At 39.5% G+C, this 60,000-nt stretch overlaps 2 protein-coding genes and 1 long non-coding RNA gene across 5 annotated transcripts in view; 1 reads left to right on the forward strand and 2 right to left on the reverse strand.

Annotated features, from left to right (window-relative positions):
- LOC119890673 (ZP domain-containing protein-like) overlaps positions 1 to 8,873 on the reverse strand; it is a 27,561-nt gene extending 18,688 nt beyond the window's left edge. The window contains exons 1-10 of one of the 2 annotated variants that reach the window (XM_038702035.1): positions 8,567 to 8,873; positions 7,416 to 7,621; positions 6,369 to 6,506; positions 3,921 to 4,059; positions 2,743 to 3,832; positions 1,972 to 2,113; positions 1,714 to 1,857; positions 1,317 to 1,375; positions 595 to 785; positions 76 to 480 (exon numbers count right to left, since the gene is read on the reverse strand). In XM_038702035.1, coding sequence (XP_038557963.1) covers positions 76 to 480; positions 595 to 785; positions 1,317 to 1,375; positions 1,714 to 1,857; positions 1,972 to 2,113; positions 2,743 to 3,832; positions 3,921 to 4,059; positions 6,369 to 6,506; positions 7,416 to 7,621; positions 8,567 to 8,689 — 2,637 coding nt within the window. In that variant the 5' untranslated portion in view covers positions 8,690 to 8,873. Of the gene's footprint in view, positions 1 to 75; positions 481 to 594; positions 786 to 1,316; positions 1,376 to 1,713; positions 1,858 to 1,971; positions 2,114 to 2,742; positions 3,833 to 3,920; positions 4,060 to 6,368; positions 6,507 to 7,415; positions 7,622 to 8,566 lie in introns of those variants that run through there. The other variant, XM_038702036.1, reaches the window with a different exon arrangement.
- Positions 8,874 to 31,165: 22,292 nt separating this feature from the next.
- LOC119890779 lies at positions 31,166 to 32,221 on the forward strand. The gene is made up of 2 exons (XR_005442299.1): positions 31,166 to 31,292; positions 31,434 to 32,221. It is a non-coding gene; the product is annotated as an uncharacterized LOC119890779 (long non-coding RNA).
- A 1,252-nt stretch (positions 32,222 to 33,473) lies between these two features.
- LOC119890777 (CUB and zona pellucida-like domain-containing protein 1) lies at positions 33,474 to 45,807 on the reverse strand. Of its 2 annotated transcripts, XM_038702179.1 has the most exons (14): positions 45,580 to 45,804; positions 43,825 to 44,030; positions 41,531 to 41,668; positions 39,084 to 39,222; positions 38,555 to 38,995; positions 38,045 to 38,473; positions 37,350 to 37,491; positions 37,091 to 37,234; positions 36,800 to 36,858; positions 36,098 to 36,288; positions 35,583 to 35,983; positions 35,080 to 35,179; positions 34,175 to 34,376; positions 33,474 to 34,072 (listed from the first exon to the last, which is right to left on the reverse strand). In XM_038702179.1, exons 5-14 carry the CDS (start codon positions 38,604 to 38,606, stop codon positions 33,936 to 33,938), a joined length of 1,857 nt encoding a protein of 618 aa, XP_038558107.1. In that variant the 5' UTR covers positions 38,607 to 38,995; positions 39,084 to 39,222; positions 41,531 to 41,668; positions 43,825 to 44,030; positions 45,580 to 45,804; the 3' UTR covers positions 33,474 to 33,935. The 2 variants fall into 2 exon arrangements, with proteins under 2 accessions (XP_038558107.1, XP_038558106.1); XM_038702178.1 differs by having other exon boundaries at positions 38,045 to 38,995; positions 45,580 to 45,807.
- Positions 45,808 to 60,000: the final 14,193 nt, after the last annotated feature.

Below are 60,000 nucleotides of genomic sequence, written 5' to 3' on the forward strand. Positions count from 1 at the left end.
TACTACCTCCAATACACAAGCAAAAAGCAAATCTTTACAAATACTTTGTAAAGTATTGTCCTCTGTTGGCTGAACTCACCCATTTTCAATGATGGAGTAGGTTGGCCGGTAGTTTGGGTTGTCATATGGTGCAGCGCTGCAGGACTCCACAAACAGCTCGGTGTTGTTGGCTGAAGACGTGGCATCTATCTGCATGTAGATCCTGCTCCCTACGTCGTACTCCAGAGGGTATGAATTTGGATCAATCATGGTTTGGAATTGGTTATCAGGAAAGAACTCAAACTGGTAAGTGAAAGTACCAAAGCCTTTCTCCCACACTGTGATACTTTTCCTGTGTGCTGTGTAGCCAAGTGTCACGTTCCCCCGTTTGGGGTACTGGCAGTAGAACTGAACTTCCAGCAGGTGTTTCCTGGTGATCAGGTCTTCTGTGTTGTCGACCGCGGTGATTTCATTCTTAAAAATGAGGTTGTCATCATCTTCCTGTGGAGGAAAAGGTTATGGATTCAGTCCTCACACTGCTAATGAAAAGGAAAATCTACACCAGTAACTGAGAGAAGAGCACAGTGGGCAATAAAACTAATCACCCTGCCTCACCTCGATCTGAGTGCCGCAAGCATTGAGGGGGATGACAGCGATGATGTGAGTGCTGTTGGAGTGTGTGCGGAGGCTGCAGACGGTGTTGGTGGGGTCACTGAGCCGCAAATGATCCTCATTGAGTCCAGAGAATGAAGATTTCTCAACCTCTACTGTCATTGTGGACTGACTGCAGATCACATTGGCTACAACTAGAGCAAAACATATATATTTAAATGATTTACTAAATACTTTGATCAAAACTGTGTATTTCTTATAAAAACCTTTGTGATAAAACCTGCATTAATATCAGCATTGTGTTTTTAAGTATTTCTGCCCTCTACTGGTCAAAAATTGCTAAATGCAGCTTTAAAGGTTCCCTGTAAAACCTCTAGTAGCGCTATAGAGTTCTTTCTGGGACGAGATGACTTGCACCTATACACGCGCATTCACACGGGTGTGGTGATACTTGGTCATAATGCTGTTACACTATTGCACTGATCTACAAGCGGCAGTAATGGACCAAACATGCAGCAATGCGCCGACAAAGACAGAAAAAAGATTGCTAGCTAGTAAATATGGATGTAAAAAAATTAAAAGATTTTAAATACTTTAAAAATGGGCTTTGCAAATGTTTTATGAGGAATGAAATGCACTAGCTTACATTATATTTGGTGAAAAAACACACCATCACATTCTGCGCTACAAAAAGTTTCCCCATGTATCATCAGCTTCAGACTCACCTTGCGTCGCCACAATGTCCACCAGAACACACCTCATCTCAGACTGATAGATGTCAGCCCTGAAAGGCATCAGTGAACACGGACTTAACACTTTTAACTCATTCATTTAAGCTGATATGTCATTGTGAAAATCAAAATTGTTTTGAATCCAAATTACAGTCAAACTGACAAAAGTGTATATTTAAGTAACATAACCATGTTTTCTTGATGGGGGGTCTGATATATTTGTATATGGTTTGATTTGTTAACGTCCTTGACCTTGTATTCATAAACGAAGTCTATTTTCCTAACCCTCCCAGCAGTCTCGAAAAAGACTGAAAAGTGTGTAGAAAGATAAATTAAGGTATCCACACACACATACTAATTCTGTCATAAAGGAAATGAACCCAAGGCTCACCCTGTCACTGACTCAACAGCAAAGCAGATGGGGTAATGAGCTCCCAGGTCATCTGGAGTAGGCGTCCACCTAATGACAAACTCATCATGTGTGGTCCTGTGCTTTTGGATATTCAGTGGCCCACTGATGATGATATCACGTATTCTGTATGAAAACAAAACAGAAACCAGAGATTTCCTCGTTACTGCTGGGTTTATCTACCTTGTTGAATTATGAGAATGTTATCCTGCCACACTGATCACGCTGGTTCTCACTTACGTTGCATATGCAGCTTGTGCTTTGACTCTGATCTCCACCTCTTTGTTGACCTCTGCTTGGATGTGTGCTCCATTTTCAGGTGTTGGGTTCACAAACTTTGGCAAGAAGAGTCCCTCCTGACATGAAGGAGCAGGTGGGTCCACTGGAGTATAAAAAAGATAAATAAACTATCAATACCTGCCACTGGATCAGAACTTTTAACCTTTTGCACTCTGGCCACACCTATGCATCCAGCGATGTCACACCAAGTGTTGACTAAACTATGTCAAGTATGTTCATTCCTAACCTCAGTTTTATTTGTGGCAGTGTGTGGTGAAAACAAAGGAAAACCACATGTAATGATCAAAACATTGTCAGAAGTTGATGAATTGTTTACAGGCTAAATAAAGCTTTTGAAACCCCATTGGATCATATGTGGAAAAAACAGGATAGTTTTTATTCACTCATGAAGAGCTGATTTTTTGGAAAAACTTGATTTTCACAGGACAGAGATCTTCATGGTGGGAAACAAAAATTGACTGACAATAGTTAACTGATAAATGCTAAAATCGAATAATTTTAGTAAAATTTTAATAAAATCTGGTTTCTGGTTTCTGGCTTTTTTGGGGGACTTGGATACCTATTTTTCAATCCGGCCATGTATAATGTCACAAATTAAGGTGTTTCTAGAGGTCCAGCATGTAAGCTTCAACCAAGTGAGAGCTGTGCAGCAGCACGTTTTTGCTCAATGTGATTGAGGCTCACTAAAATTTGTAGAAAAACCCAACTTACCAAGTACAGAGAATTGCAATGGTAGTTTACTGAGAGGAGGAGTGGTGGCGTGCAGGTGTGTCCTGCTGCTAGTGTATGGCGTGGCGGTTGTAGTAGTTGCTTCAGTGGTTGTAGGTGATGTAGGTGTTGTTGTGGTTGTCCACCACCCCCATGGGGTTGTGGTTGGTGCTGGGGTTGTAGTTGGTGTATTATGCCACCACCACCACCATGGGGTTGTGGTTGGTACTGGGGTTGTTGTTGAACCATACCACCACCATGGGTATGCTTCAGTGGTTGTAGTTGGTGCTGGTGTTGTAGTTGGTGTATTATGCCACCACCACCACCATGGGGTTGTGGTTGGTACTGGGGTTGTTGTTGAATCATACCACCACCGTGGGTATGCTTCCGTGGTTGTAGTTGGTGCTGTGGTTGTGGTTGTTGCTGCAGTTGTTGTTGAAAAATACCACCACCGTGGGTATGCTTCCGTGGTTGTAGTTGGTGCTGTGGTTGTTGCTGCGGTTGTGGTTGAAAAATACCACCACCATGGGTATGCTTCCGTGGTCGTAGTTGGTGCTGTAGTTGTAGTTGGTGTATTATGCCCCCACCACCACCATGGGTATGCTTCCGTGGTTGTAGTTGGTGCTGTGGTTGTTGCTGCGGTTGTGGTTGAAAAATACCACCACCATGGGTATGCTTCCGTGGTCGTAGTTGGTGCTGTAGTTGTAGTTGGTGTATTATGCCCCCACCACCACCATGGGTATGCTTCCGTGGTTGTAGTTGGTGCTGTGGTTGTTGCTGCGGTTGTGGTTGAAAAATACCACCACCATGGGTATGCTTCCGTGGTTGTAGTTGGTGCTGTGGTTGTAGTTGGTGTATTATGCCCCCCCCACCACCATGGGTATGAGGTTTCTCTCCTTCTCCTTGGGGATCTGGCTTGTCTCTTTCTCAGTGGGGATCTGGCTTGTCTCTTTCTCAGTGGATCCCTGGAGGATCTGGATCCATCAGTGTAGGCCAGAGAGATGCGCCCTTGTGGGAAGTCCTCCACCACCAACTCAAATCCATACACTCCGGTGTTGACATAAGAGTCTCGGTAGTGTAATGTGCAAGAACCCTGACAATGTGAACATTTAGTAGTTAAGGGAGGCAAAGCATCAATCCAGTGTTGTACAAGGTATTGGGAAATTGATTTTTCAACTAACCTGATCCAAGTCAAAGCCTGAAGGTTGGTTGCACGAGCTGCACTCAGTACCTATGATATTTCCATATCTGCATCGAACTTTGTCACCATCAGGATCAAAGGACATCAGCTTGTATGTCCGTGGGCAGTTCTGAGGAACTCTTGAACAGACACATTAACACAAGTTAGTAAGAGTCTACAGCAGTCCTGAGTGCTGTTGTGAAACAATCACACATATGAACCAGCCTCGGTTCTTCCCTTCCACAGTTTTAAAAATCCAGTGTAACCAACCTGCAAATGTGAAAACTGTTTAAATAATTGTGTACAGAATATACCTGTTACTTTTAATCCAAATTTCAGATATGTGACATAACTATTTATTGAAATGTGTAAAAACACAGTGCCCTATTCATGACAAAAAAGTGTGACCTCTACAGCATTAACTGATAGAAAAGTAGTTAGTTACATCTTTAAACTATTTGCTTAACTTGTTCAGTTAATCCTTTGAAGTAGTTGTTCCCTCTTTGAGTTTTAAAATAAGTACAAGTTATTTGTAATTGCAATTGTAAGTAGTCAAAACATTCTAGTTAAGTTAATTTGTGATTGTCCTGTTTTCTGTTAGCCTTCATATTATCTGGTTTATCAGTAGAAAGTATGTTTGAGAACAACAATTTTTAATTGTTAAAGTTTCATTAGGAATTGTTCACCAACTTCTCATCTTGTGTCACGTTTTATCTCTTCTTTTTTTTTTTACTGCTGGCTGTTGATGACCTGATTTCTTTTTTCAAGGGTTTTGTTCTATGTCTCCTTTATTCAGCCTTGTTTATTTACATGATCAGCTTAATTCAGTTATTACTGGTTCATTCTTGTTTTCTTGTCTTAGCACAAATTTAATCCATGCAACACTCTCTTAGGACAGCTACGGTGGCTGACACAGCACAAAAGGTGTCTCTTCTGAAACAGCAGAGAGTGGCCAGTCAAGAAATGAGGTTTCTTTAGGTAGATGTGTTATTATATTAATAAAATAGGTGATTAGGTTATATATGATGAATTTGGGATTATGTACCCTCGCCAAAACTGCCCACCAGCAATAATATCTGGCTATCACGGCATGATAATAGGCTACAGTGTTAAACTCATGAGTATTTCCTCGCTGCTAAATCTGATTGTGAAGTCTAAAATAACTTGCATGCATAATACACGGCAGATGTGTGTGTGATGTTGCAGCCTTGCAAAGTGTAAAAAAACCCCCCATCATTTTCAATGTCAGAAAATATTCAAGTTTTTAACTTGTAGATTTGTGATTAGTTTCTTATGAATCTCCCACTTTAATCTTTAATCCCTCTCCCCTGGCTCCAATTCTTTTATTACAATGAGCATAATGTGCAGTTGTACGTTTACATCTTCATGATATTATGATATAGGTATAATGATATATAAAAGAAGAGTCCATAAAATACATGGGCCTATTAGAGAATTAGCCTACAATAAGAACACTGTGAAGATAATTACAAATTTACTCCATGTGATGCCAACAAGCCTTCTTGGCTTTGTCGGCCGCCACAATGTTAGATTTAGCCGTTAACGTGTCTTTAAACTCCTCAAATCCTGGCACAATCAACCTGCATTCTTCAGGGGAAATACGGAGCATGCACCGTGGCGAAAAAACTCTGTCTGCTTAAAAAATAAACTATCTGATTATTATATTTTTGCCTAATTACAATTTATTACAACAAGGATCTACAACCTGCGTCCATTCGTTCCCTTATCATTTGAGAACCAAATTCTTTTCACAATATCGAAACGTGATTTTTAATTGAACCCGTTTTAATCCTGTTCAAACGTCGGTTTGTTGCATTTTGTTGTAGCCATATAATCATTGTTCTTTTGTCTTATATATATCCTTATTTCTACCCAACAGAAAAATTGTGCAAATGAATTTACTTTTCGGCTTTTTTAGATTGTCATGTTTTCCCTCAAACTAGGCAGGTAGTCAAATAAAATAAATTTAACAGCCTTAATTTTCAATGAAAATAATGAGTTTAAATCCACTCATTTTTACATGATTATAGCATTTTCCAAATTATGGCTTGGTATGGATGACGGCATGTTTTTGTTTGTAAACATAGCGTGGAATACAATCCAAGTAAAAATGTGTATTTTCTTATTGTTAGGTGTTTTTTCTTTTTCTATTTTCTTCTACATATCCATTTATTCCTTTTATGTGAGTTATTTCTTAAAATGAAAATAGAGCACTGTCTTATTTATTGTAAAATATTGCTGATTTATTCTGTTGATAAAAAATGTTGCTTTCAGCCTAATTCCAGTATTTCTGGACAGGCACAGCTATCTGGCTGCCACTGTGGAGGTATTTCTCTACTGCTGATGGGCAAAGTAGGACATTTCCCACAGGTTCTTTAACAAAGTCATTAGAAGTTATCTTGTTTAATGATAACAGCAGGGGACTCACCGTAGCAAAGGTAGAATGGCAACTTCTGGTGATTGGTTTGGTTTTCCAGTGTCAGATCTTGTTCCCAAATCCACATAAGTCATAAGTCTCAAATTATGAACCCAGTTTCGCGTTGGGATCCAACAACAGCTTGCAGCGCTGGTGTGATGGAAACAACACTCTTGAAATACAATATCTAATAAGCAGAACCACAGCAAATACAACTGAAGTTTTAGCAGGTTAAATATTATATAAATATTACAGCAATATAGCAAAAATATTCACATCAGGTGAGACATCACAGTCAAGCCCCCCCCCCCCCCCCCCTCCCCTACACAAAATTTTGTTATATCACAATAATATTTTACAAGGTGACAGGAAACATAAATTGAAGATTTTTTAAATTACAATTATTTATGAATTCAATTTTTGTATATGCAAATTAAATATTTATATATGCAAATGTAAATACTTCAAATGAGGTACTCATTAAATATCCCCTGATTTACAAATCGCACAATTCCATATTCCGGCACATTGTAAATACTCAAATTAAATTTTCTGGTTTTATTGTGATAATATACCGAAAGGCCAGACATTTACAGAACAGTTTATCAAAATATTGTGTTTTCATGGATTTATTGAAAAGATGTCACTCATGTTGGACCCTTTTTTCCCACAATTTTACAGATAAAATGCCTCATAAAATGAGAACGATCAAAGATATTTTATTTATAAAAAACCTCCGTGCGATAAGGCCTAAGAAACGGTGTGTAAACGTATGATGCTCCAACTGCTTTGAAGGGCAAGGAATATATATAGGAAACATGTCATTTTCAGAAATAGAAACATACTTAGCATAAAAATTTCTCTTTGTCATAGGAACACATCTCTTACAGATATAAACACTAGCTAACATTGTGCTCTAGAAAACAAGCTTTCAAATGATATATGATTCAACATGGAGAGTTTTAAAAAGGCCGGTCAAAATTATGAAAATTGACAGATTAAAGCAAAATCATCGTTTTAGACTGTTGTGTCTCGCCTTAAGTAAAGCAAAAATCTTACTTCATTTGAAAAGGGTTGTCACTTGGGATACTTCTTGTACTGACTGTTTCAGTTTCACACCATTGGTTGTTATATTGTGGTGCATTGTTGCTCCAGTCAACTACGCCTCTCTCACTTGTGGTATTATAGCCACAGTTGCCGGTGTAACAAAACCAGTCGAGAGAGTTCTGACAGTCATCAAAGGTTGCCCTGTTGCGAAGGTCAACCTGTGGAAAAAGATCAGATTAAGTAACTGTACAGCTAGAGATGGTTCTTCTGAAGCTATAGGACATTTTTGTTAGTATATTTTGTAATCACACAAGTTGATATCGATCTATAATTCTTTCTATAATGTTATAATATATCAATGAAGTCACTCATTGGATCTTGAGATGACTAAGAAAAGAACAATAGAATAAAATCCATAGTAATATTATGCAGGGGGGGCTGTCTAAAATACAGTCAAAAGATCATCCAATTTCATAAAGCATTAGCAAGATGTCATCCAGTTCCTTCTACAATGTAAAAGGTAAATTTCTTTTTTCTGTGACCAGACTATATGTTGTCTTGCAACCATGTACTGATCAAAGAAAGTTACAAGTTTTTACAATCTAATATCATTTAGGGTGTCCTCAAGTTTACTTAATGTAACTATTGAGTCTTGATTCTGAGAAACTATTAAGCTTTCTGGAGTTAAAATGCAAAATTGAGAATAATTTAAACTTTTAGTGAACACCCCGGATGCTGCTGAGAGAATCAGGAGCACCCGTGAAAGCAATCCATATAATTTTACATCCATCCCAAAATCACTTCTTACTCTCAGAAGTAAAGAAATTTGGATGAACAGTTTCTGTACAAAAAACCCCCAAGCAAAATAAAAAATAAAATAACATGATGTATTTTTAGGTTCCTAAGCAGCACGCCAGCATCATCAGTATCAGAGGAAGTTTTACTAGTTCAGAAAGAGAGATAATTATCAATAAAACTATGACAAATTAAAAATAACAATTTTACATTTTCAAATCAATCAAATGAATATAATCAAATCAATTTAAATTAACACACAATATTAATGATAACTTGATAAGTTATCATTAATATGACACCATGAAAATATATTCACACATTTTCTGTAATGCATGTTGCAAATCATTTAAAGTTGTATCTCTCACTCTAAATGTTCCATCGGGGTTTCTTCCTTTGTAGGTGTAGGTCACGGTTCCCCCAAAGTAAGATGATGCGGATGAGAGTGAGACCAGGAGCAGCTGAAGCAGAAGCACCAGTGTGGAAGCCATGATGCTCCAAACTCACCTGTTTCTCAAGGTTCTCTGCGACTCACATCCACCTGCAGCATCTTTATATACACTTGGAGGCTGACCCGACAAGCTGGTGACAGTCCTGGTGACTTTAATGGTATGCACACTTTGTTTCAGAACAATAGGCCAGCTGCAAAACTGGTTTCATTGAACAAATAGTAAGGAGTGAAAACATTTTGCATCGAGACATACTTTTGTATTGTATTTCGCTTTGCTTTGTCCACTGTTGTTTTGTATTTGAATCTGCAGTTAGCAGTTAAGCCTTTAAGGCCCTTCAAAGTGCAATGACACATTAGGCATTCCTTGCAGTGCAGAATAAATAGTTTAATTTAATTAAATGCAGAATGTAACTTTGATCAATGATGTTGCTTCATTTGCTCTGTTTTCATCCTTTTTTCATCTTTCTTTGCTTTTGCTGCACGGTGAAGCACCTAATTTCATTCCAGGGCTTCAATACAGTTTCATTTTAGACATGATACATCTACATAAGATTTCAGGTAATAAAAAAAGTTATATATCTTAAAATATCTTTTTCACCATAGATTTCTGTGCATTTCAGTTAACTTTCCATTGATACTTGAACTTCAGATTCAGTAGTAATCCTGCAAACTACCAACCAAAATGACAAATTTTAGCATTTTTCTGAATGCAATCCTTTACAACATGGCAGCGAAAGCCACCAAATGAAGGTCCAAGACAAAACAAACTGGGTCAAGTTAAAAATCCACCAACATCTTCATGAACTTTTGTAATGACATTGTGCTTGTAGAGTATAAAACACCTTCTTTGTTTGTCTTTTCAGTTGATTAATAAAAGGGGTGGGCAATCACGTGGTTAGTTAGTTTCAGGAACCACGCCTGTACTCAATAAGCTTCTAAATACAATGACGTAAAAGCATAAATACCACTGAGTCTAATAGTCTTAACAGTGATTGAGTGGCCCTTTGTATGCTTTGTATGTGCTAATATATGGGTATAAGAATGAGGCAAGGTAAGTCTCGATTTCACCTGGAAATCTAAAAAACGAAACTGAAAGAGTTCATTCACTTACAGCAACCCATATTTTCTTTTTTTATTTAAAAACAAGAGGACAGATAAAATGGAGAAGCAGGAAGATGGATTTGTGACTGAAAGATAAAGTGACTCTGAAAGAAAAATCTAACAGAGAAATGTTTAATTAATCTGTGATTTCTTTTGATGGGTAATTTCTACTGATGGTACTTTTGAATGAAATGAATAATGATAAAAAAAAAAAAAAAGTCTGATAAAAGCACTGTACACTACCTGCTCAGCACCAAAGAGCAACGGACAAAGTTAGAGACTCGCGGGTGACATAGTGGAGCATTTGGCAGCTAAAGAGCCAAGTATTTCTCAGGAAAATCAATCCATCCATCCATCATGCCAAATCAATGCAACGATTAGCCTGAACTTGGTTTCAGTGATTGTAGGAATCTTATTATGTCTTTCAGTAAATGTAAATGCTCCGTAGTTGTATAGCGCCTTTCTAGTCTTTTCGACCACTCAAAGAGCTTTTACACTACATCTGCATTCACCAGTCACACACACATTCATACAAAAATCGGGGTTCAGTATCTTGCCCAAGGACACTTCGACATGCAGCCTGGGATCGAACCGCCGACCTTTCGATTAACGGCCAACCCGCTCTATCTCCTGAGCCACAGCCAACCCGAATAATATATATAGTAGTATTTATAGAAATGGCCATGGTGCAATGCAACATGACACTGATGCAAATTACTCCTAATTTTCAATAATAATCTACAATAGACATTCCAGCATGCACAGTACTACTCTGATCTGAAGTTTAATACCTATTAATACCTGAAGAAGAACATGGTTGCTTTCCAGCTGTGTTACTTTGGCACAAATAGTCATAACTTCTAAATAGAAAAAACAGACTGTACTGGGGAAAGTGAAAAGCTGAGGGACAGTTTTGATAATTTAATCAACACGACTACATGATAATTGTGACTGTTAATAATTGCGGATCTGCTTTGGCACAATCCATTTACTAAACTTGCTACTTAATTCTACCTGCGCTAATAGCTGGAAGCCATAAGTGGCCATCGATGTGTGTAACTTTAAATGCTTTCCCCTGAATGAGAAGCGCAGGAATTTCCTCTGCCAAGGATTGATGGGTTAAAATGAAATGTCCATAGGTTGATGGATGTGGACCAATCGCCAGGATGCACACAGTTCATGCTTTATTGTGAGCAGGTGAAACAGTCTCTTCAAAAGAACTTCATGGAAGAAGATTATGAAAAAGAAAAACAGGTTGATCTTCCATCAAACCCTAAACTCCAAGTGTATGAGCCCTGCACTCTACCTGCTGAGCTAACCAGTGACACTGATGTTCATACTGAAATTACCAGTAAAGCACTGTCATTTCACAGGAAAACAAAAAAAATAAATGAATCCATGGCTGCTTAGGGCTTCTGTAGCAAAGTGTAAAAGGGACTTCAAATCAGGACCGCGCATAAAAACATCATCCAAGGTGTTCTATAGCACACACACACACAATTACTGTGTTTTATTTATTTATTTTATTTTAAGTTTTAATATATTTAAATTTTTCATTTTTTAATTACTTCTTTAATGAAATGTATGGGGTTGATTGTCTTATGTAGTTTGTTTGATGCTTTGGCAATATTGTTGTTACACATTCATGCCAATAAAGCAAATTATAATTGAAATTGCTGTGTAAAAAAAGTATTATTATCTGAAGAGGGAGAAAATATTCTCGGCATCACTGACTCATGCAGCTGAACGCAAGCAGGTTCCACTGGCCAAAAAACACAATGCGACCACACAATTTTTGCTACAGTAGTTACACAGCTTTGTTCGGTGGCATTACTCATGCTCAGCAAGATTGTGATTTATAAGGTATTTTTATGAGTGGGGAGTCTGTTTGTCTGAAATATTTGTAATGTATTTTAATGAGGATATAATCTAGCAATATTTTCAACATGGTTGAGTAAATGGAACAGTGGGAAGTTAAAAGAGAAATTTGGATTTGCAAAATGTTTTATGTAAATTTAGGTGATATTTTGCTCAAGATATCTTGAGCTACATGTGAACACTTTCATGCCACAAGCAGAAGGGTCGATTTACAGGAAGATAAATCTGAAAGTAGCCTACCACATCAGTTTCAGTTCACGTGAATGAGAAAACAAGACTGTCACAGTGCCTGGCCCTGGCTGTCAGGCTCAGTGATTCACTGGGTACGGCACTTGAAGAAATGCCAAAATTAACAAACTAGCACTGTCGTGAAGAACAATAGATCGAAGAGAACGTTTTGCAGACATCGCAACAAACCTGTCAGCTGAGGTAGTAAAGCTTTCCACTCCTGGAGACGATTTCATAAATAAGTTGTAGTTCAGTTGTACGTGACAAAGTGCTTGCACTTGATGTATCTACTGAAATAAATAAAATGTGATGCATGGCTTTAAAGTCAACTAAACCATCAAAAGTCAAGGCAAAATTAGCAGCACCAAATGCTAGTTGTGATTGCTAATGTTAATGTATCAGAAATCATAATACGATAAGATAATATATAATAATACAGGACTCACAAGTACTTTTACTTCTGAAAGTTGAGGTACATTTTGATTTTGGCAGTCTGTCAACAAATGTGAGATCATTGCTGTGCAAACTGAAAGTATGTGGCAGCGCAAGAATCTCAAATCACTGTTCACAAAGAAACGTTGTTCTGGCTCTTAAATAAAGAAAGGCTTGGCTTGTAAAATAAAATATACTATCAAATTACTTGTACTGCAGATGAAGTTTTGAAGTTTGTGAAGCTGCAGTGCAGGAACTTGTGTTCAAATCTGCAAAGAACATTCGAAAAAGGCCAGTTTTACATTATTTTTATTCATTTGGTTGGTGGAGCAGTTGGAAATAATTAACTATTGGATGGATAACCAAAACATTTTAGACATTCATGACCTCGGCATTTAGTTCAAAGCTCACAGCCTTTTTTTAAGTTACGTCTTAATCACATGAAACTGATATTGAGGTGTGAATTAGTTGATGTACTTTGCACTTTGTCCCGTACAACTGTTATTTTTTAAATCAAATCGTCTCCAGGAGTTGAAAGCTTTACTACCTCAGCTGACAGGTTTGTTTGTATTTAACTAATCCCTGCCAAGTATAAAGAATATATTTTTATTTTCCAAATCCCCTGAATCATATCCTGACCCCGAAACTGAACCCTGAATCATTGCATACTTATGTAGATCTATTGTTCTTCCTTCCAGTGCTAGGTTGTTTATTTTGGCTTTTCTGCAAGTATCCCCTTAAATTAACACTGAGCCTACCTCACTAAGCTTGCCTTTTCAATCAAAGTTGAGATGCATGCATTCAGTGCTGTGGCTGCACCTCACTGACAGCCAGGCTCTGTGATAGTCTTGTTTTCTCAGTCACGTAAACTGAAACTGATGTGGCAGGCTACTTTCAGATTTGTCTTCCCAGTAAATCGGAGATAATCAGCACCCCACGTGACACTTGTAGCATGAAAATGTTCAATTCTGTGAAACGGGGCCTGTGCATGAAGTATGATTAATCTGCAGTTGTTCACATTGTAATATGAAAAATGCCAATAAAGGGAGCACTGTGTCCTACTTGTGCTAATGCAAATGTACATTGAACTGTGTGAGTTAACCTTTCCAGAGCCGACGCTGCCTAAACGCTGTTAGCAATATCTCTGTGTCATGGTCGCATTGAAAAAAGACGTGCAATGCAATTCAGCGCACCAAAGCGTTGGCTTGTTTCGTTATCCAACTTGTACAATGGAAGCTGAACAAGCGGAAACAGACACCGCTCTTCTGACAATAACGCTGCTACATTATTCCATTTAAAAATCGTGCAGGTTTAAGATTATCCTCGTAATGCAGTAACAAGATTAACAGAAGCAGCCACTTGTAGGCTACTAACTGTATATATAACATAAACAGGCTACGTATATAGTTAAACAGTGGCCCTAAATAACCTATTGTACATCATTAATGGCCTTAATATAAATTGTGTTGTCAACACCACTGTCTCTACATGGGGCTTAGCCTATATGTGGAATCTGCTCATAAAACATGTGAGAAAACAATGCAAAGTAGCAACTAAACCAAAATACGATGCTGTAGTGTGAGATGTTAGCCTACAAGTAGGGAATAAATACTTTGTTTTCTGGGCAAACCCAGTATGTTTGTTGTTCTCTTTCACACACCTGTGTTTCCTACAATAATGTTGAATGTTACAAGGCTTTCCATAACCTGAAATCTTCTCTTCAGGGGCAGTTAATCATTCTGTGAAGGTGTTCAACAAAACCCAGAACCTGCTGATCCGTTCAGGGACTCACTTTAAATGAAGTTAACTTGTTAACTTAGGTTCGGGAGCGGGGCCACGCCTCAACCACACTTCCAATCACCTGTCAGGCTACATATACCGCTCCGCCTGCCCCACTTGTTTCTGATTGCTCGAAGCAAGACAGACAACGATCCACGCTCAACAGCACGCTGTTTCAGATCGCTCGACCTACCCTCCCTTTCCCTTCATCTATTCATCTCTACGCACATCCGCTCATCTTCTGTTCCTTCATCCTCTCTTCCCTGCTCCCCTCATCCCTTCACCCCCCCCGATCCCTGCTTCCCTGCTTCCTTCATCCGCTCATTTCTTCCTGTTCAATCAGGGCACAGCTCTCTCATGTCTCATCTAGGTACCGTCTGGGGGGCTTGAAATGAGGTCGGGCGAAAACACTTTCGAGACAGAACCCCCACACTGAGTCTCCATGCCCGGTCTCCTGTACACCCTCTCAGACCAGCCTAAATCACACATTGTTGTGGTGTGGTCCTTGCTAGTGAATTGACTATAGCTTTTACAGGTCAAATGGTTTGAATCAGGACTGTTTGGCTTACTTTAAACTACTGTATGACAAAATATTGAACATAACGCCAAACCATGGAGAAACAGTCAGAGTCACCAATTAACCTAGGCCGGGACATCTGGGTTCAAACCCACAACGTTCTTGCTGCGAGGCAACAGTGCTAACCGCTGCACCACTGTGCTGCCCAAATATATATATATATATATATATATATATATATATATATATATATATATATATATATATATATATATATATATATATATATATATATATATATATATATATATATATATATATATATATATTTTAATATTAAGTTAGAAGCCTACGCTGCTAGTGCTGAGCGGCCACTTCGGTCAATCTTGTTGCTGCATTACGAGGATAATCTTAAACTTGCACGATTTTTAAATGGGATAGCGTTGGAGCGTTATTGTCATGACAACAGACCCGTAGCAATGAAGTCAGTTCGAGATAAATCAACTATCAGTCAGACTCATCACAAGTATGCCCCTTTTCCACCGAATGGTTCCAGCTCGACTCGCCTCGACTCTACTCGCCTTTTTTGGTTTTCTGTTTGGGAAAAAGTTGTACCTGTACCTGCTACCTGGTACGTATGTGCCAGGTATTGCCTCCGTCGAGGTTCCAAGCGAGCTGAGGCGATACTAAAATGCAGTCTGCTGATTGGTCAGAGAGAATCGTCACTATTCACTGCATCATCATTGCGCGACAGAGGCCAGCAACAGATTGTTTTATGTTTTACAATTTCCTTTTCCTTTACTTCATCACTAAATCTACTTTGGAGATTTTTTAGGCAATAAATGAACTATGTAGATTTCGCCGACGGAAGCTAACGAACCGCCGCCACCTAATGAGCCGGCCGGCCGCACGCTCACAGAGCCCTCTGGCCCCCCAGTCACACAGACCACTGCAGCCAAAGCAGCTGAGACTCCAGGAACAACAGCAGAGACAGCTGTAAGATTTTCATACCACTTATCTGTCTTCACATTCTGGCTAATTAAACTCTAAGTAGCAGAGGACGGCGGGCCAAAAGTGAGGCGAGTAGAGTCGTGTTGAGTTGAACTGGTACCAGTGGTGGAAAATGAGCTTCAGTCTTCAACACAACAGATCTTCCTGTTTTATTTCTTTTTAACACAAGTGGCTAATCAGCCAATCACATGGCAGCAACTCAGTAAATTTAGGCATGTAGACGTGGTCGAGACAACGTGGGGAAGAAAAGAGATTTAACTGACTTTGAATGTGGCATGATTGTTGGTGTCTACTAGGATTTTCACGCACAAACATCTCTAGAGTTTCCAGAGAATGATGATGTTTTCACCCAAACATTGACACACTGAATACTTTATGCTCTCAACAGGTGACTCTTAATCCATTAAAACTCATAACCCAATCTTAACTGAACCCTGCTTTAGTTTTTTATTTTTTTATTGCATTGCACTCATAGTTTGACTTCAGGACTTTGAAAACTGATATTTATTTATCATGGTTCTCCGGTGCAGGACTGGTGCTGAGCCAAATCCAGCTTATGGTGCAGGGTTAGTCACCTTCTCAGTATGTAGAATGTATTCTAGTTTCAAGTCATGTTACGAGAAACATTCATTGTGCCCCACCTTCTCTGCACCTGCAGGTTCACAATAAGCAGATCATTTACCTTCAATCCCATCAGTAATGTGCCTAGAGAATTACATCATCTTCCAGTTGTTCATAAGGAAAAACATCCAGCAGTTCCTCCCAATTCTCAATCTGCTGGGCTAATTAGGGCCCGAGCACGACCGTGTGAGGTCCCTATTGAATTTGCTCGGATTATTTTTTTATTAGGGCCCGAGCACGACCGTGCGAGGTCCCTATTGAATCTGCTCGGATTATATTTTTTTTTTTTTTTTTTTTTTTTTTTTTTTTTTTCTGCAAAGTAGGCCCAAATGACATGGCCTAAACATACTCGAAAACTCACCAAAATTTGCAAACATGTCAGAACCGGTGAAAAATTTCTATTCTACAAGTTTCGCACATGGGCGTGGCAAAATGACTCGCTAGCGCCACCTTGAAAATTGGAAATGATTAGCCCCTCGTTCACGTTCAACCTACATGTACGAAATTTTCTGGGGACATGTATCGTATCAAGACGCACAAAAAAGCCTCAAGAACCCATAGCCTAAAGTCAACAGGAAGTCGGCCATTTTGAATTTTATGGCCATTTTTGGATGATTTACACACTTCGTACTTTAACGAACTCCTCCTAGGGATTTAGTCGGATCGACGTCAAATTTCTGCTGTGCCTTCTAAAGGCATTGACGATGAAAAGTTGTGCTATTTGCGCGTTTTCGTCAATGGGCGTGTCCGTGGCGTCGATGATTCGCAATGAAACAGGAAGTTGTTGTAACTTCAGTGTACATGCTCACATCTGGACCAAACTGTACATGTAGGATGAGAGTCCCGCCCTGAACACATGTACATGCCGACATTCACCCACAGTCATAGCGCCACCTGCTGGCAACAGAAAGTGACTTTTAACGAAGCAGCCCCCGCCGCACGTTTCACCTACGTGCACGAATTTTCTGTGGTACGTGTATCTTGTCCAGATGCACAAAAAAGCCTCTTGGAGCCATAGCCTAAAATCAACAGGAAGTCGGCCATTTTGAATTTTACGTCAAATTTTGGATGATTTACACACTTCGTACTTTAACGAACTCCTCCTAGGGATTTAGTCCGACCGACCTCAAATTTGTGCTGTGCCTTCTAAAGGCATTGAAGATGAAAAGTTGTGCTATTTGCAAGTTTTCGTCAATGGGCGTGTCCGTGGCGTGGCGTCAAAGATCAGCTCTTCGCCATGACACGGAAGTTGTCGTAACTTCAGTGTACATGCTCACATCTGGACCAAACTGTACATGTAGGATGAGAGTCCCGCCCTGAACACATGTACATGCCGACATTCACCCACAGTCATAGCGCCACCTGCTGGCAACAGAAAGTGACCTTTAACGAAGCAGCCCCCGCCGCACGTTTCACCTACGTGCACGAATTTTCTGTGGTACGTGTATCTTGTCCAGACGCACAAAAAAGCCTCTTGGAGCCATAGCCTAAAATCAAGAGGAAGTCGGCCATTTTGAATTTTACGTCAAATTTTGGATGATTTACACACTTCGTACTTTAACGAACTCCTCCTAGGGATTTAGTCCGACCGACCTCAAATTTGTGCTGTGCCTTCTAAAGGCATTGAAGATGAAAAGTTGTGCTATTTGCAAGTTTTCGTCAATGGGCGTGTCCGTGGCGTGGCGTCAAAGATCAGCTCTTCGCCATGACACGGAAGTTGTCGTAACTTCAGTGTACATGCTCACATCTGGACCAAACTGTACATGTAGGATGAGAGTCCCGCCCTGAACACATGTACATGCTCACATTCACAGACAGTCATAGCGCCACCTGCTGGCAACAGGAAGTGACCTTTAACGAAGCAGCCCCCGCCGCACGTTTCACCTACGTGCACGAATTTTCTGTGGTACGTGTATCTTGTCCAGACGCACAAAAAAGCCTCTTGGAGCGATGCCTAAAATCAACAGGAAGTCGGCCATTTTGAATTTTACGTCAAATTTTGGATGATTTACACACTTCGTACTTTAACGAACTCCTCCTAGGGATTTAGTCCGACCGACTTCAAATTTGTGCTGTGCCTTCTAAAGGCATTGAATATGAAAAGTTGTGCTATTTGCGAGTTTTCGTCAATGGGTGTGTCCGTGGCGTGGCGTCAGAGATCAAGTCTTCGCCATGACACAGGAAGTTGTTGTAACTTCAGTGTACATGCTCACATCTGAACCAAACTTTACGTGCTTGATAACTCTCCCACCCCGCTATGGAGGACCGATCCTAACACAGTCAGAAATAAATACAGAAATAAATAAATGCTCAATAAATAAATAAGCATCCAATTAAATACACAAAAAAATTAAGTAAATAAATAAATGTAGGTAGTAATTAAATTATACAAGGAGACATAAATGTATATATTTTAATTAGTGCCTTTACTTATTCACCTTTGTTATAATTACCTTATTTGTTTATTCAACTTTATTTATTACTAATTTTTTTAATGTATTTATTTATGTGTGTTTTAATATTTTTGTCTGTTTTATTCTTCCTTTGTATTTATTTACCTTATTTATTTTCACCCATGGTATTTATTTCTGCCTGTCTTAAATTTTTGTATGCATTTCTGCCTCATTATGCAAATGAGGAGGGGCTGTGTCTCAAGGGGTCATCTTCTCTGCTATTGGTGGACCAGTCAGACAGGAGAGCTCCTACTCTGCCTGCAGACATCAACGATCTTGCCCCTCACACAGTCAGATGGCTTCCTTCAGTGCGCTGAGGTGTTTAACAACTCTGAAGACAATACTACCAGCAATGTCTTCCTTCTCTTTTCACGTAGAAGCACCGACAGACAGTGCTTTCAGTTTGCTGCATGCATGGACACAGAACTGCGGTATAGGGAGAAGCACACGGTCAGCTGGCTGCAGCTAAATCTGGAGTGCACTCGTATTCAATTCTGTATGGTAAATTCAGTTTTAACGGAGCAGAGCGAGCTGACAGGCAGAGTTAGAGACTTTTTCTGTCTGTTTCTCTCTTTACAAAGACGCATGTTGCAGTCAGAGTCTTCTCTGAGATGCGAGCACGACATACAACACAATTTATCAAATTACACAACGGATATACAGTATGAAAATAAGATTGATTGGATTATACTCACAGGAAGTATAAAACCTCTTACATGGGTCTATTAAAAGTAAAGTAACACAAAAATGTCAGGGAAATTACTTTACTTAGATTTAAGTACTGCAGTTGTACATTTGAAATACCTTCCTACCTTTCTGATAGGAAGCCTTCTTGAGGTGGTATAAAACATTTCTTCTTATATTCTGATTTGAGTTGTGGACAACTATGACCACATGAATTAAAAAAACATTTCACTGCCCAAGTCAGCTATAACACAAGTCTTGATCATCAGACTACATGCTGTACAGTATTTGTGGACAGATTTTGTCCCAGGATTTCTTATGCATTTCTTCTTCTTCGTTGCATGATTTAGAATAATAAGGTGAGAAATGGGTCTATTCTGAGTTCATCCTGCACTGCAGCAGCTAATAAAGTCCATTTAATCCCAAAACGCTTTTCTTTTAGGCAGGCTGGAGCAGAAAACAACTCACCTTTCTCAAGTTGTACAGTAATGTCACATGTGTATGAAGGTGGATCAAACAAGCTAATCTTAAATGTCAAAGTAGAGAGGAGCCTAGTAGGCCTATTTATTTTCATTCATTACACAATATGAATAAGCTATGCAGACAGTTGTAAAGAAAGAACATCTTTTTCTTCTGTTCTCTACTTGTTATAGTTACACAGTATTAGGGGTGTGGGCTGTATTAAAAGTATCCACTGTTCTCCCATGCTCTAACACACAGTAACGATGAAATGTGTGCTGTTCTCACATTCTTCCTCTGTATGTACACATAAACAACAAGGCAGGGAAATATAAAAGGAATTTATTTTATTGTTTGGGTACATTATTGTTCAGTGTACATGTCACATCTGAAACAAACTTTACGTGCTTGATAACTCTCCCACCCCGCAGACATCTACACGTCAATACCGATTTATATTCATAGCGGCAAGTGCTATGTAGCTCCACATAGGGGACACAGGAAGTGACATATAGCACATTCATGCGGCGTCGGAAACGCGTAGGAAATTCACAGCCGCACCGGCAGAGCTCCAGAATGTGCAACTCGGCCGGCTCACGCGCGGACGCGCTTACAAGTGCGAGGGCCCGCCCAACGCTGCTTGCAGCTTTAATTAGGGCCCGAGCACGACCGTGCGAGGTCCCTATTGAATTTGCTCGGATTTTATTATTTTTATTTTTTTTTTTTTTTTTTTTTTTTTTTTCTGCAAAGTAGGCCCAAATGACATGGCCTAAACATACTCGAAAACTCACCAAAATTTGCAAACATGTCAGAACCGGTGAAAAATTTCGTATTCTACAAGTTTCGCACATGGGCGTGGCAAAATGACTCGCTAGCGCCACCTAGAAAATTGGAAATGATTAGCCCCTCGTTCACGTTCAACCTACATGTACGAAATTTTCTGGGGACATGTATCGTATCAAGACGCACAAAAAAGCCTCAAGAACCCATAGCCTAAAGTCAACAGGAAGTCGGCCATTTTGAATTTTATGGCCATTTTTGGATGATTTACATACTTCGTACTTTAACGAACTCCTCCTAGGGATTTAGTCGGATCGACGTCAAATTTCTGCTGTGCCTTCTAAAGGCATTGACGATGAAAAGTTGTGCTATTTGCGCGTTTTCGTCAATGGGCGTGTCCGTGGCGTCGATGATTCGCAATGAAACAGGAAGTTGTTGTAACTTCAGTGTACATGCTCACATCGGACCAAACTGTACATGTAGGATGAGAGTCCCGCCCTGAACACATGTACATGCCGACATTCACCCACAGTCATAGCGCCACCTGCTGGCAACAGAAAGTGACCTTTAACGAAGCAGCCCCCGCCGCACGTTTCACCTACGTGCACGAATTTTCTGTGGTACGTGTATCTTGTCCAGACGCACAAAAAAGTCTCTTGGAGCCATAGCCTAAACCCAACAGGAAGTCGGCCATTTTGAATTTTACGTCAAATTTTGGATGATTTACACACTTCGTACTTTAACGAACTCCTCCTAGGGATTTAGTCCGACCGACCTCAAATTTGTGCTGTGCCTTCTAAAGGCATTGAAGATGAAAAGTTGTGCTATTTGCAAGTTTTCGTCAATGGGCGTGTCCGTGGCGTGGCGTCAAAGATCAGCTCTTCGCCATGACACGGAAGTTGTCGTAACTTCAGTGTACATGCTCACATCTGGACCAAACTGTACATGTAGGATGAGAGTCCCGCCCTGAACACATGTACATGCTGACATTCACAGACAGTCATAGCGCCACCTGCTGGCAACAGGAAGTGACTTTTAACGAAGCAGCCCCCGCCGCACGTTTACCTACGTGCACGAATTTTCTGTGGTACGTGTATCTTGTCCAGACGCACAAAAAAGCCTCTTGGAGCGATGCCCTAAAATCAACAGGAAGTCGGCCATTTTGAATTTTACGTCAAATTTTGGATGATTTACACACTTCGTACTTTAACGAACTCCTCCTAGGGATTTAGTCCGACCGACTTCAAATTTGTGCTGTGCCTTCTAAAGGCATTGAAGATGAAAAGTTGTGCTATTTGCGAGTTTTCGTCAATGGGGTGTCCGTGGCGTGGCGTCAGAGATCAAGTCTTCGCCATGACACAGGAAGTTGTTGTAACTTCAGTGTACATGCTCACATCTGAACCAAACTTTACGTGCTTGATAACTCTCCCACCCCTATGGAGGACCGATCCTGACACAGTCAGAAATAAATACAGAAATAAATAAATGCTCAATAAATAAATAAGCATCCAATTAAATACACAAAAAAATAAAGTAAATAAATAAATGTAGGTAGTAATTAAATTATACAAGGAGACATAAATGTATATATTTTAATTAGTGCCTTTACTTATTCACCTTTGTTATAATTACCTTATTTGTTTATTCAACTTTATTTATTACTAATTTTTTTAATGTATTTATTTATGTGTGTGTTTTAATATTTTTGTCTGTTTTATTCTTCCTTTGTATTTATTTACCTTATTTATTTTCACCCATGGTATTTATTTCTGCCTGTCTTAAATTTTGTATGCATTTCTGCCTCATATGCAAATGAGGAGGGGCTGTGTCTCAAGGGGTCATCTTCTCTGCTATTGGTGGACCAGTCAGACAGGAGAGCTCCTACTCTGCCTGCAGACATCAACGATCTTGCCCCTCACACAGTCAGATGGCTTCCTTCAGTGCGCTGAGGTGTTTAACAACTCTGAAGACAATACTACCAGCAATGTCTTCCTTCTCTTTTCACGTAGAAGCACCGACAGACAGTGCTTTCAGTTTGCTGCATGCATGGACACAGAACTGCGGTATAGGGAGAAGCACACGGTCAGCTGGCTGCAGCTAAATCTGGAGTGCACTCGTATTCAATTCTGTATGGTAAATTCAGTTTTAACGGAGCAGAGCGAGCTGACAGGCAGAGTTAGAGACTTTTTCTGTCTGTTTCTCTCTTTACAAAGACGCATGTTGCAGTCAGAGTCTTCTCTGAGATGCGAGCACGACATACAACACAATTTATCAAATTACACAACGGATATACAGTATGAAAATAAGATTGATTGGATTATACTCACAGGAAGTATAAAACCTCTTACATGGTCTATTAAAAGTAAAGTAACACAAAATGTCAGGGAAATTACTTTACTTAGATTTAAGTACTGCAGTTGTACATTTGAAATACCTTCCTACCTTTCTGATAGGAAGCCTTCTTGAGGTGGTATAAAACATTTCTTCTTATATTCTGATTTGAGTTGTGGACAACTATGACCACATGAATTAAAAAATTAAACATTTCACTGCCCAAGTCAGCTATAACACAAGTCTTGTTCATCAGACTACATGCTGTACAGTATTTGTGGACAGATTTTGTCCCAGGATTTCTTATGCATTTCTTCTTCTTCGTTGCATGATTTAGAATAATAAGGTGAGAAATGGGTCTATTCTGAGTTCATCCTGCACTGCAGCAGCTAATAAAGTCCATTTAATCCCAAAACGCTTTTCTTTTAGGCAGGCTGGAGCAGAAAACAACTCACCTTTCTCAAGTTGTACAGTAATGTCACATGTGTATGAAGGTGGATCAAACAAGCTAATCTTAAATGTCAAAGTAGAGAGGAGCCTAGTAGGCCTATTTATTTTCATTCATTACACAATATGAATAAGCTATGCAGACAGTTGTAAAGAAAGAACATCTTTTTCTTCTGTTCTCTACTTGTTATAGTTACACAGTATTAGGGGTGTGGGCTGTATTAAAAGTATCCACTGTTCTCCCATGCTCTAACACACAGTAACGATGAAATGTGTGCTGTTCTCACATTCTTCCTCTGTATGTACACATAAACAACAAGGCAGGAATTTATTTTATTGTTTGTGTACATTATTGTTCAGTGTACATGTCACATCTGAAACAAACTTTACGTGCTTGATAACTCTCCCACCCCGCAGACATCTACACGCCAATACCGATTTATATTCATAGCGGCAAGTGCTATGTAGCTCCACATAGGGGACACAGGAATGACATATAGCACATTCATGCGGTGTCGGAACCGCGTAGGAAATTCACAGCCGCACCGGCAGAGCTCCAGAATGCAACTCGGCCGGCTCACGCGCGGACGCGCTACAAGTGCGAGGGCCCGCCCAACGCTGCTTGCAGCTTTAATTTTTTTTTTTTTTTTTTTTTTCTGCAAAGTAGGCCAAATGACATGGCCTAAACATACTCGAAAACTCACCAAAATTTGCAAACATGTCAGAACCGGTGAAAAATTTCGTATTCTACAAGTTTCGCACATGGGCGTTGGCAAAATGACTCGCTAGCGCCACCTAGAAAATTGGAAAATTAGCCCCTCGTTCACGTTCAACCTACATGTACGAAATTTTCTGGGGACATGTATCATATCAAGACGCACAAAAAAGCCTCAAGAACCCATAGCCTAAAGTCAACAGGAAGTCGGCCATTTTGAATTTTACGGCCATTTTTGGATGATTTACACACTTCGTACTTTAACGAACTCCTCCTAGGGATTTAGTCGGATCGACGTCAAATTTCTTGCTGTGCCTTCTAAAGGCATTGACGATGAAAAGTTGTGCTATTTGCGTTTTCGTCAATGGGCGTGTCCGTGGCGTCGATGATTCGCTATGAAACAGGAAGTTGTTGTAACTTCAGTGTACATGCTCACATCTGGACCAAACTGTACATGTAGGATGAGAGTCCCGCCCTGACACATGTACATGCCGACATTCACCCACAGTCATAGCGCCACCTGCTGGCAAAGAAAGTGACCTTTAACGAAGCAGCCCCCGCCGCACGTTTCACCTACGTGCACGAATTTTCTGTGGTACGTGTATCTTGTCCAGACGCACAAAAAAGCCTCTTGGAGCATGCCTAAACAACAGGAAGTCGGCCATTTTGAATTTTACGTCAAATTTTGGATGATTTACACACTTCGTACTTTAACGAACTCCTCCTAGGGATTTAGTCCGACCGACCTCAAATTTGTGCTGTGCCTTCTAAAGGCATTGAAGATGAAAAGTTGTGCTATTTGCAAGTTTTCGTCAATGGGCGTGTCCGTGGCGTGGCGTCAAAGATCACTCTTCGCCATGACACGGAAGTTGTCGTAACTTCAGTGTACATGCTCACATCTGGACCAAACTGTACATGTAGGATGAGAGTCCCGCCCTGAACACATGTACATGCTGACATTCACAGACAGTCATAGCGCCACCTGCTGGCAACAGGAAGTGACTTTTAACGAAGCAGCCCCCGCCGCACGTTTTACCTACGTGCACGAATTTTCTGTGGTACGTGTATCTTGTCCAGACGCACAAAAAAGCCTCTTGGAGCGATGCCCTAAAATCAACAGGAAGTCGGCCATTTTGAATTTTACGTCAAATTTTGGATGATTTACACACTTCGTACTTTAACGAACTCCTCCTAGGGATTTAGTCCGACCGACTTCAAATTTGTGCTGTGCCTTCTAAAGGCATTGAAGATGAAAAGTTGTGCTATTTGCGAGTTTTCGTCAATGGGTGTGTCCGTGGCGTGGCGTCAGAGATCAAGTCTTCGCCATGACACAGGAAGTTGTTGTAACTTCAGTGTACATGCTCACATCTGAACCAAACTTTACGTGCTTGATAACTCTCCCACCCCGCTATGGAGGACCGATCCTGACACAGTCAGAAATAAATACAGAAATAAATAAATGCTCAATAATAAATAAGCATCCAATTAAATACACAAAAAATAAGTAAATAAATAAATGTAGGTAGTAATTAAATTATACAAGGAGACATAAATGTATATATTTTAATTAGTGCCTTTACTTATTCACCTTTGTTATAATTACCTTATTTGTTTATTCAACTTTATTTATTACTAATTTTTTTATGTATTTATTTATGTGTGTGTTTTAATATTTTGTCTGTTTTATTCTTCCTTTGTATTTATTTACCTTATTTATTTTCACCCATGGTATTTATTTCTGCCTGTCTTTTTTAAATTTTTGTATGCATTTCTGCCTCATTATGCAAATGAGGAGGGGCTGTGTCTCAAGGGGTCATCTTCTCTGCTATTGGTGGACCAGTCAGACAGGAGAGCTCCTACTCTGCCTGCAGACATCAACGATCTTGCCCCTCACACAGTCAGATGGCTTCCTTCAGTGCGCTGAGGTGTTTAACAACTCTGAAGACAATACTACCAGCAATGTCTTCCTTCTCTTTTCACGTAGACGCTCCGACAGACAGTGCTTTCAGTTTGCTGCATGCATGGACACAGAACTGCGGTATAGGGAGAAGCACACGGTCAGCTGGCTGCAGCTAAATCTGGAGTGCACTCGTATTCAATTCTGTATGGTAAATTCAGTTTTAACGGAGCAGAGCGAGCTGACAGGCAGAGTTAGAGACTTTTTCTGTCTGTTTCTCTCTTTACAAAGACGCATGTTGCAGTCAGAGTCTTCTCTGAAGAGGGCAATGAAGTCTCAGTAGTACCGATGCGAGCACCACATACAACACAATTTATCAAATTACACAACGGATATACAGTATGAAAATAAGATTGATTGGATTATACTCACAGGAAGTATAAAACCTGTTACATGCGTAACACAGTAATGTCAGGGAAATTACTTTACTTAGATTTAAGTACTGCAGTTGTACATTTGAAATACCTTCCTACCTTTCTGATAGGAAGCCTTCTTGAGGTGGTATAAAACATTTCTTCTTATATTCTGATTTGAGTTGTGGACAACTATGACCACATGAATTAAAAAAATTAAACATTTCACTGCCCAAGTCAGCTATAACACAAGTCTTGTTCATTAGACTACATGCTGTACAGTATTTGTGGACAGATTTTGTCCCAGGATTTATTATGCATTTCTTCTTCTTCGTTGCATGGTTTAGAATAATAAGGTGAGAAATGGGTCTATTCTGAGTTCATCCTGCACTGCAGCAGCTAAAAAGTCCATTTAATCCCAAAACGCTTTTCTTTTAGGCAGGCTGGAGCAGAAACACAGTAACAATCAAATGTGTGCTGTTCTCACATTTCCTCTGTATGTACACATAAACAACAAGGCAGGGAAATAAAAGGAATTTATTTTATTGTTTGGGTACATTATTGTTCAGTGTACATGTCACATCTGAAACAAACTTTACGTGCTTGATAACTCTCCCACCCGCAGACATCTACACGCCAATACCGATTTATATTCATAGCGGCAAGTGCTATGTAGCTCCACATAGGGGACACAGGAAGTGACATATAGCACTTCATGCGGCGTCGGAACCGCGTAGGAAATTCACAGCCGCACCGGCAGAGCTCCAGAATATGCAACTCGGCCGGCTCACGCGCAGACGCGCTTACAAGTGCGAGGGCCCGCCCAACGCTGCTTGCAGCTTTAATTTTTATTTTTTTTTTTTTTCTGCAAAGTAGGCCCAAATGACATGGCCTAAACATACTCGAAAACTCACCAAAATTTGCAAACATGTCAGAACCGGTGAAAAATTTCGTATTCTACAAGTTTCGCACATGGGCGTGGCAAAATGACTCGCTAGCGCCACCTAGAAAATTGGAAATGATTAGCCCCTCGTTCACGTTCAACCTACATGTACGAAATTTTCTGGGGACATGTATCGTATCAAGACGCACAAAAAAGCCTCAAGAACCCATAGCCTAAAGTCAACAGGAAGTCGGCCATTTTGAATTTTACGGCCATTTTTGGATGATTTACACACTTCGTACTTTAACGAACTCCTCCTAGGGATTTAGTCGGATCGACGTCAAATTTCTGCTGTGCCTTCTAAAGGCATTGACGATGAAAAGTTGTGCTATTTGCGCGTTTTCGTCAATGGGCGTGTCCGTGGCGTCGATGATTCGCAATGAAACAGGAAGTTGTAACTTCAGTGTACATGCTCACATCTGGACCAAACTGTACATGTAGGATGAGAGTCCCGCCCTGAACACATGTACATGCCGACATTCACCCACAGTCATAGCGCCACCTGCTGGCAACAGAAAGTGACCTTTAACGAAGCAGCCCCCGCCGCACGTTTCACCTACGTGCACGAATTTTCTGTGGTACGTGTATCTTGTCCAGACGCACAAAAAAGTCTCTTGGAGCCATAGCCTAAACCCAACAGGAAGTCGGCCATTTTGAATTTTACGTCAAATTTTGGATGATTTACACACTTCGTACTTTAACGAACTCCTCCTAGGGATTTAGTCCGACCGACCTCAAATTTGTGCTGTGCCTTCTAAAGGCATTGAAGATGAAAAGTTGTGCTATTTGCAAGTTTTCGTCAATGGGCGTGTCCGTGGCGTGGCGTCAAAGATCAGCTCTTCGCCATGACACGGAAGTTGTCGTAACTTCAGTGTACATGCTCACATCTGGACCAAACTGTACATGTAGGATGAGAGTCCCGCCCTGAACACATGTACATGCTGACATTCACCCACAGTCATAGCGCCACCTGCTGGCAACAGGAAGTGACTTTTAACGAAGCAGCCCCCGCCGCACGTTTCACCTACGTGCACGAATTTTCTGTGGTACGTGTATCTTGTCCAGACGCACAAAAAAGCCTCTTGGAGCGATGCCCTAAAATCAACAGGAAGTCGGCCATTTTGAATTTTACGTCAAATTTTGGATGATTTACACACTTCGTACTTTAACGAACTCCTCCTAGGGATTTAGTCCGACCGACCTCAAATTTGTGCTGTGCCTTCTAAAGGCATTGAAGATGAAAAGTTGTGCTATTTGCAAGTTTTCGTCAATGGGCGTGTCCGTGGCGTGGCGTCAAAGATCAACTCTTCGCCATGACACGGAAGTTGTCGTAACTTCAGTGTACATGCTCACATCTGGACCAAACTGTACATGTAGGATGAGAGTCCCGCCCTGAACACATGTACATGCTGACATTCACAGACAGTCATAGCGCCACCTGCTGGCAACAGGAAGTGACTTTTAACGAAGCAGCCCCCGCCGCACGTTTTACCTACGTGCACGAATTTTCTGTGGTACGTGTATCTTGTCCAGACGCACAAAAAAGCCTCTTGGAGCGATGCCCTAAAATCAACAGGAAGTCGGCCATTTTGAATTTTACGTCAAATTTTGGATGATTTACACACTTCGTACTTTAACGAACTCCTCCTAGGGATTTAGTCCGACCGACTTCAAATTTGTGCTGTGCCTTCTAAAGGCATTGAAGATGAAAAGTTGTGCTATTTGCGAGTTTTCGTCAATGGGTGTGTCCGTGGCGTGGCGTCAGAGATCAAGTCTTCGCCATGACACAGGAAGTTGTTGTAACTTCAGTGTACATGCTCACATCTGAACCAAACTTTACGTGCTTGATAACTCTCCCACCCCGCTATGGAGGACCGATCCTGACACAGTCAGAAATAAATACAGAAATAAATAAATGCTCAATAAATAAATAAGCATCCAATTAAATACACAAAAAATAAAGTAAATAAATAAATGTAGGTAGTAATTAAATTATACAAGGAGACATAAATGTTATATTTTAATTAGTGCCTTTACTTATTCACCTTTGTTATAATTACCTTATTTGTTTATTCAACTTTATTTATTACTAATTTTTTTAATGTATTTATTTATGTGTGTTTTAATATTTTTGTCTGTTTTATTCTTCCTTTGTATTTATTTACCTTATTTATTTTCACCCATGGTATTTATTTCTGCCTGTCTTTTTAAATTTTTGTATGCATTTCTGCCTCATTATGCAAATGAGGAGGGGCTGTGTCTCAAGGGGTCATCTTCTCTGCTATTGGTGGACCAGTCAGACAGGAGAGCTCCTACTCTGCCTGCAGACATCAACGATCTTGCCCCTCACACAGTCAGATGGCTTCCTTCAGTGCGCTGAGGTGTTTAACAACTCTGAAGACAATACTACCAGCAATGTCTTCCTTCTCTTTTCACGTAGACGCTCCGACAGACAGTGCTTTCAGTTTGCTGCATGCATGGACACAGAACTGCGGTATAGGGAGAAGCACACGGTCAGCTGGCTGCAGCTAAATCTGGAGTGCACTCGTATTCAATTCTGTATGGTAAATTCAGTTTTAACGGAGCAGAGCGAGCTGACAGGCAGAGTTAGAGACTTTTTCTGTCTGTTTCTCTCTTTACAAAGACGCATGTTGCAGTCAGAGTCTTCTCTGAGATGCGAGCACGACATACAACACAATTTATCAAATTACACAACGGATATACAGTATGAAAATAAGATTGATTGGATTATACTCACAGGAAGTATAAAACCTCTTACATGGGTCTATTAAAAGTAAAGTAACACAAAAATGTCAGGGAAATTACTTTACTTAGATTTAAGTACTGCAGTTGTACATTTGAAATACCTTCCTACCTTTCTGATAGGAAGCCTTCTTGAGGTGGTATAAAACATTTCTTCTTATATTCTGATTTGAGTTGTGGACAACTATGACCACATGAATTAAAAAAATTAAACATTTCACTGCCCAAGTCAGCTATAACACAAGTCTTGTTCATCAGACTACATGCTGTGGACAGATTTTGTCCCAGGATTTATTATGCATTTCTTCTTCTTCGTTGCATGATTTAGAATAATAAGGTGAGAAATGGGTCTATTCTGAGTTCATCCTGCACTGCAGCAGCTAATAAAGTCCATTTAATCCCAAAAACGCTTTTCTTTTAGGCAGGCTGGAGCAGAAAACAACTCACCTTTCTCAAGTTGTACAGTAATGTCACATGTGTATGAAGGTGGATCAAACCAGCTAATCTTAAATGTCAAAGTAGAGAGGAGCCTAGTAGGCCTATTTATTTTCATTCATTACACAATATGAATAAGCTATGCAGACAGTTGTAAAGAAAGAACATCTTTTTCTTCTGTTCTCTACTTGTTATAGTTACACAGTATTAGGGGTGTGGGCTGTATTAAAAGTATCCACTGTTCTCACATGCTCTAACACACAGTAACGATGAAATGTGTGCTGTTCTCACATTCTTCCTCTGTATGTACACATAAACAACAAGGCAGGGAAATATAAAAGGAATTTATTTTATTGTTTGGGTACATTATTGTTCAGTGTACATGCTCACATCTGAAACAAACTTTACGTGCTTGATAACTCTCCCACCCCGCAGACATCTACACGTCAATACCGATTTATATTCATAGCGGCAAGTGCTATGTAGCTCCACATAAGGGACACAGGAAGTGACATATAACACCTTCATGCGGCGTCGGAACCGCGTAGGAAATTCACAGCCGCACCGGCAGAGCTCCAGAATATGCAACTCGGCCGGCTCACACGCGGACGCGCTTATAAGTGCGAGGGCCCGCCCAACGCTGCTTGCAGCTTTAATTTTTTATTTACTTCCCTTACACATTACTGTTGGCTGCAAAAACATCTGACATAACCTGTTTTTAATATTCCAGTCATTTACAAGGCAGCGTGTATTTCAGTAAGTATGAGCAGTCCAGATGCATTAAAGATCACGTTCCTATGTTAAGTAACATTTAGAAGATTGTTTGATGAAAATCTTGAAATGGAAAACACTGGTTAAAAACTCTTCCAGAGTCAGTGGCTTCTCTCTTCCCTGCAGTGAAGTCGTGGGCCAAGACACACCTGATTCTGATCTACAATCACACGCCGTGCATCCACCTATCTTCAGCCATGTTATAGGAGAGGCCAAAAACCCAATCCCCTCTGGATTATTGAGTGATCTCGTGAACTTGTTGTTGAAAACTCTGATTTTTTGATTACCTGCCTGTTTGCCTGCTTTGCTCTCTCCAACAGACTTTTCTTTTTGCCGCTGCCTTTTAATAAATCAAATGTATGTAATGCTTTGCATTAATAGTTTACACTGCACTTTCACTTTTATTCTTTTTATCTTGTTTGTGTTTTCTGTTTAACTCTTTAAAATTGTATTAAGTGTTTTTTATATTACCCGATGTTGCTTTTGTGTTTTTTGTAAAGGATTTTCAATTGCATGGTTGAAATGTGTTATACAAAGAACCTTGACTTACCTTTCTCTAATACTTTTGAAAAAAAGATGCTTTGCTGCTAATTGTGTTATAGGACTGAAAGAAGAACGAAGTCAAGTCATGTCATGAAAAATTTCTTTGTGCCCTTCCTTCTTTGCACCTGCAGGTTTACAGTAAGCAGATCACCTTTATCTTTAATCTCAGCAGTAATGTGCCTAGATACCAACAATAACTCCCTTATTCATAAAGCAACCTGTATTTGGCTCATAAATTATGAAATTATGTGAGTCGGAGCAGTCCAGGCGCCATAAAAAAAAAAAAAAGTTTCCATGTTCACAAATACAAACGTTTGAGGGGGTTTGGTCCGTCTGGGAAATCAAAAATAAATTTAAACCTGTATTCCCTTCGTTTCTGTCTGAGTTCTGTTTTTGATTGTTTTTTTATTTTTTGACACAGGTTTTGTCTAAAAACAAATAACAATAATAAAACATGATACATTTTTTTGGTTTTTAAATTACAACTGAATTATGGTTTATTATTATCCATCTATACCCACACCACAAACACCTGTAAAAGTCATGGTTTGATTCATATTGCATTTTATTTACTTATTGCACTGTAGATCTATCTACAATAATTTTAATGAAAAATATTAAAATCTCAGTATAATACGTCTGTAAACAAATTGCTCTTTAGATTAACTATAACTGACACTAAAGAATATATTGTAGACTGTACAAGTCATATTGAGTTCAGTGTTAAACATAATGTAACCACTGAGAAACCTACATTCAGCTGTTGCAGATAAAAGTGCTATGAAATACATTCTGATGTCACAATAAAGAGAGTAGTTACGCCATCTTGTGGTGCATCAACGCAACACGACCTGTATATATTGCGCAGAATGTAAAATAATGTGATGTTTTACCATCAGTTATGTCCAAAGTTACTCTGTGCCCTGTTTTGCAGGTATTTCTGGAAGCTCCTCCCATAATTTCCCCAATTCTGCTGGCCAGCCTTTAAAAGCCCTGTCTAGCTCCACCCACACTCTCTCTCACACACTGCAGCCGGGAGCCGCAGCAGCCACCATGGTTCTTTGTCTGTTTAACTTTGTTTGCAATAGACCTTATTTTGGTCATAATAGACGTTTGTGACTCCTCTGTTGCCTCCCTTGAGCCAGGGTCGTAACACCATCTTATTTATAACCTTTTTTTTTTACCCACATTGTGAATGAATCCCAATATGATTTGTTTTGCATATCTTATAGCCTATAATAAACCTTCAGTCAACCTTCAATCAAAAGTCTGATTGTCTTTTAATATGCTGTTCTTTCTGAAAGGTAGCACCCCATTTCTTTTTTATAAACCAATCTGGTCCTTACTTGCATGACCCATGGCATAAACCGATCTTTATTTCATAGTCTGTAACACTTTTCTCAGTAAGCGCGGAACAATGCAGCCCTCAGACCTTGAGACTTGTCTTATTCTAGCTGTAGAGAAGGAGAAAACGATATTTGTTGTTGTTTTGTCTTTCATCAAGCTTGGCTTCTGCTTCAGGATTGCAGATTGTGAATAAAGGTTTGGTGATGACTCTGATCAGTGGGCTATAGTTTTACTCTTAAGTTTAGATACCCTGCTCTACTCAGACAGAAATACAAATTTGACAGTTTTGTTGTATACTTTTATAGTTTACAACCTTCTGTTACATAATGGATCATTGCAGTCATGATCACTCTGGTGGTTGCTACACAGGTTATGAAACATGATGAGCTTCAGCAACAGGAAAGTTTTCAAAAAAGAAAGGAATTGAATGTAAGTAAACAAAGCAAAGTTAAGCAACTGTTTCATAACTGACCAGCCATAGAACTTTTGATGTGTAATTGTAGCATTTGAATGAGGAATGATCATGATAGGATAGGACTACACAGGTCAATCAAGATACTTGTTTTACCATACATCAAACTGTAATACTTAATAGTAGAAGCAGTTGTAAAGCTACATGGGATCCCACAATGGTAACCAGCACAAGCGAACCAGCAGCTGCAGTACAAGTTGATCATCCTCATTGTTGTTTAATATTAATCTTTCTGTCTGGTTTCCTATTCTGCACATGCTGCTGTCTTAATTTACAAACGTAGGCAAAGGCTGGTATTTGGCCCTTGACATTTTGGCTTTGAACATGGCCAATGCACAGATCATGGCAACAGCTGCAAGAAGACAACCAGCAATGAAGACCAGGTTCAGATCCAGGCTAATCACTGGAAGAAAGAGAAGCACAATTTGAATTAGATCTTGTCCAAAGTCTAACTGGCACTCAAACAATGTGCACATGTGCTGTTATAACCCCCCCTGTTCTTTACCTGGGCTTCCGGTGCTCTCTGCTGATCTCGTTAAGCGCAGGGGACCCTGGGAAACAAAGTGCCTTAAACTCTGGGTGACCGCCTCTCTCTTTCCGTGGTTATGGTGGTGACCAACTCGAGATGTGGAGTTGATGCATCCCTTCGAGCACCTGGTGTGGGGGTCCCCTGCTTCACACATCAGGACTGAACAGCTGATGTAAACCTGAATACAACAGGACACATTGTGTCAGCAGACCTACCGTTGTGTTTTCCAGTGGACAAATGGCAGAGTTGCAGTCAGATCCCACATACAAGATCAAACCTCTGCTTTCTTGTACATGCTAGTCAGTGCAGCTCTACCAAATCCTCGATTCCATCTGTGTTCATATTTAACTTGGGAAACAAAAATAGGTTGAATTCCAGTATTCTTTCTGCATTTATTGCAGGATATCCATTTAAAAAGCCGCTGTTGTGTTTGTGTGTGAGAGAGAGAAAGAGGAGGTGCTGAGTGAAATACAAGTTTACCCATTTTAAGTAGTGTAAAAAGAATCAATAACCTGAGTCGATCCTCAAACAACAGAGGCAATTGTCACATAAAAAATATTTAGAAAATATCCTTAAAATGAGACAAAAAATACATGTCTGAAATTGTCAAACACAAATATGGAATTGGGTCCCTATTTTGATTGGCTGTAGTATAATGATGTGTTGTTTCACATTATACGTGTGATGTCTAATGAAGGTCCATGACGGAAACATTGTGCCTCTAATAAAGTTAGTGCTGACTGTCTGCAGGAATTCAAACTTTTTTTTTTGCATCATGGCCTATTCCCATGCACCTGACCAAGAGTGGAATCAAATTGGACCTATTCATTAAAGCATTTAGACATATTACAGAGACATTTGCAGGGATAGTCATTCTTCACCTGGTCATGCAAGCCGATGAACCTGAAGGCCTCCATGCTGAACTGGAATTGTCTCTTGTTGGTGGAGGAATGGATTTCAACAGATGAGTCCACTTTACACCTAGTAAAGAAAAACAAAAACAACATAAGCCTTACAATAGGTGCCATTAAAGAAATATTATTTTATTTATGGTTTTTACATGATAAGAAAACAGAGTATAGTTTATGCTGAAGATGGTTAAGCGAAGCTTAGCTTGAGTTTTACATCCTGATATGGTCATATTGTATAGGTGAGCCTCTAAGGTAAAAAAAAACTTCCACTCAGGTGGAAGATAGAGAGACATTTAATATACATCTATCCCTCCAGTGTCTACAAATGGGTAAACAAATGGACAACGTCAACCATTTCAATTCACTCTCCTTCATATCTATGAGCAATTTAGTTACAAACCTCATTTACAAGCAAAAAGCAAATCTTTACAAATACTATTATGTCCTCTGTTGGCAGTAGGGGCTGAACTCACCCATTTTCAATGATGGAGTAGGTTGGCCGGTAGTTTGGGTTGTCATATGGTGCAGCGCTGCAGGACTCCACAAACAGCTCGGTGTTGTTGGCTGAAGAGGTGGCATCTATCTGCATGTAGATCCTGCTCCCTACGTCGTACTCCAGAGGGTATGAATTTGGATCAATCATGGTTTGGAATTGGTTATCAGGAAAGAACTCAAACTGGTAAGTGAAAGTACCAAAGCCTTTCTCCCACACTGTGATACTTTTCCTGTGTGCTGTGTAGCCAAGTGTCACGTTCCCCCGTTTGGGGTACTGGCAGTAGAACTGAACTTCCAGCAGGTGTTTCCTGGTGATCAGGTCTTCTGTGTTGTCGACCGCGGTGATTTCATTCTTAAAAATGAGGTTGTCATCATCTTCCTGTGGAGGAAAAGGTTATGGATTCAGTCCTCACACTGCTAATGAAAAGGAAAATCTACACCAGTAACTGAGAGAAGAGCACAGTGGGCAATAAAACTAATCACCCTGCCTCACCTCGATCTGAGTGCCGCAAGCATTGAGGGGGATGACAGCGATGATGTGAGTGCTGTTGGAGTGTGTGCGGAGGCTGCAGACGGTGTTGGTGGGGTCACTGAGCCGCAAATGATCCTCATTGAGTCCAGAGAATGAAGATTTCTCAACCTCTACTGTCATTGTGGACTGACTGCAGATCACATTGGCTACAACTAGAGCAAAACATATATATTTAAATGATTTACTAAATACTTTGCTCAAAACTGTGTATTTCTTATAAAAACTATTGTGATAAAACCTGCATTAATATCAGCATTGTGTTTTTAAGTATTTCTGCCCTCTACTGGTCAAAAATTGCTAAATGCAGCTTTAAAGGTTCCCTGTAAAATCTCTAGTAGCGCTATAGAGTTCTTTCTGGGACGAGATGACTTGCACCTATACACGTGCATTCACACGGGTGTGGTGATACTGTTACACTATTGCACTGATCTACAAGCGGCAGTAATGGACCAAACATGCAGCAATGCGCCGACAAAGACAGAAAAAAGATTGCTAGCTAGTAAATATGGATGTAAAAAAGATTTTAAATACTTTAAAAATGGGCTTTGCAAATGTTTTATGAGGAATGAAATGCACTAGCTTACATTATATTTGGTGAAAACACACACCATCACATTCTGCGCTACAAAAAGTTTCCCCATGTATCATCAGCTTCAGACTCACCTTGCGTCGCCACAATGTCCACCAGAACACACCTCATCTCAGACTGATAGATGTCAGCCCTGAAAGGCATCAGTGAACACGGACTTAACACTTTTAACTCATTCAATTAAGCTGATATGTCATTGTGAAAATCAAAATTGTTTTGAATCCAAATTACAGTCAAAAACGAAGTCTATTTTCCTAGCCCTCCCAGCAGTCTCGAAAAAAAGACTGAAAAGTGTGTAGAAAGATAAATTAAGGTATCCACACACATACTAATTCTGTCATAAAGGAAATGAACCCAAGGCTCACCCTGTCACTGACTCAACAGCAAAGCAGATGGGGTAATGAGCTCCCAGGTCATCTGGAGTTGGCGTCCACCTAATGACAAACTCATCATGTGTGGTCCTGTGCTTTTGGATATTCAGTGGCCCACTGATGATGATATCACGTATTCTGTATGAAAACAAAACAGAAACCAGAGATTTCCTCGTTACTGCTGGGTTTATCTACCTTGTTGAAATCATGAGAATGTTATCCTGCCACACTGATCACGCTGGTTCTCACTTACGTTGCATATGCAGCTTGTGCTTTGACTCTGATCTCCACCTCTTTGTTGACCTCTGCTTGGATGTGTGCTCCATTTTCAGGTGTTGGGTTCACAAACTTTGGCAAGAAGAGTCCCTCCTGACATGAAGGAGCAGGTGGGTCCACTGGAGTATAAAAAAGATAAATAAACTATCAATACCTGCCACTGGATCAGAACTTTTAACCTTTTGCACTCTGGCCACACCTATGCATCCAGAGATGTCACACCAAGTGTTGACTAAACTGACGCCACTAAACAAGTATGTTCATTCCTAACCTCAGTTTAATTTGTGGCAGTGTGTGGTGAAATAGAAGGACAACCACATGTAATGATCAAAACATTGTCAGAAGTTGATGAATTGTTTACAGGCTAAATAAAGCTTTTGAAACCCCATTGGATCAAATGTGGGAAAAACAGGACAGTTTTATTCATTCATGAAGAGCTGATTTTTTGAAAAACTTCATTTTCACATTTTCACAGGACAGATCTTCATGGTGGGTTCTGGACTTTTTGGGGGTGCCTGGATGCCTGTATTTCAATCCGGCCATGTGTAATGTCACAAATGAAGGTGTGGCTAGAGGTCCTGCATGAGGTTTCAACCCAGTGAGGCTGTGAAGCTGCACGTTTTGCTCAATGTGATTGAGGCTCACTAAAATGTGTAGAAAAACCCAACTTACCAAGTACAGAGAATTGCAATGGTAGTTTACTGAGAGGAGGAGTGGTGGAGTACAGGTGTGTCCTGCTGCTAGTGTGTCGCGGAGTGGTAGTTGCTTCAGTGGTTGGGGTTGTTGTGGAAAAAAACCACCACCATGGGTCATAGGTCGGTTCTGCCGTTGTAATTTGTCCTGTGGTTGTAGTGGTTGGGGTTGTTGTGGGAAAAAACCACCACCATGGGTCATAGGTCGGTTCTGCTGTTGTAATTTGTCCTGTGGTTACTTCAGTGGTTGTGGTTGGGGTTGTTGTGGAAAAAAACCACCACCATGGGTCATCGGTCGGTTCTGCCGTTGTAATTTGTCCTGTGGTTACTTCAGTGGTTGGGGTTGGGGTTGTTGTGGGAAAAAACCACCACCATGGGTCATAGGTCGGTTCTGCCGTTGTAATTTGTCCTGTGGTTGTAGTGGTTGGGGTTGTTGTTGAAACAAACCACCACCATGGGTCATAGGTCGGTTCTGCTGTTGTAATTTGTCCTGTGGTTACTTCAGTGGTTGGGGTTGGGTTGTTGTGAAAAACCACCACCATGGGTCATAGGTCGGTTCTGCTGTTGTAATTTGTCCTGTGGTTACTTCAGTGGTTGGGGTTGTGGTTGTTGTGGGAAAAAACCACCACCATGGGTCATAGGTCGGTTCTGCTGTTGTAATTTGTCCTGTGGTTGTAGTGGTTGGGGTTGTGGTTGGGGTTGTTGTTGAAAAAAACCACCACCATGGGTCATAGGTCGGTTCTGCTGTTGTAGGGATTGTGGTTGGTGCTGCGGTTGTAGCTTGTCTCTTTCTCAGTGGATCCCTGGAGGATCTGGATCCATCAGTGTAGGCCAGAGAGATGCGCCCTTGTGGGAAGTCCTCCACCACCAACTCAAATCCATACGCTCTGGTGTTGACATAAGAGTATCGGTAGTGTAATGTGCAAGAGCCCTGACAATGTGAACATTTAGTAGTTAAGGGAGGCAAAGCATCAATCCAGTGTTGTACAAGGTATTGGGAAATTGATTTTTCAACAAACCTGATCCAAGGCGAAGCCTGAAGGTTGGTTGCACGAGCTGCACTCAGTACCTATGATATTTCCATATCTGCATTGAACTTTGTCACCATCAGGATCAAAGGACATCAGCTTGTATGTCCGTGGGCAGTTCTGAGGAACTCTTGAACAGACACATTAACACAAGTTAGTAACAGTCTACGGAAAAGGATCAAATTAGCAGAATTATAAACAGCACGCTTGCATAGGGAAATATAAAAAAGGCAAATGAAAAATGTAACACAAAGTCAGTTACATGGTGGTAAAGTTTTAAAACATGGAATATGCAGAATCACAAAGATTTCTTCTGTCATTCATAAGGAAAGACAAAAAAATTTTTTTTTAGTTTGGTCAAAAAAATCTTACAGGTAAAAAATAAACACATTGTGAAGCATGTTGTATTGCCAGATTCTCTTTGTTTTCATTCATAGCAAGAGGGTTTGAGTTTTTCAACCTAAAAGCAGACGCTGACTAAAGAGGCCTCCAACCCCAAACCCAAAGTAGGTGGGGGTTGAACACGTTCTGCTACATCAAAGCCTGAGTTTACCTGAGTGCTGTTGTGAAAGAAGCACACAGACCAACCGAACCTCCAGTGAATTTAAAGTGACTTGCTTTACCATTAAGACTATAAAAGTGCCAGCTTTAACACTTTCCAAGCAAAACCTGAATGTAACCCTCATATGAACTGAAGATTTGACAAAACCTTTGGATTGACAAAACCACTTTGGGAGGGGTTGGAAGCATAAACTGTCTCCAAGATGGGTCTTCCAAACACACACATGCAAAATGCTGTCCTCCCTTCTCAGTTCACATGAAATTGATAGCTGATAAGATCAGCATACGTGACTATAAAACTCTGCAGGCATTTTGGTTCTATCCTCCCGCAGTTTTAAAAATCAACCTGCAAATGTGAAAAGTTATCCATCAGTTGTCAGTGTCTTGCCTTGTTTACTGTTTTAATCTGAAGTTGTCCGCGTTTGCTGTCTGTGTCTAGTTTTGCTTCCTATTCTGTTTCTTCCTGGATGTGATCAACCTGTTTTATGTATAGGATTTAATTCCTGTGTTCTGTTCAGTCTGTGCTGGACCATTGTGGTGTCACGCCCTGTCATGCCTGCGTCTGCCTAATCTCTGCCTGTACAGCTACTAGTTTTTGGCTCAGGGTCAGGGTTTTTGTGGAGTTAGAGCCATCCCTGCCTGGTTTATTGTTTGCTCTTGGTTTGCTTTTGGATTTCTGTTGGACTGTTAGTTTGGGTTTTCTTGGATCAGCATTTCCACAGTAAGCTGTGTGCTTTATGTTTGTGTCTCAAATGAATCATGAAAGACTGGACCTTCTGAGTCTGCTTCTTGGCCCGCAAGCAGTTTTTGCCTGAACACACTACACAGCCTGAATTGTTTAAACACAATTTCTAATAATACTAACAGATGAATAAGCAGCCTAACTAAATATAAAATACACCATCTGATGTTACATTTTTGACTCATTAAAATTTATAACATTAATCCGTTCTCTTATCATTTGAGAACCATAATCATATTCATATTCACAAAAGCCAAAAAAGACTTTTAATGGAACCTGTTTTAATCTTGTTCCAACTTCCGTTTCTTGCATTTTGTTGTTGCCATATAATCATTGTTGTTTTGTCTTATTTATATCCTTATTTACACTTCACTTGTCTTCACCTTAGTTAGTAACTAAATATTTCAATCTAAACACAGGTACAATGTGTGCACTGATTGATAACCCAGGTCTCTGCACAGAGAATTCATCTCCAGATTATAAGACTGATTAATGGTTAATAGCTAATTGTGTTCATTATAAAACTATACCCATGGTTCATAGCCCCTTGGGAAAAGGATTATGCCAGGTGGTGACCCAATATCAAACAAGTTCCAAAGATATTAACAAAGTGTAGATTCACTACAATGTGGCTCTACCTAACAGAGAAATAGTGCAAATGTATTTACTTTTTTCTGCTTTTTCAGAGCTCCAGCCTTAATGCTCAATGAAAATGATGAGTTTAAATCCACAAATTTTTGATTAGTGACATGATTATAGCATATTCCAGATTATGGCTTGGTATGAATGATGACATGTTTTTGTTTGTAAACATAGTGTGGAATACAATCAAGTAAAAATGTGTTATTTCTTTGTCTTTTTCTTCTACATATCCATTTATTTCTTTTGTGTGAGTTATTTCTTAAAATGAAAATAGAGCACTGTCTTATTTATTGTAAAATATTGCTGATTTATTCTGTTGATAAAAAATGTTGCTTTCAGCCTAATTCCAGTATTTCTGGACAGGCACAGCTATCTGGCTGCCACTGTGGAGGTATTTCTCTACTGCTGATGGGCAAAGTAGGACATTTCCCACAGGTTCTTTAACAAAGTCATTAGAAGTTATCTTGTTTAATGATAACAGCAGGGGACTCACCGTAGAAAAGGGAGAATGGCAACTTCTGGTGATTGGTTTGGTTTTCCAGTGTCAGATCTTGTTCCCAAATCCACATAAGTCATAAGTCTCAAATTACGAACCCAGTTTCGCGTTGGGATCCAACAACAGCTTGCAGCGCTGGTGTGATGGAAACAACACTCTTGAAATACAATATCTAATAAGCAGAACCACAGCAAATACAACTGAAGTTTTAGCAGGATAAATATTATATAAATATTACAGCAATATAGCAAAAAATTGAAGATTTTTTATGTGTTCAGTTTTTATATGCACATGAGGTATTTTCTCATTAAATATGTGCTGAGTTGCATATCACACAAATCCATATTCCAGCACATTGCAAAGACTCAGATTAAATTTTCTGGTTTTATTGTGATAATATACCGAAAGGCCAGACATTTACAGAACAGTTTATCAAAATATTGTTTTTTCATGGATTTATTGAAAAGATGTCACTCATGTTGGACCCTTTTTTCCCACAATTTTACAGATAAAATGCCTCAAAATGAGAACGATCAAAGATATTTAAAAAAACCTCCGTGCTATAAGGCCAAAGAAACGGTGTGTAAACGTATGATGCTCCAACTGCTTTGAAGGGCCAGGAATGTGTATTGGCGTACAGGAAACATGTCATTTTCAGAAACAGAAACATACTTAGCATAAAAATTACTGTTTGTCATATAAACACATCTCTTACAGATATAAACACTAGCTAACATTGTGCTCTAGAAAACAAGCTTTCAAATGATATATGATTCAACATGGAGAGTTTGCAGGATCTGAAGTTGATGAACTTGGTGGGTGTGTGTGTGTGTGGGTGTGTGTGTGTGTGTGTGTGTGTGTGTGTGTGTGTGTATATGTATATAATATATTTATGGCATGCTGTTTAGGAAATAATATATATATATATGAAGTTTGTCCATCTGAATATATGGAATGAACCTTGAATATATTGAATGAAAGTCTGAATATAGTGAATGAAATCTGACGTCATTGATGTGAAGTGTGACACTGTTAGTGAATCAGCAAGAAAGTGTCCAACGTCCGCAATTTTGAGCAATGAAGAGATTATAAAAACACTGGCAAAATATTGGAAACCACATCCAGTGCCGTTCTCCTGATCTAGAAATGTATTCTCTATTATCGTGGAAGATCAAATGCAGGAACCCTCCCAGGCCAGGCAGTTGCCGTTTATCAGGCAAACTGAAATACGCCTTTAACCTCACAGGTGCCCCCCACAACAACCCCTAGATACAATCTTCGTATGTCCACCCAAAAGGGCTCAGGCAGTAACTTTTTAAAGGGTAAGATCCTGTGTTTAACCAGAAATAGCTGTTATATCGCTCTCTTCAAAGCCACCAAACTCCACTGACAAAAAATGTTACCGCTGCCAGGTTATTTTTTTCTGTGACTTCGGTGTTTAAAAGATTAGTTCGGATGCGAACTAACTTAAGCTGTTGTGGGGGCACGTGTGAGGTTGAAGGCTTGTTTTCCTGATAAACGGGAACTGCCTGGCCTGGGAGGTTTTCTGCATTCGGTCTTCCACGATTAAAGAGAATGAATTATTTCATCAGGAGAACTACTGGATATGGTTCCCAGTATTATGGCGTGTACATGCATTTGCTAGTGTGTTTGATATCTCTTCAATGCTCCAAATAGCTGACACTAGATTTAGACTTATTCGCTCATAGTGTCACAATTACATCCATACAAATTAATCACATCAACACAAGATGGCACCAGTGCCTTAATGATGTCAGATGATGATTTCATTCCATATATTCAGACTTTCATTAAATATATTCAGACTTTCATTCCATATATTCAGACTTTCATTAAATATATTCAGACTTTCATTCCATATATTCAGACTTTCATTCCATATATTCAGACTTTCATTCCATATATTCAGACTTTCATTAAATATATTCAGACTTTCATTCCATATATTCAGACTTTCATTAAATATATTCAGACTTTCATTCCATATATTCAGACTTTCATTCCATATATTCAGACTTTCATTCCATATATTCAGACTTTCATTAAATATATTCAGACTTTCATTCCATATATTCAGACTTTCATTCCATATATTCAGACTTTCATTCCATATATTCAGACAAACAAACTTCATATATATATGTATTATTTCCTAAACGGCATGCCATATTATATATATAAAATGTGTGTAATTCAGTGAAAGCAAAATCATAATTTTGGACTGTGGTGTCTCACTTTAAGTAATGCAAAAAAATAAAATAAAATCTTACTTCATTTGAAAAGGGTTGTCACTTGGGATACTTCTTGTACTGACTGTTTCAGTTTCACACCATTGGTTGTTATATTGTGGTGCATTGTTGCTCCAGTCAACTACGCCTCTCTCACTTGTGGTATTATAGCCACAGTTGCCGGTGTAACAAAACCAGTTGAGAGAGTTCTGACAGTCATCAAAGGTTGCCCTGTTGCGAAGGTCAACCTGTGGAAAAAGATCAGATTAAGTAACTGTACAGCTAGAGATGGTTCTTCTGAAGCTATAGGACATTTTTGTTAGTATATTTTGTAAACACACAAGTTGATATCGATCTATAATTCTTTCTATAATGTTATAATATATCAATGAAGTCACTCATTGGATCTTGAGATGACTAAGAAAAGAACAACAGAATAAAATCCATAGTAATATTATGCATGGGGGGCTGTCTAAAATACATTCAAAAGATCATCCAATTTCATAAAGCATTAGCAAGATGTCATCTAGTTCCTTCTACAATGTAAAAGGTAAATTTCTTTTTTCTGTGACCAGACTATATGTTGTCTTGCAACCATGTACTGATCAAAGAAAGTTACAAGTTTTTACAATCTAATATAATTTAGGGTGTCCTCAAGTTTACTTAATGTAACTATTGAGTCTTGATTCTGAGAAACTATTAAGCTTCCTGGAGTTAAAATGCAAAATTGAGAATAATTTAAACTTTTAGTGAACACCCTGGATGCTGCTGAGAGAATCAGGAGCACCCGTGAAAGCAATCCATATAATTTTACATCCATCCCAAAATCACTTCTTACTCTCAGAAGTAAAGAAATTTGGATGAACAGTTTCTGTACAAATAACCCCCAAGCAAAATAAAAAATCAAAATAACATGATGTATTTTTAGGTTCCTAAGCAGCACGCCAGCATCATCAGTATCAGAGGAAGTTTTACTAGTTCAGAAAGGGAGATATTTATCAATAAAACTATGACAAAGTAATAATAACAATTTTACATTTTATTAAAAAAATGATTTAAAAAAATCGTGGTAACAGATTTTAACATAGTAAAAAGTGAAACTAATTTAAACATAAATGCTGTGTTTTATCAAAATTTTCAAACCAAAATAAATGAACAACAACATTAATGATAACTTAAGCCACGTTTTCTGTAATGCATTTTGCAAATCATTTAAAGTTTTTTTCAATTACTAAGATGCAATGCTCAAAACTGAAGCCACTTTTTTCAAAACTCTTCACACAGTCTGCATTACCAACATGCATCCTGGCCAAACAGTTAATCTCACCTCTAAAAGTCACTGAAACCACCAAAACACTTCATACAAGCTTCAAAATAAACTCGTTCAACCAAAACACTGGCAACAGTTCTCACTCAGAAAGCAAATATTGTCACTCATAACACACTGACCTACAAAACACTAACAACAGGGAGATTTGATGAACTTTTATCTTTGAAATGTGAATGATTTTTTCATATAAATAAATAAAAGCACAAAGAGACAGGGTGGCTGAGACATGAATGAGCCCATAAAACACAACCTAGCTGACACCCCGGGCTCTTAGTGTGTTAGTATTTGAATATAATGCTGCAAATATCCAGTGTTATGCAGGTGGTGAAGTAGTAATGAGAAAAGAGTTCATGGATTTTGGAGAAAGTGGTCATTGAATGCATTTCGTGTGAAAGCAGTGACTTCAAATTCAGTTTTGACCAATGCAGGTTAGCAATTTAATGAAACTGTAAAGTTATATTTCTTACCCGAAATGTTCCATCGGGGTTTCTTCCTTTGTAGGTGTAGGTCACGGTTCCCCCAAAGTAAGATGATGCGGATGAGAGTGAGACCAGGAGCAGCTGAAGCAGAAGCACCAGTGTGGAAGCCATGATGCTCCAAACTCACCTGTTTCTCAAGGTTCTCTGCGACTCACATCCACCTGCAGCATCTTTATATACACTTGGAGGCTGACCCGACAAGCTGGTGACAGTCCTGGTGACTTTAATGGTATGCACACTTTGTTTCAGAACAATAGGCCAGCTGCAAAACTGGTTTCATTGAACAAATAGTAAGGAGTGAAAACATTTTGCATCGAGACATACTTTTGTATTGTATTTCGCTTTGCTTTGTCCACTGTTGTTTTGTATTTGAATCTGCAGTTAGCAGTTAAGCCTTTAAGGCCCTTCAAAGTGCAATGACACATTAGGCATTCCTTGGAGTGCAGGATATGAATAAATAGTTTAATTTAATTAAATGCAGGCATGACAGACGATGTACATCTTTATTTCAAACTTAGCTTCAAAAGGTCAGGTCTGTTTTGCTGTAGCAACTACTTGCAGAAGCTGGTTGCGCTGCTTCCTCCTACCTCTCATGTTGATCTTTCTCATTACCTAAACAGTCCTCATTCGTCTTCTTATGATAATAGTTTGCTCTCATCAACACAGTTTTGTTTTCTGTAATCTTGTGAGGGCTTTATTGTGCTCTCTGCAGAGTTTTTAACTCATTGTGCAGCATCTGTGTGACCATTATCAAAGGCTAAAGTGTTCATATATAAACATATATTGCTCAGGAATATATCATTTTAAGTACAAGCTTACCCAATACCAAAACTATGGATGTTTTTTGTGTTATTTACAAATGCTTGCACACATGTCAGAAATGAAGATATCATTTTCAAAACCTTAAATAATGTATACAGCCATTACTTCTGCTGCAATAGCAGCTCAAAATCTATACTGAAACAGCTGATAAGCACTTCTGAATGAACTTATCATTGATACATCGAGAAATAGCTCATTTATTGTAATTTGGTTAAAATAGATCAACCACAGCTAATTCCAATCTCAACCAGAGACATAGGCAGGTGTTGAAGTTATTTCAATTACATACACAATGCACTAAAAAGGGGACTTTCTTCTGACATTAGATGTGATGTGGATGAGAACATGTGGTCAAAGGCTGAAAATAATAGGGATTAGAACAGGACAGGCATTTTTGTTTCTATCCCTTCTGTGCAATTGTTTTTTGTTTCAATGTAATTGTGTGTTTACATTTAGTCATGTGCAGATGCTTTTATCCAAAGCGACTTACATTTGAGTAAGAGATCTACAAGTGACAATAAACACTAGTAAGAGCTATTAGCACGCCCAGCATCAATAACGTAAATACCAAGGGAAAGAAATAAGAGTTAACGAATAGTGCAATCAATACAAGAGAATTGTAAGGAGATAGAAGAAGAAGAGCACAGGAAGTGCAGAGATTAGGAGTTAGAGGTGTTATAAGAGGAAGCGTTCTCGAAAGAGATGAGTTTTCAAGAGCTTTTTGAAGTTAGAAAGGGACGCCCCTGCTCTGATGGCCTGTGGTAGTTTGTTCCACCATCGTGAGAACAGCTGGGACTGGGATTGCTTTGTGTGAAGGGATGGCAGAGCCAGGCGGCGTTCGTTGGAGGAGCGTAGCGGCCAAGAAGGAACATTAACGTATTTAACAATATCTTTACACATTTTGAACCAAAAGCCACATAGGTTGGATTATTTGTTGATCACTGGTTGCTAATAAAGGTTTTACTTCTGTAATTCTGTCACTTACATTTTTTCCTAATCTACATTTTTTAAAGTAAAGATGATCATTAAATTTTACATAGTTTGTTGGCAAAAATGCAAACATTTGACCCTCAAGCCAAAAATGTAGGGTGGTTTACAGTAAAAGGAAACTGAATTGGATGGATTTCACACTGTATGCAGGTAGAGCTGAAATATGAAAAGTACTACAGTTTCACCATCGACTCTTTGTATTTACTGTAGATTGTCGTGCTATGATTGATTGATCTGTTCCTAGTATTTTGACAGAATGATTCGATTTTGAGTCAGGTTTGCTGTGTTTTGTGCTTGCAATTTACAGTACTGTAAATCTAAAGATGAAGCATAGTACATATCCTCCAGACGACCCAGTTTTCTTGCCAGAAAGTGCGAATGATTCAATTGACAGTTGATTTTTTTAGATTTGGCTCAACTAATCTGGCATAGTAAGGCCTCGGTTCACCACGTGATCAACGACTTCATTAGAGACAACAGTTCTGCCTCTCTGTCTCTGACGACCAACCACGACAAACCAATTTTAAAATCTTTAGGTTTACCAAATGTTTCAGTGATTAACCATTAAGATGAGTTGGATTAAGTGTTGGTCAAATGTGTTTATGCAAATCAGAAGAGAAGCATATAAAAAGTATTGTGAGCATTGCATTGTGAAAGACAATTGCTTCATTTGAAAGGTATTTCTTTGATGTCACACTGATTATGTGTGGTGAAAAGGTTGCTGTGTAATTTTGTATGCTGTATTTAGTCAATTGAATTTGAGATTACATGTTTGATGATCTGCTGTGAGTTTTGTACAAAGAGTAGTAAAATTTTATCACATACTTGCGATAATAGTACCAAAGCGATCAAAAAAAACAACAACAAGAGGAGAGATAAAAAGGAGAAGCAGGAAGATGGTTTAGTGACTGAAAGAAAAAGTGACTCTAAAAGAAAAATCTAACAGGGAAATGTTTGATTCAGTGATTTCTTTGATGGGTAATTTCTAAAAGTATATATAAAATAAAAAATAATAAAAAGTCTGATAAAAGCACTGTACACTACCTGCTCAGCACCAAAGAGCAACGGACAAAGTTAGAGACTCGCTGGTGACATAGTGGAGCATTTGGCAGCTAAAGAGCCAAGTATTTCTCAGGATAATCAATCCATCCATCATCTTATTCTTATTATGTCTTTCAGTAGTATTTATAGAAATGGCCATGGTGCAATGCAACATGACACTGATGCAAATTACTCCTAATTTTCAATAATAATCTACAATAGACATTCCAGCATGCACAGTACTACTCTGATCTGAAGTTTAATACCTATTAATACCTGAAGACGAACATGGTTGCTTTCCAGCTGTGTTATTTTGGCACAAATAGTCATAACTTCTAAATAGAAAAAAAAATGTACTGGAGACAGTGAAAAGCTGAGGGACAGTTTTGATAATTTAATCAACACGACTACATGATAATTGTGACTGTTAATAATTGCGGATCTGCTTTGGCACAATCCATTTACTAAACTTGTTACTTAATTCAACCACAGAGAGTCGCAAGTCAGATTTTTAAGAAACACCAGTTTTTTAATTACTGTTCTAATAGCTGCAAAGCACGGAAGCCCTAAGCAGCCATCGATTCCAGTGATAATGGGATAATTATCTCGTGATCTTGAGAAAACAAACCATAGCTGAATACAGGGATATTGGGATATACAGTTCCCTCCAAAAGTATTGGAACGGGAAGGCAAATTCACAAGACATTTGGGTTTAAGTTTAAAAGATGAGTATGAGACAAGGGTTCAGAATTTCAGCTCTCATTTCCTGGTATTTACATCTAGATGTGTTAAACAACTCAACATACCACCGTTTATTTGAACCCACCCATTTTTTAAGTGAGCAAAACTGTTGGACCATGTGGCTGTCAGATGTTTCTTGTAGCCCAGGTGTTGCCTTTTAGGCTGATTGTCCAAACATTAAATAGCTCTGCATGACTAGTCTAAGTTTTCATCCTTGGTTCAAACTTATAAAGACTCCATTTCCTGTTAAAGAGGATAAACCAACATGAAGACCAGAGAGCTGTCTATGGGAGAAAAGCAAGCCACTGTCAAGCTGAGAAAAGAAGGAAAATCGAGCAGAGCCATTGGACAAACATTGGGCAGAGCAAGCACAACAATTTGGAACGTCCTGAAAAAGAAAGAAACTACTGGTGTACTGAGCAACAGACGTCCAACAGGTCGGCCAAGGAAAACAACAGTAGCTGATGACAGAAATATGGTGAGAGCTGTGAAGAAAACCCCCAAAACATCAGGAAGTGACATCACCAACGACCTCCACAGTGCAGGGGTGAAGGTATCACAATCCACTGCTGGAAGAAGACTCAGCAGAAATATATAGAGGCCACACCACAAGATGCAAACCACTCATCAGCAGGAAGAATAAGAAGGCCAGATTGAAATTTGCTAACAAGTACAGAGATGAGCCGCAAAAGTTCTGCAACACAATCTGATGGACTGATGAGACCGAGATTAATCTCTAGCAAAGTGATGGAGATTAATCTCTAGCAAAGTGATGGAAAGGCCAAAGTGTGAACTGCTTATGATCCGAAGCACAAGCTCATCTGTGAAGCACGGTGGAGGTGATGTCATGGCCTGGGCGTGCATGGCTGCTTCTGGAACATTAATATTTATTGATGATGTGACTGATGATGGTCGCAGCAGAATGAATTCAGAAGTGGACAGAAACATTTTGTCTGCCAGAGAAATGCATTGAAACTAATGGGGAGGAAGTTGATCGTGCAGCAGGACAATGACCCAAAGCACACTGCCAACAAAACAAAGGACTTCATCAGGGGGGAAGGTGGAAGGTTTTAGACTGACCAAGTTAATCAGCTGACCTGAACCCAACAGAGCTGCATTTCACCTCCTTAAGAGGAGACTGGAGGGAGAAACACCCCGAAACAAACAAGAACTGAAAGAAGCTGCAGTAAAAGGCTGGAATAGCATCACAAATGAAGAATGCAACAGTTTGGTGATGTCGATGGGTCGCAGGCTTGAGGCAGTTATTGCAAGCAAGGGTTCTGCCACCAAATGTTTAATGTTATTTACTTTAAGATTATTTGTTCCTTTACTTTTGCTCACCTAAGAATGCTGTGGTCTAATACAAACGGTGGTTTGTCCTGAGTTGTTTAACACATCCAGATGTGAATACCAAGAAATAAAAGCTGAAATTCTGAATTCTTGTCTCATCTTTTGATCTTGAACCTTTGATCTTAAAGCCTTACCGTTCGACAGTATACTGAATATTTCAAAGGTTCCAAAAATAGCCATCAGGAAATGTGTAACGTTAAATGGATTCCCCTGAATGAGAAGTGCAGGAATTTCTTATGGGTTAAAATGAAATGTCCATAGTTTGATGGATGTGGACCAATCGCCAGGATGCACACAGCCCAGCACATGCTTTATTGTGAGCAGGTGAAACTCACGCCCAGCAAGTTTGTGATTTATAAGGTATTATTATGAGTGGGGAGTCTGTTTATCTGAAATATTTGTAATGTATTTTAATGAGGATATGATGTAGCAATATTTTTAACATGGTCGAGTAAATGGCACAGTGGGATGTAAAAAAGTGTCACAATCAGATGTGAGCTTTTAACTACACCCAGAGGTTCTGAATTACAGAGAAATTTGGGTTTGCAAAATGTTTTATGTAAATTTATGCTCAAGATAAACATGTAAACATGAGTAGGAATCCACATTGAAGGAGTATGTGGTTTGCTTGTCGCTGAGTTCTACCTGCAAATAATTATGCAGAGCTCATCCCTGTAGCAACTGACAGTTTCTGTGTTTCTCCTGCCAGTGAGACGACTCTAAAGCATGACGGTGCTGTTATCGGACGATATATCAGCTATCAGATTTTAAAATCCTCAAATATCGAAATCAGTATCAGACATCCCATATCTGTCGGGCTCTAGTTCACACCAACATCTTTATTTGTCTTTTTCAATTGATTAGTTACAGGGATTTGCAGTTACTTGATTATCCTTCACATTTTTTCATGTATGGTTTCAGATAACATACCTGCGCTAAATAAGGCTTCTCAAGCTAAATACAAGGAAGGAAATGCACACCACAGAATCCAATGGACTTCCCACTGATCAGAACTGAGGATGCCCCTCTGATCTTCAACCAAGTCCAGCTGCCCCAAAATATCTGGGTATAAATATGAGGCCAGTTAAAAGTCTAGTTGACCTAAATATCGACTGTAACTAGTTTCACATTCCGAAGGGGAAGCTAAAAGAGTTCATTTACATTTAGCATTTTCTTCACTGATGTGCAGATAATTCAGAAAGAAGATTGCAGATAAACAGGAGAAGGAATCTGGTTTAGTGGGTGGCAGTGAAACCTAACAAGGAAATGTTGAACTAATCAGTGATCTCTTTTAAAGGTCAGTCTCTAGAAATGGTTAATTGAGATGTTTTAATGAAAGTCTGATTAAACCACTGTACGCTACCTGCTCAGCACCAAACAGCAGACAGACAAAGTTAGAGACTAGCTGATGAACATAGTGGAGCATTTAGCAGCTCTAGAACCGGATATTCTTTAGGAGTTGGTGGAGACCAAACCAGAGCTCAATGAGGTTGAATACTGGATTAGATGGTTACTCTTATTGAATGCTAATGTTGCTCTCTTTCTGCAGCAACGTTTTGCTGAGATGTTCGCCATATCAACTTGATAACGTGGTTGTGATGACATGTTAATGTTGCGTTTGACAAGACAATTTTACATGCCTTTTTTTTATTTTAATTGGAGTTATTTGTAGATTTTTAGGATGTAGTATTTATTTCTCTGAGCATGGAAATCACTTATCAATCAGGATGTGGCAGAATAACATTTAATGAGATTCACTTGACACCCAAAGTTAAACTTACCTCACAAGTCCCCTCTGAAATTTGGCCTTTCTGGGTGGAGGTCAGTACCTGTAAGGTGACCTTACCTGTTGTAGAACCCTGCAGATGCAGCTGAGACCATAATTCTTTGCTGCATGTCATCCCCTCTCTCTCTCTCTCCCACATTTCCTGCCTCTCTTACCTGTCCTATCATAAATAGAGGTGAAAAAAGCCCCAGATAAAAATCAGAGATGCATTCTGAGGTTCAAGCTTGTACTAGTCTAGCTGGTTTATGCAACCAATGTTTCAATCTGTGTGTCAGCAAACACACAAAATCTTGAATTCACTGTCGCAATCCTGTCCAGAGGTTGTCTGTTATATGATTTTGGCCATGCCTTCTCTGTGTTTTGATTTTGGTTTCTCTGGGTTTTGGTTCTTGATTCTGAGGTTTGGGTTTTGTATCTACTTTTTAGTTTAGTTCACTTTGTGTGTGTGGTATCTGTTATTTATTCTGGGTTATTATTTATCTGGTTATTATCTGTCAGCTAGTGTTTAGTGGTGTGTTGGTATTTTCCTTATTTCTGTTCTGTTCCTTGTGGAGTGTTGTCCTGTTTCCTGGTTGGTCCTGTCTCTGTTCCCTGTTCCCTACCCCGGTCTGTGTATAGTTGGTCGGTGTTTGTCTGTTTACATGGGTTTCTGTTGTTGTCTGGGGTTAGATTCTTGTCTGGATTTTGTAACATGTGTTCTGTCTGTTCCCTCAGTAATCTGCCTGCCTGACAGTCTCTCTGTTTTCCCTGCTGTCTGCCTCGTTAGCCTTGATCCCTGTCACCTGTGTTGCTCCCGCCCTGCTCGTCAGTCACTGGTGTATATATGTTTGGTTTTTCTGTTCAGTCCCCGTCTGGTCATTGTTGTATGATGTGTGTTCAGCCTGTTACTGGCTACCCGGTCTGCTGACATTCACTTACTTTATATGTACTTCATGCTCTCAGGAGGTGACTCTCAATCCAATCTTAACTGATCCCTGATTTAGTTTTTTTAATTTAGTTGTACTGATAGTTTAACTTCTCATCAGGACTTAATGCAGATTATTTTTTTTATCATGGTTCTCATGTGCAGGGCTGCTGCTGAGCCAACTATAATCATCCGCATGTAGAACGTATTCTTGTTTTATGGTCAAGTCATGTTACGAGAAACATTCATTATGCCCCTCCTTCTTTGCACCTGCAGATTTACCGTAAGCAGATTTCCTTTATCTTCAATCTCAGCAGTAATGTGCTTAAATGATAACATTAACTTCCAGTTATTCATAAATAAAAAACACTTCCGGAACCATCCATTGTCTTCACACACATGAATAACTTCAACAAGACATTTTCACAATCAAGTTTTATTTACTTCACTTACATATTACAACATATTACATATCTATAAGGTAAGTAAAGTAAATGGACTGTACATACATAGGTCCACTCAAAGCGCTCTACAATACATGTCACATTCTCCCCATACACAAAAACATTTATACACCGATGCTAGTTGCCGCACCCACCAAACAACACTATTCCAGCCATTCCAGCCATGGTTTGTGTGTCAGTAATGTTGAATGACCTGCCCACGAACATTAAGCTTCCTTTCTAGTTCACCAAGACATCCTTGTTGTGTGTGATGTTAGCTGTAGCTGAAGGAGAGCTGTGAGTATTGCTGTCCGGAGCTAGTGTGCTGGCTCTCGAACCGTCTCGTCCTCTCTGCATATTAGCTTCACGTTAGCTCCACAGCAGCAACAGTAGCTACAGTTTTCTAACCCAGAACTTTTGCTAACAATAGTTACATTACTTTCCGTGTCATTGTTCTCTCTGTATGAACCCATGAACCTTCAGATTGCTGCCCTAGACTGCTGCATGCATCAGTGCACACCTGTGTATATGAATTTTTTCTTCCAGTATTTGTTTATTTTGTTGTACTCAATGTACCATTAAGCCCATAGTGGTGAATACCTGCCAACTATTTACTGAAAATACCTGCTGCTAATAAACCATGGTGCCTCACTGACAGCAAGGGTCAGTCGCTGTGACAGTCTTGTTTTATCACTCACGCAAACTGATGTGCTCTCTCTTCCCGTAAATCAGAGATTATCAGCACAAATTTTTACTCGTCACATGAAAACGGTCAGTTCTGGGTAACGGCTCATGCTTAAAGTTAAGCACGAGCCTGCCCGGTACATGGCGGGATGATTGATTTTCGCAAAGAGAAATCCACGTCTGATCCTAGTATTTTTTCACTCTATGCATGCCACACACCTCCGTGAAGCTAGGAGGCTCGGCCAGAACGTCAAACCAACCGGTTTTATCCACATCAAACACACATCAAACACCACGCCTCCAATGAGCTATGACTAAATGAACAAATCTCTCTGTAATCACTGTACATGGCTGCAGTTATTGCCATCCAGATATCTCTCCTCTCATCACCGCAGTCCAACCACTCAAAAAAAAAAAGCTCAGCTCCAGCTCTGATCAACTGTGTAACTCATATCACTCAAATCACTAAACTCACAGAGTCATTTGCCAACTAATAACAACAACAAACTCATCAATATATATTTACAGTTTTCTGTGTGTGAAAATATCGCCCGGGCCTCCATCTTGGTATTGTGCAATTCCTGAGCTTTTAGGTTTAGTTTCTCTCATCAAAATGACATATTAAATGATTCGTCTGCTCAATACGAAGAGATAGAGCCCACTTCCAGCCCACTTGTGTAGGATGTTCTGTACTCAGGTTGTGGGCCTGTAAAGCATGGAAGTGCTTTTGGTCATAGGAATGTTGATGAATATTGACTGTTTTTATCAATATTTCAGTGCTTTTGAAGCTTTATGTTATTTGGAACGTAGTTGTATGGACAGAAATAGTATTTCAAAGAAAACTCCTAATAAAAGTGAACATATAAACAGTAGACATGGCCAAAACATGGACATTTGCCTGGTATGTTTTTGACAAATTGTGTAATAACTGTTTTATATTAGTTTCTTTTCATCAAATTTACAGTTACAGTTGTATTCCAGGTGTATTAGAAGATATTCTGTTGCATTATAATCTACAGGATGATGGTTTTGATGGTGATATTGATATTAAAATATAGATTTTTTTTTACCGGGCGAGGATGAAAATATCATATTTTCCTTTATTGCATCTCCATTTACTCTTTAATAGAAATATAAATAGGTTAATTTACAGTTGATTCCTTAGCTTCTGACCTATCAAAGTTAGAATTATGCATCTGATGGTTGAGGAGATATTACTGATTAATTTTGGGTATGTTATGTAGTTATGTTGGGGTGTTTTTCCTGGAAATAGGTGTCTAAGAGGTTAAGTAAAGAGATAAAGGCGGTGCAGCTCTGGTCTGATTGTAAATATATAAAAATAATATATTGTGACCAATCACTTGCATGAAAACAGTGCTCATGTGATGTGTGTTCAATTCAAGTGGAAGCGTGTGCCTGTTAATATTCTACCTTTTATGTTTAATGTTGTATCATGCTCAATCAAAGAAAACACATTGTCTATTTTATGTAGAGCACAGAAGGTGGAAGAAAAGAACTTGCTCAAAATCTTCATTGTTTTTTTAATGAACTCAAACGTAGCATTCGCAAGAAATCTATAATTTAAAATAATATGTGGCTGTTGAATGATGGTATCACATCAACAAATGCACAATGCTGAGTGAAACATACTGTGATTGACTAAAACTTTACATACTAAAATAAAGAATTTCATAAGCCTATGTTATTTTGGCGTTAGCATTTAGTGCACAGCACTGCCTTCTGTATGTACAGCCGCATTTTTTGGTGTGCATACTGACTGTTTTGTTGAGAATAGCCTTTTGTAACTTTGTGAACACACAGAAAAACTACTTAGAATTAGTATGTAGTATGCTTTTTAGTGAGCATCTTGTTGAACAGGTTTGTCTTGACATAATGACGATGTTGTAAGACTTATCGTTTGCTCTAGAGGGTGGTAGTGATCTCATCTGATATTTGGGAATGCGTTTGAGTATGTAATATGATATGAAAACCTTGATATATATCAGCAGGCACAGCCCCCAAAAAAGAGGTTGTCATCATAATTTACAGAAATCACAAACACTAGGAAAATATCTGGAGTTCCCAGTTTCTATTTGCCTCAAACTGTAGCCAAAAATAAAGGCAAACATGTAGCTGGGTAGTAAATGTATTCACATATAATTTTCCTCTTGGGTTTGGTACAGTTTTGAAAATTGCGTCAATATCAATACATGTGTTCTTGTTGTTTTCTTTTGAGAGTAACATTGTTGATGGATTGACTGATGCATTGACTGGGTTGGGACTGCATGACGTGCTGACGTATTGCGGTAAGCGTGTCGACTCATTTCCGTTTCCGGTGCTTGTGTGTTGGTACCGTGTTGTTGCTCTCGCTAAATAACAGTTACATTTGTTTGATTACAGCGGCCAACTGTTCGCTAAACACTTATTCTTTACAGTAATTTTGCCTAAGCACTCACAGTTCTTTCCATCTTTTAGTGACTGCTGTTCAATCTCATAGTTGTTCTAAAGTTTTGGTAACTGACGCTACAGTACTTTAGCTTAGCCGTTAGCGACTTTAGCTTAGCAGCTAGCGATGGCTTCTCCTTCTCCCTCTCTCTCTCCTACTTTCTCCTGCTCGGTGTGTCAGATGTTTAGTTACTCCTCTGCCTCCTTTAGCGGTAATGGTACATGTAATAAGTGTAGTTTATTTATAGACATGGAGGCGAGGCTCAGTGAGTTAGAAGTCCGGCTCCGCACCCTGATAGATCAGTCTTTAGCTACTGTAGCTAGCCAGTCCCCGGTAGTCGGTGCGGAACGGCCTGAGTTAGCCTCTGGTAGCCGTCCTCCGGCATCCCCTGTGCAGCCAGGAAAGGGGGGCTGGGTGACTGTCCGAAGGAGGAATAGTAAGCATTCAAAGTCCACGGGGCATCATCAACCTGTTCACGTTTCTAACAGATTTTCCCCACTCAGCGACACACCCGCTGAGAAACCAACTCTGATCATTGGCAGCTCCATTTTGAGAAACGTGAAGTTAGCGAAGCCAGCGGCCATAGTTAAGTGCATCCCTGGGGCCAGAGCGGGCGACATTGAGTCTTATTTGAAACTGCTGGCTAAGGATAAACGTAAATACAGTAAGATTGTTATTCACGTCGGCGGTAATGACTCCCGGTTACGCCAATCGGAGGTCACTAAGATTAATGTTGAGTCGGTGTGTACATATGCAAAAACAATGTCGGACACCGTAGTTTTCTCTGGACCCCTGCCAAATCTGACCAGTGATGACATGTATAGCCGCATGTCGTCATTCCGCCGCTGGTTGTCGAGGTGGTGTCCAGCAAACGATGTGGGCTTTGTTGATCATTGGCAGACTTTCTGGGGAAGACCTGGTCTGATCCGGAGAGACGGCATCCATCCCACTTGGGAAGGAGCAGCTCTCATTTCTAGAAATCTGGCCAAGTTTATTAGTGGACCAAATCCATGACAACCCAGAGTTGAGACCAGGAGGCAGAGTCGCAGTTTAACACACTTCTCTGCTCCTCCATTTCAGGAGTTACTTAGTGAAAATCCTATAGTGACGGTGTCTGTCCCCCGACCATCGAAATTATTTAAAAAGGTAAACAGAAGAGGAGCTGTGCATAAAAACCTTATAAAAATTAAAACCACAAGAGCAATAGTGCAAACAAATAGGAGAGTTAAATGTGGACTCTTAAACATCAGATCTCTCTCTTCTAAAGGTGTACTAGTAAATGAACTAATATGAGATTATGATATTGATTTATTTGGTCTTACTGAAACCTGGCTGGGTGATGGAGAATATGTTAGCCTAAATGAATCCACCCCTCCCAGTCATATTAATACTCACATTCCTCGAGGCACAGGCAGAGGAGGTGGAGTTGCAGCTATCTTCGACTCTAGCCTATTAATCAGCTCTAAACCTAAACTAAACTATAACTCATTTGAAAGTCTTGTTCTTAGTCTTTCGCACCCAAGTTGGAAATCACTGCAACCAATTCTTTTTGTTATAGTGTACCGAACACCTGGCCCGTATTCTGAATTCTTATCTGAATTTGCAGAGTTTTTGTCAACTATTAAGTTATTATTGTAGGGGATTTTAATATTCATGTAGATGTTGAGAATGACAGCTTCAGTACTGCGTTTATCTCTCTGTTAGATTCCATCGGCTTCTCTCAGAGTGTTCATGAACCGACTCACTGTTTTAACCACACCCTTGACCTTGTTTTGGTGTATGGTATTGAAATTGAACATTTAGTGGTGTTCCCACAGAATCCCTCTTTATCCGACCACTGTTTGATAACTTTTGAGTTTGTATTGCTGAACTACTCGCCATTGGGCAAAAATTTCTATACAAGATGTCTGTCTGATAGTGCTGTAGCTAAATTTAAGGATGCGATTCCATCAGCTCTAAATACATTATCTAGTCACAAAGTAACGGAGGACTCCTATGCTAATTTCAGTCCCTCCCAAATCGATCATCTTGTTGATAGTGCTGCAGGCTCGCTGCGAATGACACTCGACTCTGTAGCCCCTCTAAAAAAGAAAATACTAAAACAAAGACGGTTAGCTCCATGGTATAATACTGAAACTCGCAAATTAAAGCAAATATCATGGAAACTTGAGAGGAATTGGCGTTCCACCAAAGTGGAAAATTCTCGTTTAATTTGGCAAGATAGTCTTAAAACTTATAGGAAGGCCCTCCGTAATGCCAGAGCAGCGTACTACTCGTCATTAATAGAGGAAAATAGGAACAACCCCAGGTTTCTTTTCAGCACTGTAGCCAGGCTGACAGAGAGTCACAGCTCTATTGAGCCAAGTATTCCCATAGCTCTCAGTAGTTACGACTTCATGAGCTTCTTTAATGATAAAATTCTAGCTATTAGAGACAAAATTCACCAAGACCTGCCCTCAACTGGCACCAACTTATCTCTAAACTCAGGAACCTTAGAAACAGCTGTAGAACCAGATACATGTTTAGACTGTTTTGCTTCCCTCAATCTTTACCAACTAACTTCAATAATTTCTTCATCTAAACCATCAACCTGCCTCTTAGACCCCATCCCGACTAGGCTGCTTAAAGATGTTTTACCCTTAGTCAGCACCTCTATACTAGATATGATCAATCTATCTTTATCAACAGGCTATGTACCACAGTACTTTAAAGTAGCTGTAATTAAACCTCTTCTGAAAAAGCCCAAACTTGATCCGGATGTTTTATCAAACTATAGACCTATATCTAACCTTCCATTTCTCTCTAAGGTTCTGGAGAAAGCAGTTGCTAAACAGCTGTGTGACTTTCTACAGAGCAATAGTTTATTTGAGGATTTTCAGTCAGGATTTAGAGCTCATCATAGCACAGAGACAGCACTGGTGAAAATTACTAATGACCTCCTTATTGCATCAGACAAAGGACTTGTCTCTGTACTGGTTTTATTAGATCTTAGTGCTGCATTTGATACCATTGACCATCAGATCCTATTGCAGAGACTGGAATATTTCATTGGCATTAAAGGAACCGCTCTAAGCTGGTTTAAGTCCTATTTATCAGATCGATTTCAGTTTGTACATGTTAACGATGAGTCCTCCATGCACGCCAAAGTTACTCATGGAGTTCCTCAAGGATCTGTCCTTGGACCAATCCTCTTCACTTTATA

Source organism: Micropterus salmoides, unplaced genomic scaffold (assembly GCF_014851395.1).
Source record: "Micropterus salmoides isolate LMB-PRFRI ecotype aquatic unplaced genomic scaffold, ASM1485139v1 Ms_hic_scaffold_6, whole genome shotgun sequence".
In the NCBI taxonomy this organism is placed as follows: Eukaryota; Metazoa; Chordata; class Actinopteri; order Centrarchiformes; family Centrarchidae; genus Micropterus; species Micropterus salmoides.

What these genes read in the sequence shown, in the direction of transcription:
- LOC119890777 (XM_038702178.1), bottom strand. Translation starts at nt 38,606, where the DNA reads ATGGTGGTGGTTTTTCACAACAACCCAACCCCAACCACTGAAGTAACC. An exon ending in ATTGCAATTCTCTGTACTTG is followed by an intron (nt 37,492 to 38,044) that starts GTAAGTTGGGTT and finishes TTTATACTCCAG; the next exon opens with TGGACCCACCTGCTCCTTCA. An exon ending in AGAGAGCACCGGAAGCCCAG is followed by an intron (nt 34,073 to 34,174) that starts GTAAAGAACAGG and finishes TCTTTCTTCCAG; the next exon opens with TGATTAGCCTGGATCTGAAC.